The following is a 72,089-nucleotide window of genomic DNA, read 5'->3' on the forward strand; positions in this document are numbered from 1 at the left end:
GGGAAGAATCTGCAGACTCTGATCAACATTTCTCGGCAACAAAACCAAACCACCCCGATCCCAAATTTATCATAAAGCAGACACTATCCGACCGTACCCTTTCATTTCAGACACAGTGGTACAGCAAATTTAAATGGCTCCATTTCGATCCAAATGTTGAAGGTGTTTTGTGTTTTTACTGTAGTAAAGCTTTTAAAACACAAGTATCTTCCCTTGCAAAAAATACAGAACCAGCATTTGTTTCATCTGGTTTCAAGAATTGGAAGAAAGCTCTTGAAAGATTCGGTTCACATGAAAAATCAGATTGTCACAAGACAGCAGTAACAACATATGTATATGAAGACAGATCAGTTAAGGCACAGCTGTCTAGTGTTCAGGCATCACAACAAGAGGAAGCGAGAGCAAATCTGTTAAAAATCATTGGTGCTGTGCAGCTGTTGGCAAGGCAGGGCTTGGCCCTAAGAGGGCATGATGATAGTGAGGGAAATCTTCATCAGGTGCTGAAATACAAGGCAGAAGAAGATCTATGTCTCAGTAAGTGGTTGTCAGGTAGAAAAGACTACACTTCTGCTCAAATTCAGAATGAGCTCCTTAGTTTGTTGAGCAGTTCTATCATCAGAGATATCGCAGACAATATAAGATCACTCCCTCAGTTGCAGTTTTCTGTAATGATGGACGGAACGCAAGATGTTTCAGGCAAAGAGCAAGAAGCAATTTGTCTCCGATATGTAGATAAAGATTTGATGATTCATGAAGAGTTTATTGGCCTTTATGAGGTATCTGTGGGTACAGGAGAGAATCTTGCAAAGGTGGTGAAAGATGTGTTGGTTCGTTTAAATTTGCCCATTTCTGGATTACGAGGGCAGGCATATGATGGTGCAGCAAATATGGCTGGCAGGTATTCTGGAGCACAGGCCATCATTAAAAAGGAACAACCTCTTGCCCCATACATCCACTGTGGTGCCCACTGTGTAAATCTCATTACACAGCATGCTTGTACTGCCTCACGTGTTATCCACAGTGCTTTACAGTGGGTTCATGAGTTAGGTATTTTGTTTGGGCAGTCAGGTAAATTTAAATCTTTGTTCAAGGAAGTTGCAAAATCTGTTCAAGGGTCCTTTCAAACTATAAGACCCCTTTGTCCCACAAGATGGACAGTTCGCTCCAGTGCTATCCATGCTGTGCTGAATCAGTATGAGTCTGTAATGCTTGCTCTCAGTGAAATGGCAGCTGGCAGCACAGACACGGCTAACAGGGCAAATGGACTACATGACAGATTCCAGCAGGGTAATGTAGTTCTTGGTCTTCTGCTTGCCTTAGAGGCTATAGAAGAATTGGAGAATCTCAACACATCTCTCCAAAGTCGAACACAGACCATCAGTGGTATGCTTTCTGCTGTTGCCTATGTGAAGGATGCTGTTGCAAATAAAAGAAATTCAGAGAGGTTTCAAATTGTCTACACCAAAGCATCAGAAATGTGCCAAATCCTTGATCTCTCTCCAATTGCAGTGCCCCGTACTCGTAATCCTCCTAAACGTCTAACTGGTCAGGCTTGTGCACATGTGCATTCATCTTCATCTGAATATTACAAAATGGAGTTTTACAAAGTGCTTGATGTTGTTGATATGCAGTTCAAAGAACGTTTTGAGCAGGAAGGGTTGCTGATGCTAAGGAATCTGGAAAACATCCTCTTAACAGGGGTGGTCGATAATGTGGTACTAATGTACCCAGAACTGGACAAAATATCCCTTAGCACACAATTGGCCATGTTCAGATCAAAGCATAATATGCAGTCCAGCAGTGAAGCAGCTAGCATCCTTCAGGGGATGTGTCCAGAAGTCCGTAGTCTTTTTGATCAGGTGGAAACACTTGTCCGACTGCTTCTTGTCACTCCCGTGTCCTCAGCAGAAGCTGAAAGAAGTTTCAGTGGTCTCAGAAGGCTAAAAACATGGCTTCGTAGTACCATGACACAAACAAGGCTGAATAGTGTTGCTGTGTGTCATTTACACAAGGAAAAACTTGATCAATTAGAGAGAAAAAAAATTGCTCAACATTTTGTGGCCTGCAAGGAAAGCCGAAAAATTCAGTTTGGAAGTTTTGATTAAAATCTCACTTCGATCTTGAAAATATAAAAACTTGTAAATACATTGATTTAGGTTTTATTGATATATTTTCATAAAATGTATGTTGTATAAAATTACTGTAGATGTAATCTGTATACTCATTTAACACTTGTTTTTGTCCAACTGTTAAAAAGAAAAATTATTGTTCAATTGTACTGCAACTGAAATATTGTAAATATCATAAAATATCTTTATTTCATAAAAAATAAAGTATAGATGGTCTCCCATTGGTCTCAAAGTCCTGCAGTATTTTTAAATTTTGAGTATGATTTAACAAAAATAGGTTCCTGTAAGCTATCATGTCATGGGCCCAAATTTGAAAAAGTAAAATGCCAATTGGTATTCTATTTAGAATTTATTATGAACATCAGCTTTGGGTCAAATCACCATACAGCTGTCCCCCCCACTTTTAAAATGGCTGCTACGCCCCTGTAGTAGACTACACCACTGTAACATTATTTAGCGAAATAACGTCCTTCAACCTGATATTTATCATCTTTAACTCAACATTACAACTATGCTAGCACTGTGCTTTCATTATAGCTTCATTTCTTGATAGACAATCAGTTTTTTACCTCTTTCCTCCTGTGTCTCTTCATGACTCATGTTTCCTTTCGCTTTGCGCGCACTCATAAAGTTTTCCAAACAAATGTAAAATATAGTCTCTTGCGCTCTGTCGTCCTCTCCTCTCTGGGACATGGGAGATTCGTGCTCGTAACTTTTAATTTGTTGCTGTCAACTGGGGTGGCAAGGCTTTCTTTTAGGGTGACATTTGCCACCCCATGCCACCCCAGTAGATCCGCCCCTGGCGAACCCGCTACGAACTCCCGAAACTGATTCAAATGATTCGCGATCCCGTTCCGAACTCCCGAACTGACTCAAATGATTCGCGATCCCCAAACTGATTCAAATGATTCGCCAACCTGCTCCAAACTCCCAAACTGATAAGCGATCCCGAGTTGGGAGTTCAAATGGAGCGTGAATAATTTGAATCAGTTCGGGAGCTTGGAGCGGGATCGGGAATCATTTGAGTCAGTTTGAGGATCGCGAATCATTTGAGTCATTTCGGGAGTTCGGAGCGGGATCGTGAATCATTTGAGTAATTTCGGGAGTTCGGAGCGTGATTCATTTGAATCTGTTTCAGAGTGCGGAGCGGGATCGCGAATCATTTGAGTCAGTTCCGGAGTTCAATGCGGGTTCGCGAATCATTTGAGTCAATTTGGGAGTCCGGGGCGGGATCGCGGATCATTTGAATCAGTTCGGGAGTTCGGAGCGGGATCGTGAATCATTTGAGTAATTTCGGGAGTTCGGAGCGTGATTCATTTGAATCTGTTTCAGAGTGCGGAGCGGGATCGCGAATCATTTGAGTCAGTTTGGGGATCGCGGATCATTTTAATCAGTTTGAGAGTTCGGAGTGGGTCTTTCTTTTCATTATAGAACCTTTTTAGCATAAAAGGTTCTTTGAAGTTGAGTAAAGAAAGAACCATATAGAACCCCAATGAACCCTTTTTTCTAAGAGTGTACGGTATGCCACACACTGCACTTTAACTCTAGCACGGTTCAATACTGGATTATGTACACACTGCACTTAATACAATAATCTATCTGCTACCACTAGCTACCATCCAGTTAGCAATTCACATTATATATATATATATATATATATAATGTGAATTGCTAACTGTAAGTATGTCTAATTGTAGACTGTATATACAGAGTATATGTTTGTGTATATGGCACACTGTCTTCTGCATACTTTTGTAAGTATGTCTACTATATGTACATTGTTTCTGCACTTTCAAGAGCATGCTCTCAAGAATTTCACTCACCAAGACACATGTGCTGTGGTGAAGTGACAATGAAAGTGATCACACAAAATCTGATCTCTACAAATCTGTTTCAAGCCACATTCATATGTGGTCTGATATTCAAATGCCATTTCTGGAAATCTCAGGAGTTTCAGTCTGACCACTCAGATTTGATTTTACATGGTTTTTTTGCCTGTCAACATAAAGTAAAAATGTAGTCAGACACTGTTTGTAGAAAACATGCTTAATGTCTTTGTAGAAACAACTTAGTGTTGTTCAGTAGCGTAACAACTTTATCATGCACCTGCTGCAACATACTACTGAGTCTGTCCCCCTCTACATAACTGATTTAACAGTACTAATGAATGTAGTGAATAATAATTGCACTGATGCATTTGGCATTATTGAATAACATTATAGGCTATATAATGTGCATTTGATAATGTGCATAATGTGCATTTGATATTGCTTCATAGTCAGACTGAAATCCCTGCAGGAATAAACATTTGGTCTAGTTTTATTAGGCTGCTGAAGGAGTTGGGCATCAGAGGACAGGAAATTTAAAAATTAAATTAAATTAAATTTAAATTAAAAAATTTAAATGTATGCATTTAGCAGACGCTTTTATCCAAAGCGACTTACAGTGCATTCAGGCTATCAATTTTTACCTATCATGTGTTCCCGGGGAATCAAACCCCCGACCTTAGCAAGCAAGCTAGCACAATGCTCTCTACCAGTTGAGCTAGAGGAACACTTTTACTACAAATACCATGGTTAAATAATGGTAAGTGTAGCAAAACCATGGTTTAACCATAGTATCCATGTCTCATTAATATTATGTATATTGAAATATATTTTGGAATAAACTTTAGGAAAGTCTTGGTGTACATGGTTGTTTTTCATAAAGAGATGAAGGTAAGAGGTGACGGTATCACCAGTAGAGGACGCCATAACATTTCTTTCTAAAACTGTGAAGTCAATTACTACCCTGAAAGACATTGCTGTTTTTTTCACGTAAGGAAATAAAGTTTAAATTGAGATCTGACCTCAACCAGATTTTTTAGTATTTAAATATGAATAGAATGCCCAGTGCTGGCAAAATATGTTCAGACGGATTAAAGTCATTTCAGGACACACATAAATGGTGTTTTGCATTTGTATAGGGACACCTACTGTATGACACAGCTGACAACAAAACTGCTTATCTCACACTTCACACCTCAGGAATGTGTGCTGCTTTCACTTCTATTTTTAGAGCTCAGTTGAGTTTGTGGTGATATGGTGGTGGGACATCTGTTCTTTCAATGAACTCAAACATGCATGCAGGTGGCTCATCACAGGAGGCCCCGAGGGACCCTATTGGATGCCAGGCTGCAGTTTGCTGACATCACCTGTCACCATCTTCCCTTTGGGCTTCCACTGAGGTTGGAGCAGTCTGATCCAGAACACCTGTTACTGACATCATCTCTGGGATTTCCAATAGTGATTCATACACACACACTTACATATCTATATGTTTGTATACAGAAGCTTGATTTATTAAATACTTTGGCTACTTTACCAACTGTTTGCAGCTATGAAGTCGCTGTAAGTGGTATACTCCTAGCTGCGTTTAACACATTTTACATTCGTTTTACTTTTAAAAGTGCAGTTTCCTTATATATTGGCAATTTGAGTAAATATAGGCACTCAACTTTATTTAGCCATTGTGACTAACAGTTAAACGAATGTAATGCAGCCTTTTGTAAAGTAATTCAATTAGCTTGAAAAAAGAGGCTTTATTTATTAAACTGATTATATTTATCAAGATCATTGAGATGGATAATTTCTTTGTTCCTTCTGATTTAAATTTGACAATTATTTTTTTAATCTTTGACTTTTAAATTATAAAAGTTGCGAGGAACATGAGTCAAACGTTGTCACAGTATTTTTAACAGTACAAACATCATAATAATGAAGGAAAGTAGATGTAAAGTAATAAATAATAATAATATCTCAAAATTTGTAGCACAAGGAGTGATTTCCTAGTCTAGTAAGGGTTAAAACAGTGCTTAGAATCAGTAGGCTAAAACTTTTTCTCTATCTCAAATCATCTTGAAATTGAAAAAATGCATCAAATTGAATAATCTGAATATGATTACAGTAACATAATTTTGAGGTACTCTCTGTGGTGGATGTGTAGATGTCTTTTACAGGCATCCTACACATCTAAACAGTAAGCTTTCCTAATACTGTGGTTAGAGGTGAAAAAGCCAAAGATTGTCTTACAACTGTTTCCATTTAAATCAAAGATTTGACTAAATATCTGTAGACATAAGACTTAGACATAAACCACTGGGGCTTATAAATGAAAAGTAATCAAATTATCTTTAAAAAAAAACTACTTAAAGTTTATATTTATCTAGATTGAGGCTGATCATTTCCCAGTTCCTCCGGATTCAGATTTGACATGAATCTGTCTTCCCTCAAGCATGATGTCATGCAATCTTGCAGCCATGATGTCACTTCTGATTTGTCTTTGGCTGTGTTCATTGAGCTGCAGCCGCTCGTCTGGGGACTCATTCTTCTTGCTAGGTGAATCAAACACTGCTCAACATGCATCTAAAGTTTAAGCACCACAGAATGACAAGTAAACAGTTTGGGAAAAAAAGGGAACAGCAAGACCACAAATATGACATGTGAATTCTAAAATTCAAGTTCTAATATCTTCAGTTTAACAGTTTCTTCTGTAGATATTAACAACCAAACTAACAAAAGCTTAATGTCAATTTGTAAGAGACTGTGATCAGGAGCTGCACAGATCTTAGAAATGAATATCAGGAAATACTGTTACAGTACGTGTGTAAACAAGCATTAAGAAATCGCGTACTGTGATATTGTACCAGCAACATTTTGAGCCATTTTACTCCCAGATATGGCAAGTGTGATACGTGTGTTAATGTAGGCCTGTTTGTCATACACAATACTTCTTGCTAAGAGCACAACGGCAGCAACAACATCATGTTTGGCTAGCATTTGGATGACTGACAGAAACCTAACCACACCCTGTTTTAGCAATTGTGGTTTGTTACTAGGAGTCCACGTTACTTCTCGACCAATCAGCATGAAGAGAAGTTGACCTTCTGCTGTGGGTGTATCCCTTCAGGGCAGCCGCTAAAACATATGAATGACTGGGAGATCGTCATGAGCAGCCAATGAGGATGCAGAGCTGCTCTGACCAATCATAGTTGCCATCTGTTCTGCCAGACAGTTACCAAGTCACTGTTACTGTCTAAGTAAGCTGCGGCCACCTGCCATTGGTCGAAAGTGCTGAAATCTCAGCACCTGATTGGCTGAATAAACCCACGCCGTTGCTAGGGAGCTGCACCAATCGTAGTGAGGCCGAAGTCAGCTGTTTGGTTTCTAGGCAGGATTTACTCACAGAGATGTTTTGGCGGGAGAGCGGGGAGGAAGGAGGGGGTGCTGTAGAGTGAAGTGGAGCATGTTATGTGTTTATGTGTGTATGTGTTTAGCTCTTCCTCTTGCAGGATCTTTCTGATGCAACATGCAGTTGTGAGGGAGGCGTCTCCTGGGCCTCTTGTGATTTTATATTTTTTTTAACGGGTCTTTACTATGAAACAAGAACCAATGATGTAGCTGTTGTCACGGAGGCAGTGCCAGCATTTGTTTGCCTCGCTCTCATCTCTCGTTCCTCCCCATCCAAAATTACCTTAGAAACAGAGTCACTTTGAGTCTATTTCAATCCTCTTCCTCTAGTCAGTGATTTGTCTGTACCTCGTCCTCATCTGAAACCATCCCAACATTTTAGCAAACTGAAATCCCTGCCAGCAATGTGTTGGCCTGTACTGACTAGTTAGTATGCAGGCTGTAAACAATCTATTACAAAACAACACATCAATCAACACATTCTGTTGTAGAGTTAACTAGCACAGTCTTTCATATCTAAATTGGCCATTGCAATCTCGCGGTTGAGAAGCATGGTAACAGTGTGCGCAGGAATGCTGAGCCCTGACAGAAAGGATGATGTCATCGCAAGCGAGTGAGAACAGGAAGATTTAGGTGACTCACTTCCCATTTACAAAAGTGCACTTGAACTGAGGCTCAAGCTGAAAACACGCATGCACACAAATGTGAAAAAAGCAAATGTGTACAAATGGTTCATAACAGTCACATAAATTCCTCCGTCCAAAAATGTTAACCAAGGGGAAAAAGAAAAACTTGAACAGATGTCAAAGACAGTGTATTCGTCCATTACAAAACCATAAAAACAAAACAAGGTTTCCTGTGGATATTTAAGGATATGGACTACCAAAATAAATTTAAATTTCAAAACAAATATTCTTCATATTCAGAGAATTTTCATTTTTGGTGGGCTAATGGTTAGGTGTGTGTAATTAATAGTGCACAAAAAAGTGAAAATTAAGCACACTGTTGCATGTGTCTTTCTTTCTTCCATAAAAACAAAAGCTTAATATATTTATCTCTCTCTGTAACTCTCTATATATTTACACAATGCTTCCAGAAGTATGCAAACTGCCATCTTTCATCTTCCAATTTTCAGGAACATATCATGTTGTGACTTAATATAATTGAAAAGATCTACAAATAATTCTAAAAATCAATAATGAAATCTATAATAAAAATAATAATGAAAAAACTTGCAACTTGGAAAACATTATGTCAGAAATTACATAATTACTTTTTCTAGCTATGCTGTCCATAGAAGTGTGCCTTTCACTCATTTTGATTAGTTTAAAGCACTTTTTAAAGTTGTTCAACAAAAGCGTTTATTTTAAATAACGTAGGCACTAATCTCAACAGTCTGAACCTACTGAACTTCTGAAATACACCGCTGGTACTCAAAAACAGACTTGACAGGTTCAACACAAACCCTAAACAAAAGGACACCTCCCACTCGAGTAATTACCATAACATGCGACGTAACTGTGGGCGTGGCTTTCTGCGAGCTCGTGTCCAATGCGAACAAGTTGAGCGGAGGGCGCAGAATGAAAGCGGAGCGACTTCGTGATAGTAAATACAAGCAGAGTGAAGACAGAGTAAAAGAGCGCTGACACAACAAGCGGAATAAAAACAGCACTGACACACACATTCAAGCACTGGCGGTGAGTGTCTCTCGTTTCTGTGTATTATTTGCTGCAGTTTCATTATGTATTTTGTGACTTCTTTATTAAGCTACTACAGTTTTAGAACTGAGATGATTCTGTTTTTGTCCTTAAAAAAACTAAGTTTCAGTGATTTGGTCTATGAAAGAGAGTGACAAAAATGTTCAATTACAGAATAAAGAGCATAAGACTGAAATACCCCCAACATGATATTCTGATTTGCACATCTGAAAGTAATAAACTGAAATATCAAAAACTGTCAATCACATTATTCACATTTTTATGCATTCGTTTATACTATGGTGTTACTTGGTCATATATGCTTTATTTTGTTTTGTTTTGAATTCCCTGCTGAAAAAAAAAAAGCCTAAAATGATTTGCTCAATAATAAGAGTGGTTGGTCTACAATAGTCTTTCAGCCTGGTCAAGCTGGTTTTCTGTTTGCCCCATGAAACTAAAACCAGCCAACAGACCTGGGTACCCAAGCTGGTAGACCATCTCAGACCAGCAAACCATCTTGGGCTGGTTTTTCAGCAGAGATTAAGAGTGTAATTCTCATTAATAATCATCTGTCCATATGATAATCTCTCTATTAATAGAATTATAATTTTTAAATGAGTATTTGTTCTGATGACTACAGCAGTCATGCTAACAAATTCAGCAAAACAAATGTCTCAAAACTCATCATGCAATCTCTGAATTTGACTAATTTTATTGCAGCTGCCATGTATTATATTAATCTATTCTCCTTGAAAGCATCTGTACTAATCTGTATTGTAACTCTCAGGTGATCAGATTATTCATGAACATTTCATAAACGGATTTGTTTGTTATGATGGTGCAGATATGATTGTTTTCTGGGAAACGGCGGTAGACCGAACCCTTGAGTGCAGGCCTGAAACTTCCCCTCATTTGTATGAGGCTCCTTTGAAATGTTTGTGCACAGACTAAGTCATCTCACTGCTGCACTTTGATGCCAGAAGTTGCATTTTATGAGCTGATCTACTGTCAGATCTTAATTATTCATTGATAAACCAAATAGAACCAAAACCCATCTAGCCCAAAACCCTCAGCCATGGTTATTTGTTTTTGTGAATGTGGGTGAAATCTCTATGAGATTCAGCGCGCTTGAATTAGGTCAAGTGTTCCTAAACTACACAGATGTGAACTGGAGAGTTGCAGAGAACATGCTATACTTGTGCATAATTTGGGATAGAAAAATAAATAAGTTTATCAACTTTTCAAAAAACATTAAGCTTAAGTTGTTTTTGTCCAAAATTGTGCATGCAATCAAATGATCTGGCATTTGGCAATAGGTACCCAATAAATAAAGAAATAATAAGTTCAAATCTTTGATTTTGTTTACTTTATAGCACATTAAGAATTTCTCCATTGTGCTTGTGCTTAATGTCCTGAAGCAAAACAACTGCATTACAAGGCTTCATGTCATATTATGTAATACAGAACGAATGAACAGCATGTGAATTCTCATACAGTTGCACAGAGTGACAGTCTGTGGTATATTTCAGGGCGGTTTTGCTGACTCCGCCGATGGATGATGAGGATGAACAGCTTCCTCACTGCTGTGAAACACCGCTAAGAAACAATAGCTCAGAGAACAGAGACGGGAGAGGTGGAGAGGTGGGACAGACAGCTAACAGACACGAACGCTTTAAAGACAGATCAACACAGACTGCCAGCTCTGTGCTGAATTCAGCGAGAGACAGAGCTATGGCACCATTCCAGGGTTTAGAGAGAGATGCATCATCTCCCTGCAGAGCTGTGGATGCCAGGACTGCATTTGGGGCTAACTGTGGAGCCGGGGGCCTTGCGTCACTTACTATAGCCCCTGGGGCCCCAGAAGGGCCTAGAGCACTTTTCCATGGTAGGGAAACACAATATGCATCATATAGTCATATATGCACACCTGGAATTGATGCTTCTAATTTTTTTTTTTTTTTTACATTTCTGAATATATTATATGTATTCAATAAAATATTATATAAAATAGATTAATATATGATACATTTTATCTATCTATCTATCTATCTATCTATCTATCTATCTATCTATCTATATATATATATATATATATATATATATATATATATATTACTGCAAAAATAAAACAAAATGTTTTTTAAATCTATCTATCTATCTATAAATAATGAAATAAATTATGAATATCATTTTCTTTTTCAGAGGTATTTTTGCCCTGATCATAAAAAAGTGTTCAAACTTAAAGTGCAAAATGAATTAAGTTAATGATTTTCTTTTAATTTAATCCCTAAATATGTTTCATATTAAAATAACATATAAATAGTAATGATTATTATACAATATAAAAATATCAATTTTGTTTTTTTTTTCTGAAGGAAATGCTGGATTTCGTGCACACTTCCCTGCATTGTTTGAACCCATCTTGGATGGCACACAAAACACAGAACAGGACGAAGGGAGACCAGAAGAAAAGGAAGATGAACGGGACATTGGAATTAGTGTGGAGATTCAGATTGGACGTAAACTGCGTGAAATGGGGGATCAGTTTCAGCAGGATCATCTTCAGCTGGTAAGAGTGATTTCGGATGAGAAAAGTTTGTTTCTTTACCTCATGGCCGATTTGAATCAAACAGGTTAAACAGCACCACAAGTCCATGGCTTTCTTTGCAGTGGTTTCTGTCACGATGTGCAATGACATCATCGTCTGTTATTTCTATGCTGCATATGCAAATGCTCAGTGGGAGAGATGACATCATTATTGGTTTAGCCATCCTGTTTACTTAAGTTCTCTTAGATGTTATCAGGTCTACACCAATAACTTTACAGTAAATGATGGAAAGTTGAATCACTAGTTGATGTTTATATAACAACTTAATGTATAAAACATAGTCCTATAACAAGTCCTTTTTTTTTTTTTAACTTTTAGAACTATTTATAAAACTACAGTCTGCATGACTATTGAAAACATTATTATTTGGTTTTAATTAAGGTTTGTGGTCAAGTCACATTAGTTTAAAGTGTTTCAGAGGGGCGGGGGTTAATAGCAATGATATGGCAGAGTATACTAATTTTGAAAAGTGCCATTTTTCATGTAAATTTGGTTATTGTAGAATTTATATTGTTATGTATTTTGTTGTTTTTAAATGGAAAAACAGCAGATGAAAACCACATGATCTGCTTAAACAAAGTGATAGTTTTAGTTTTGATAGAGGTAAACATTTTGCATATGTGAGTTATTCACATTTATTCATGACTTTTAATGCTTACTTGTTTAAGAGATGAGGGATACATTTAGATTGATCAAGGTCTTCAGTAAATGCCAGTTGAATTTAGTGTCTACCCAGGCCGGCTAGTTTGGTGTGAACTCAGAAAGAGGATGTGAAGTGTGTTTATACTGCAGGCTAAATTTAGACTCTGACTCAAGGTCCACGTCAGCAGGCATGTGACCACAATCTCAAAAGTAGGCTAATGTAACACCTTTAGTAACACTCTGTATGTTGCTGAGCCGCAACAACCGAGATGGTTTAATGAATTTGCAGATTGTAGATTTTATAAACCGTGAAATGTGTGGAAATCAGCCGCCATGAGCCCAGATACGATCAAAAACTGAAACTTCATATTCTCACAGATCAAACGGACTGAATAATTTTAATTAAAAAACGTAAAAGATGACAGGCCAACTAGGAATAAATGGGTTAGGATCATTTAAATTGGTTAATCATAATTGCGGTTTGTTAATTCTTTTAAATCCAGCATGCCTTCAGTAAGAGCGGCAGCTTATGCAACACACTGCAATAGCAAAGAACTAAAACACACGCCCACATCACAGCTGGCCTGACTGCTGATTGGCCGCTTTAACTGTCAATCAAGGAGATTTAGAGGAAAGGGGAGGAGTTTGAAGTGAAGCTTGGGACCAGAGCGCCATCTAACGGCAGATACATGCCTTTTTGACTCCGTTTACTTTCTTAATAGATGCTCCTAGTCTTACTGAGCATGATTTATTTAAAATAACTTTACATTTCCACACGGGGAAACTGTATTTTCTTTTTTATTAAGTCATGATTGGCATTTTAGAATAACAACGGAAGTAATGAAACCTTCTAAAACACTTTCCTCTTAAAAGCATCACATTATGGAAGTAAAATGGGTTGTGAATGCCTATTGGATGACGTGGACTTAATAAACTTAAATAAATGATTATATTAATGCCTCTCTTTGCTAATAAAATATCTTCTTTAACCTGCGTTAACATTTTTCATCTGATTATTTTTGGTTTATTTTTTGTGCAGTTCACTCAAAGGGGCCAGATGGGTTTGTTCCAGCTAGTGACGACGCTCTACAACTTCCTTTTCCCTCGTGAAACACCCCAAAATGCAAGAGCCCAGAGATGAGAGGCCATGGCACACCCGTTCAAGATCCAAATGAGTTTCTAGTTCCAAATGAGATCTGGATTTACACGGCTCAAAAAGAAGGCTGCCGCCGGTCAGAGACTTTCCTCCTTTTTCTGAAGAAGCCATTCTCAAAATGGAGGGTTGGAGAAAATTTTCTGCAGGTTGCATATCACTATGAAGATATTAATATTCTGCCTTGTTTCCCCAACACGTTCACATTTGAGTGGATCTTAGCGCCTTAATAAAACCCTCAGAAGAAGAAAGAACTGCTTTAATTGGCAACAAGCTGTGAGAGAACTCGAGGTCAACAGCATTTGTTTATTTGTGCTGACTTTTTTTAATGCACCTACTGAACTCTGATGCATCCCAGAATGGCTTATGCTCGATTCACTGAGTTGAAGGACAGAACGGACGTGCACAAGCCAGAGGCCATTATATATTGCTTCTTAAAGGACCAACACAGTCCTGAAAAAAATATTGGTCAAATGCATAAAAACAACTCGAACATCTGGTTTTAATACCTGTATAACAACAAGCCATTTCTTAGAACAAGGAGACAAATATTAATTTTGTGATTTTAAAAGGGTCATGTTTTCTCATTAAGGGAGAATGCACCATAAAATTATTCAATTTACAACAATTTTACCCTTCTGAAGTATTAGTTTGCCTTAATGAATTCTGTTCTGCTGTCATATATCAATGGGATTACACCATGACAAGATTTCTCAAGTATTACTTTAGATATCAGTGTTTAAAGCGTCTTTTTAGTAACTGGTGACATTCAAAAATCAAAATGTGCTCAAAGAGCAATACACCAAATCATATTTTACAGTAGAACTCAAGCGATAAATGCAATCAATAATATCTATCTACAAGTTATCATATAAGAACCTATTAAAGTTCTAAGTGTTGTATTGGTATGTAGATGTCAATCAAGTTATTATAAAGAGGTTTATATTACTGTACATGTCTTGAGAGGGAAAGTGTCCTCTGGATAGTTTAAATATGCTTTAATTTAAGGGGCAGTTACCCCAGAAATCAATATTATATAACTTTTACTCACCATCATTACATTCCGAACATTCTTGTATTATTTTCTTTCATCCATGCTAAAAAGGTTTTGGTTATCTTCACGGTAGCGCCATGTTTAATTTTGGCGGGAATTGAAGCATTTCCCGCGATTGAGGGATAGAACGTAGTCACGAAACAAAGACAACAACTATACATTTAGAAAAGTACATTGATGTAGGACTTTTTAAATAGCGAAATACATTTCATCTTAAAAAAACCTGTCCATCCATCACAGACTCGTTTTCATTCGCGCTATATTTCTAAATGGCTCTTTCCAGGTTTTAAACGTTGCCGGAATTATTATTAGCATTATTATTTTGTGTGAACTGTCCCTTTAAGAATGAGGACTATAATGGGGCGTCACGTGACTGGCTAATGAGCTGGCGCTGATATGAATATTTAATAGTTTGTATACGATACGCGATAAAGCGGTGTAATTTATTTTCCACATATATATTTGTAAACTCACACTGTAAATTGAAATCAATATAAATATGATATTACTAATTTATCTAAAATAGATATTGTTCCATGCTTCTTTGTGGTACAATCTACTGAGGTGCCTGTACTTTTGCTTGTGCATTATCGATAGTTTATAACATAATGTCGTCGGTAACGTTATAGTGTTGGAGACTATGAAGACGGTGTGAATATAATACGGTGTGAATATAATACAGACTGTCAGAGTCCCTAAAATCCACATCATTCCTTTGCAATTAACGTTATTCCAATTTCAGACCATTTCCTCAAGACTTTCCACGGAGGATATTTTCCAGTGCTGTGATGTGTTCGGACAGGTGTGCCTCAAATGCTTGTGTATTGGGAACGATGACACTTGCAGACAATCAAACAGCTGAAGGTGCCTTAGAACAGCAGGCCATACGATGAAGTTTTGATATCATCATCATCATCACGCCGGGCTTCAGTCACGAGCACCCAAACACGTGGACTATAGATCAGAAACGAACAAGTATCGCAGCTGGGTGAATAAATACCTCCATCTAAACAACAGGGAGCTCAGGCAGACTCTCAAAGAGAATCTGAAGTGATGACGTGCTGCTGCTGCTGCTTCATTCATCTCAAATGCCCTTTCAAATGCACTCGTCTCAGAAAGTTGTCAGAGGAGTAAATATGTTAAGCTGTTTTTAACTTTGTTTGGAATGTGTATGGGACGTTACTGCGGGTTTTTTTTTTTTTTTTTCAATTTTGATACTTAAAATTATTATACAGTTTGATAAATATATTAAATGCGGTTATAAAATTGTGAAGCAAGAGGTCTTTTTTTTTTTTACGTATATCGCAAATGCTGTCATTTAAATGCTGTTCACTGCATTAAAATATTTATGGATAAGGTCTACTGTGTTTTATTTTTCAAATTTGAGATATTATATACATATATTATTAAAATATAAAATGTAAAGAAAATAAAACGTATGATTTCTATGAATGGGAATGCTCTTAATCATGATTACCATAAATAGTAATCATAGATACCTATAGTAAAATTATAGTTAATTTAATTAATTATTGTAATTATATATATATATATATATATATATATATAAAGCTAAAATAATAAACTGCTTACTAATTATTGTAATATTTTTTATATAATAATAATATTTTATCAAATATAATTTAATATAATGTATAATTCTACAATAATTCTATAACAATAATTATATTATTAATTATATTTGCACAGTAATATATTTTATTTAATATTTCATTACATTTTATTATAATTGTATATATAATTTCACAAAAACATAGAACTATATAAACTATAATTCCCTTTAAAATAATACAAATTATGATTGCCATTAATTGTAATAATATTAATAAAATTATGGGTGTTACTGAAGCATGGCATTGTATTATTCAGTGTTAGGTAGGCAGATAGTAATGATACGAAAACATTTTACAAAACTTTTTTTTTTTTTTTTTACATTTTAAAAATAAAAAAACAGTAATGTGCTTTATAGGTTAGATTTGTTTTATTTATTACAATTTATTCAGATGGACTTTTTATTTTATTTTAATTAGGGTCAAAACGAAAACTGTATAAAAATAAAGAAAGTTATTCAGTACTCATTACTGCACTGATTGAAACCAACACAGTATTTTTAAATGTGTTGAACTTTGGTTTCTATGAAGTTCATGAAATGCTCCACATTTATCGTAGGATTTTTCCCCCAAAACTCTCAATGCAAAGTAGTTTATAGAGAAATAGGACATTTGAAATGTTAACAATAATTTAAATAATCAATTGATAAACTAGTGAAATAATTAGAATATATCCTACTTGAGATGATTAGTGATCAAGTAAACAAAGAAATGATCACACCATACAAACAAACACCTGATCATTCCCTGGCTGGTATAAACACTGGACTTAATTCAAATACAAACACACACACACACACACACACACACACACTCGATCCGTCCTGCGATCAGGTTAGAGTTTGGCTTCAAAAGCTTCTGCCACTGATGCTTCCATACGGACCTGCAAACGCAAAACACATCACTAGTAACAGATTTCACAGAAAACGGCGCCCCCTGTTGGCCACAAACCAGTTTCATGCACACACCCACAGTTAGTATGTTAGTGATTAAATGAAGGATAAATGTTAGCACACATCAAACAACCAAACTACAATGAACACGTACAAAGCTCAAGGGTGAAGTGTTCAGATAGATCAGGCAAAAATCATAAACATTGGACTCTGAGAGAATCAAAAGCACTTTTTAGGCGATCTCATTGATAAGCGGGTCTCACGGAGTGTGAATCAGAAGGGCTGATAGCATGTGCTACTCATACCTGAACCACCGTGAGCAATAAAATCATGCGGTGATTGATTGATCACATGTGTGTTAAGGGGAGGAGAGACGTCCAACTGTGATCCTTGAACGTCTGACCTGCACAATGCTGCCTGCAGACACACACACACACACACAGATGTGTAAACATGAATGGATTTGGACAGATAGGAAACTAGATAGGAGAATGAGATGATCAGAGGAATAAAAGGTTGAGTTAAAAACATCCAATCATGATGAGTGGAAAATAGAATGTAGTAAGTGTAAAAATGGAAAAGGGAGAACAGGATGAGTAGAAAAAGAGGAATGGGGAGAGTATGATTGTTTTGGTTTTTAAAGAAATTAATACTTTATTCAGCAGGAATGCATTAAATTGATCAAAAGTGACAGCAAAGAAATTTAGAATGTTAAACCGGATTTCTTTTTCAAAAATGTTTGTTATTTTTCTATTTATTTAAAAAAAACTAAAAATGTGAAGCATCACAACAGTTTTCAAAAATGTATAATAATTAGAAATGTTTTTTGAGCAGGAAATCAGTTTATTAGAATGATTTCTGAAGGATCATGTGACACCAAAGCTGAATTTTCACCATCACTCCAGTCTTTAATCACGGGAATAAATTACATTTTACAATATATTCACATAGAAAACAGTCATTTTGAATTGTAATATTAATTCAAAATTCAACAGTTTTTTTCTCTCCTCAAATAAATGCAGCCTTTTTGAGCCAAAGAGCTTTATTTCTAAAATAGTACCAACTCCAAACTTTTCAATGATAGTGTAGTGTTTATAAGAGAAAGAGGCAATGAAGTGGAAAAAACAGCAGGATAATGGGAGAGTGTGAATGGGATGTGTGGGTCAAGAAAACATGACATTGCGTGTAAAGACGAGCAGGACTGATGGTGAAGAACAGGATCAAATGTGTTTATAGAGCTGGTGTGAATCGAAGAGCATTTCTCGTGTGTCATCATATCACAGCGCTGGATTGTCAACACAATTAAAAGTTAAAAAGCTCCACAGGAGCTGCTCGAGGCCAAAGACCCTGGAGAATATGCAGGAACACATTCATGTTCCTGCTGTGGGTGTTTGAAATAACAGCTATCAAACCAAAACCACCTCTGAATGAACACTGGAGTTCAGGTTAAAACAAACCAACATGGAAATGTGAGACAGAATCAACAGGAGTGTCATTTTCTCTAGTATCTATGTTAGGGGGCAAAAAAAGATTTCTGATGCATCAATCTGACAGACAAGAGACACACTAGCAGAAAACACAAAACATGAACTTAATCCTGGATGGGAAGGTCATGAAAACCTTAATCTGATTGTAAAGTGCAATTGTGTAAATGTTTTGCTGACGAGTCTGGTTTGATACTTACAGCTGCCAGTGCTTGCTGGTTTGCCAATTGTCTGCGCAGATCTGACTTGATACAAGCTGAGATAAAGAACAGAAACACAATGAGATGCACATAATTACAGCTTTAACGTTCAGCATACTATCTACTAAAATGACTGATGCAACCTGTAAGATCAAGTCTATCTTATCAGCATCTGAACAGGGAGTATAAAATTGATGAATCCATCAAAACACATTTCCAGGTAACATTTCATCCCAAAAATCAAAAAGATATTATTTTTTGATTTATTATATGAATTCTATTTTAATGAATTGGGAAATTATTTTTATTACAATTAAATATTGCACCCTCAAAAATGCAATAAATATTATAATATTTAGATAATGCAATAAATATTCACCGTAAAATAGTAAAATGATAATAATAAAGACTATACAAAATAAAAACTACTACTACTAATAATAATAATGTGGAAGATCATTCTGATTGGTCCTTTGAGATGGTCTTTGTTAACAGACAAACGAAGTTTAAATGTAACTGAACTTTGTACCTCTATGCATAAATGTTATATGGAGGACTATATAATTACTTCCCATGAACTTTAATTACCTGGGAAATTAGTTGAATATTAATCAGTAATTCTAACCATATAAATAACAGCAACCAAACTTGTAGTTAACACATTATACAAGTTTACAACATCTAAAACATTTGAGCATGAACTCATTAACTAATTAGAAATTAACTATAGTTTATAAAATAATAAATAGTTTCACAATCCCTTAAATAAAAGTTCTATACTCTATTAAAGAGGAACAAAGACTCAGGTAGATGAGTATTGAACAATCTGCACCTGTAATGATGGTTCCTATCAGCAGGAAGGCACACAGGAAGAGATTTCCGGCCAGGGTATTAAACGAGTCCATGATTTTCCCCTGACAGATTGTAAATATGATCCCAAATACCTGAAGTAGGAAATCATAATCATTAGGATTGCTGGTAACTCCATATAAACTCAATAAAATCCTATAAATCTCAATATAAAATAAGCCACAACTCTTATAAACAACAAAAATTATTATGAATATCACATGCAAACCTGTGCAGAGCAGTTGAGAAGTCCTGAAGACGTCCCTTCAGACTCTGGGTAAGTCAATTCAACAGCAAACTCAAAACCGAGGGGAAGGTAACCCGTCATGAAGAACCTGCGTAAATTACACACAAACAAAACATAGATATATAGAGAGAGCGGTTTTACTGTAACACATATTGCAAAACAAAACAGAAACAAACTATAACAACAAAAAAGAAAGAATGTTTTCCATTTTAACTCTTCCCGCACCCGAGGGTTCCTGCTGTGATGAAGACCACCCACAAGTGACCAAGATCCAAGGTAGAAGCATAAAGCACCAAACCCACAAGCGACATCAGATACACGGCTAGTGTTGTCTGTCTGTGGAGACACGAGATGACATAACAGAGACATAGGACAGGTTAAATCTTTCATCAAGATCAAGATCATTTCAGTTGATTTTGTAAAACAGCATCTGAAGTCTGAATCTAACATGAATTATCTTGGCGTCTCGTCAAATATGAGCACTTTATAAACCATTAGTGAAAAAATAATTGGCTTTGTTGGAAATGACGGCACGGAAGTGTGGGACAGTCAAAATTTGTGACAGAAAATATATCAATAATGTTAACATAATAAAAATAAAATGATGCATGTATAAAATTATGATTTATTCTTAAAATATTGTTTGTAAAAATGCTATATTTTTTATCATGGTATTTCATATTTTGAAGACTGAACAAATCAAAATCTACACTACCATTCAAAAGTTTGGGGTCTTAATATTTTTATTCAGTAGGGATGCATTAAATTTATTGAAAGTGACAGTGAAGACATTTATGATAGATTTTTATTTCATATAAACGCTGTTCTTTTGAAATTGTGATTTATCAAAGAATCCTGAAAAAAAAAATTAGTTTTTAACAGAAATATGAAACAGCACAACTGTTTACGGCATTGGTAATAATAATAAATAAATTTCTTGCAAATAAGCATATTATTATGATTTCTGAAGATCATGTGACAATGAAAACTGGAGTAAAGATGCTGAAAATTCAGCAGCGCATCACAAATTACATTTTACAATATATTCAAATAGAACACAGTTATACTAATTTGTAATAATACTCCACAATATTAATTTTTTAAATTATTTTAATCCAATAAATGCAGCCTTATAGGAATAGGCACGTTTTTCAAAAACATTTATAAAATTTTACTAACTTTTGAAGGGTATAGTGAACACATGAAAAGTAATTTAAAAAATAACAAACGAACTCCAGTGACACAACATTGTCTGAAGTTCAAGAAACACTCATTAACTATATTAATAATTTGTCATTTCAGTGTAGTATTGTGCGTGAACGTTTTTACACTTAAAGACATTTTGTCCTTCATTCTGCTGAACAAAAGAAACATCACAATGTCTAGGAGGGGAAGGCGTGCTGTGAGGGGTCAAATACACAATGTCACCAAGGTCTAGGTTCATGGATCAGTGATTCAAACACCTGGACAAATACACTAAACCAAAGCATATGAACAGACTCGCTTGGGGGAAGCATTTGAGATTAAAGTCTAGCCTCTTACTTGTATGTCTTCGATCGGTCTAACCAGATCCCACAGATGAGAGATCCCACCATGCCAGCGATCACGATGGTGAGGCCGATCCTGCCGGCGTTCACCTCCTCTCCCTGTTCAAAGCAGAGAAAGTTTCACACGCATTCCTGTGGTGGCTGGTGGATACTACATCCAGTAATTTTAGCATACATCCCGGCATGATTTACCCCAGTATAAAAAAAACCTGAAGCATTTTAAATAAACTAAATTTTATTCAAGCTGCTCTGAAGATAATTTTAATCTTTTTAAAATATTCATAATAATTCACAATTTATGTATACAGTGCAACAACAAATATTTTGAGAAAAATAATAAATTATACATTTGTTTAGAGCATTGTTAATACAAATATAAATAATTACAAGTCAAGCTGCAATACCAAACAGAAGCACACGGAGGCGCCAACAGACCACTATACCAGTCACAATAACCTGACTGTATGTAGATATACATGGGTCCATTCAGAATTATTAAACAGAGCAAAACACAGTTTCAAAAAGTAAATAACATTCGGAGTTTGTCAAATGTGTCGATCAGAGTGAGTGTTTTGTGCATGCTTCTTCTATGAGTGTCCATAATAAAACACTTGTCAGACATGCAACCATACTGAAATGTACTTGTGCAAAAAGCTTTCAGAGAATGCACAGACACGGTCTGTTTGTTTGCAAATGAATGATAACTCAAAGGTCTAACTCGACTATTAGACTTGTGCATCTAATATTGGTCAAATAAGTCCTAACTTCATAATTTTTTATTAGTAGAGGTATATTTGTTCCCACCAATCGCTGCACAAGTGAAGGTTATGTATGATGACTAAAGCATTTTAGTGCTAGTCCTCTCGGAACTCATAGAGATTGTATTTGGTTGTTAAGTGATGATGTAAGAAGCGCTGTTTCCGGGTCCAAGCCTCTTCTCACTTCACTTCAGAATATGCCCTCAGCAGCGGTTTATGAGCACTGTCTATTCATATTAAGCTAAACCATTTAAGCATAATAAATCATTTAAGCTAAATGTTAAGCTAAACTTACGTTGTACACTACAGTCTCCGTGCTCACAGCATCTCAAACACAAATAATTTTTATATTTATTTATATTTTCATTGTCTGGGTATCTGGGTCTTCGGTATGGAGTTAAAAGGTTAGGATTATAACTTTTCTGTAGTATTATATCACATTGTGAGTTTATATTAGCAACTTTTGTTGTTTTTCTCGTGGTATCTGATAGAGCGTTTGGACACGGACGCGGTGCTACGTGATGTCAGACTTAACAAGCGAATTGCAAAAGAATTTTAATATAGAATTTTTTATATGTGCCGGTATTTGGTAATGCGATATATCACGTTAATGAATATGCACAATATTGTTATTGTGGGCACTTCTAAATGCCGTAAATAATTATTTATTACAGATTATTCCGAATTTGGAATGCATTTTAACAATACTATTCCCATCAACTGGTCAAAATGAACAACAACACTTAATTTTAACACCGTGATAATATCGTTTATCGTGATAAAAGCATGAGCAATTAATCGATTGATACCGGCATATCCCTAAGAACAGTTTGGGCGATTCTCGGCTAGAGTGAAATCACCCAAAAAGGAAAGTAATCCTCACTGCAGACTCTATGAAAAGTAACGTGGTGACGTCACGTATATACATTTACCGTAAATACGCATGTGTGATGTACTGAATGGCATTAATGCGCATGTCCAGGTTCATTCACTTCCGGATGTTCGTAAGGTATGGTGGATTTAAGATTCGGTGGCAGTAAAGTAAAAAAAACAAAACATTTAATAACTTTTATTTTCTTAAAAATGTGAGTGTGTGTAAATGGCTTTTAATTGTAAGGATGTTTTGGTCATAATCAGAGTGTGTCATTGCAAATGTGTGCGATTTCAAACATTTATGACATGTTTTATGATTTGGTATTCAAAGTACTGGTCTTTAAGTCTTATTTCGCCTAAAAATTTGCTTTTAAAGAGGTCTTAAAATAGAGCAGAAAGACTTTATTAATATAAATAATGCCATTGATGGTTGCATGCAAAAAAAGATCATATTTGTTTTTTTTATCTTTTTCATTAACTAACATTATCAAAGATGAATAGATACTGTAACTCATGTATTGTTCATTGTTAGTTCATGTTAATTAATACATTAACTAGTGTTTACCAATGACACCTTATTGTAAAGGGTTACCTCTAAAATGTACCTTCATGTGACTTCATATGACTTTTTAGGGATATTGTCAGGGAGAAGAAATTCAGAGAAGAGACCCACTTCATGTGGCAGGATAGTTCTTTAACTCCTTAGCATGTAGTGAGTACTGTAAAAAGTTTTAGTGTCTGTCTCTTTTCATCTGTCTGTCTGTCTCCTCTCAACTATCTGTTTTTCTTTCTCTGATAGACTGTATTATGTAAATTTTTACTTGACCAACTTTATTAATTTAGTTGATGTTAATGCTGGTTATAAATTAAACATCTTAAGTACTTTACAGACAAAGCAAATAACACTTTTTCCAACACCATTTTAAAAATACATTTAAAATATGTTCCTTGTATAGCTCTTCTGCCTTTCTTCAAAATTATTTAATACTGCTTTAATATTGTTTGTTCTTTTATGTAAATTAGGTTTCATGAACTGAAATGTATTCTCTGCACAATACAACTAGGGTTTCAGTGAGATATTTAAAGACTGCCCAGTGCCCACCTGGGTATGTGGGGAATGGCAGGAGGGGAGACCTGCGTGGGTTTTATTAATTTAAAGAATTTGAGGGCTACTGCTCGGCTGATTGTTTTATCAGTGATGGAGGTGAATTTCAGAATGAGTAGATTTTTTTTTTCTTGTGTCATGTCTACAGTCTTAATCTGTAGATGTTATGTTTTGTTCTTTGAATCAGTTTGCTTTTTTGGAAGCACCATGCATACAATGGGATGCAGACACTGAAAATATACTGTATGTAGTCAATTGAACTTAAAACTACTTTATTGGCTTAAATGTTTCACATGCAGAATTGCCAAAGCAAAAGAATAATGTCCAAAATTATGGTTAATAAATAGATAAAGTACCATAGCAGAGGAAAGATTAAAATAAGAAAAGGCAATACACTACGCAAGTCCAAATAGCTATATATTCTATTTATACTTCTTACTGCAAATAGTAGCAATTATCTGCAACCCAATATTGTAGTACATTATAAAACAGTATCCAATAATAACTTGTGTAAATTATAATTTTAATTCAAATTATTAAATTAATGGTACCTTATTGGGACACTAAAAAACAATCCTTCACAACTTTTTTATTATTTCCTTAATTTTTATTTAAAATAAATGCTTTTCTGATGCGATTTGAAATTTGAAAAGGGAGAAAAAAAACTTCGACTGCATCAAATTGTGAACGACACACTTTTTACCATCTTCACCACTAGAGTCGATGACTTTAAATTGTGATTTATGACGGCTATATTGTGTTATAGACATACCTTACGTCACATACTTGACGTATGTATGAGACGTCACCGAGCTACACTCTGCAGCGAGGGGTGTCTCCCAAATGGGGTGTTATTCCACAGAACGTGACTTGTCTCTGATTGGACTATATATCCAATCTATATAAATAAATGTAATGAATTATTATTATTATTATTATATATCCAGAGGCAGAACAAACAGTCTAGAACACTGACAGCTGTGGTTGAATGTGATCGCACTTTGTTAGTGCAGACTAAGATTAGTTTTTCTGGATAAACAAATAATAACACGTATCAAAAGCCACCAATAATGCTAATAAAAAAAATTCAATTCAGATATTGACCCGCTCTCTTGATTGGCTGGATAGGAGGTGGTTGGGACTTACAGGATAGTGTTCAATGATCATTTGGTTGAGAAGCGTACTGACAGCATAGAAACAGCCGACATTCAGCCCTGATGAAGAAAAACAGATGAAGTCAAAAACATAAACATGCTAAAAGCTTAAACTTAAAATGAAAATAAAAGTAGCTTGGCAGACAGCTGTTTTGGTGTTTATCTAGTAAGCAATAAATGTCTTCACATTTCTGAAGCAGCTGTAAAGATATAAAGAGCTCTGCATTCCTGCAGGATTATTTCTGTCAATGTTCAGCCAGGTTAAATGCAGCTACACGCTTCTCATGCAAGTGTTGCACAGGTGTGTATGTGTGTGGATAGATCATAAACTAAGTTTTAACATAGTTCATGCCAGTCAAGTTATGACTATTTCTGTTTAGTTCTTGATTTTTACTTTTTCAGAATCATGCAAATTAAAGTCGCCATGAAATCAAAATGTACAATTCTTATTTTTATATGTAATATTGTAGTGTCTATTATAAATGATTTATCTGTGCACTTTATTATTTTTAAAAAGTTTATGTGCCCTCATAATCCTTAATCAAATGTGTTAACCTTCCCTCCCCTCTCGAAAACGACTTCTCTTCTCTTCCTGTCATGTTCCAAGGCATGAAGGGCAGAGTAATCAGGGTATGTCTTGTTTCTGTCTCCATTTTATTAGCAACGCTTGCCTAACTTCCAATGATCCAATCAATTACCGAAGGATGAAATCAAGCCCCACCCTGCATTTTTTTCTTCTTCACATTTTAGAAGCCCCTTCACTCAGATATACGTCACAACAATAAAAAAAAGAACAATCCCAATTTCCATTTCATGCAAACTTTAAAATAACATTAATTTAATCTTCATGCAATTAAAAGCTAGTCATATTTATTTTTGGTACTTGCCGATACAGAGTAATGATATATATTTTTTTATTGCATTTGTAAATCTTTTAATTATTGGGTACAGAAACCAAATGAGTATTGGTATCTGCGTTTAGTATCGGGGCATTGTAACAAGTACGAGTACAGGAGCTCAGTATCGGCCCTATATGCATCCCTATTTATAATCATCATCATCATCGAAAAAAATTGCTTCATATCTTTGTGAAAACCTTGATCCAGCCCCCCACCCCTGAATTCTTTGATGAATAGAAAGTTCAAAAGAACAGCATTTATTGGAAACAGAAATATTCTGTAATATTATAAATGTCTTTACTGTCACTTGATCTTGATCAATTTAATGCACACTTGATTAATAAAAATATTAAAATATTAAAAATTAATCCTTACTGATCCCAAGTTTTTAAAATATTACAAAATACATATTTAAATGTAAATGTATAACATCAAATCCACAGCCATCTACTAAAATATGATGTAAATAATATTTTATTTTAGAGAGAAATGGAAGTTAACATGACTGAAGCTGCTATGCAATTTGGCCCATAACTACCTTTCTGGCACCAGAATCCTACTTGCAATAATAAATAATATAACAATCATGTCCCCTCATTGTGCATTTTTTTTTTTTACTTTTTTTACAGTGCCCCATTTGACTATGCAAATAACAGCACCTGTGTGATCATTCATGCAGGTTATAATAAGTTATGAAGTTTAATCGTCGTTAGGATCTTGTTCAAATCACAAACCCCATGTATGAGCAATAACAGTCCTGCTTACAGGACTTGAGAAAAACCACTGACTATAGAACTATTCATGCTAATGTTCTCAGTTACAAACTACGACTGTCTGTTTGAATGGCAGCAAGCATAATGCACCACAGTTTGAGGTCCTGAATGGATCTGTTGTGCGCAGCAGAGTAAGACATTCACCATAAGTGATGACGAGGAGCATGAAGGCTTTGTTACGGAGCAGCCTGAGGATCGATGCTGTATATGAGTAGCTCTCTGGAGAGATCCTCCGAGCCACGGCTTGTGCATGGGTGGGAGGGATCTCCGGACGCTCCTGAAACACTGATGAGAACATAAAACACAAACATTGGCTGGCAGAAGCCTCATATATCCATATATTTCTTTATATAAATCAATGCTATTGTTCACTCTTTACACCTGTATGTGGGTTTTATATATATGTGGCCAATAAAAAGTATTAAAAAGAGCTTGTGACTGATCCTTTTAACTCCATAGGATCCTCAAACTCGGTAAGATCTCATAGAATGAATTACCGCACAGTTTGTGGACGGTCCCTGCTTGTTTGCAATGAAAGGTAAATAAAGAACTGGTTGTTTGAATTAGATACATCAAACATTAGACCTGCGTATCTTGAGTAAAGAAAATGCTGTACTAAGGAGCGGAGAAGAGTGTTTTAGTTAAGTCATAGCCAGTTCGGTCGTAAATAGCCTTGGCTTAGCACTTAATTTCTTATAACATGAGATTTTGGCCAAAATGTAACTCCACTGTAACTTCATTTCAACAAAATCTGATTTTGGTCAAATGTTAATAATATAACGGCACACGAAAGTATCTGACCATATGTAAAGCAACAATACCAACTTTGACGATGCAGTGTTTATTTATTTTAAAAAACTAAAGGGTTTTTCTATTTTCTATAAAAGTAGTTTCGGACATATTAGGTTTCTGTCCGAAAATGACAAAATAGAAGATCGACACTGATCTGAGTTCAGCTTCTTGGTGTAACTAGACAGCTCTGTTCAAAACAATGAAGAGCTGCTAGCTTTTTTTTTCTTCCGGTAATTGGAATAAGGCTGAAATAAAATGAAAAACTCACTGAAAAAAGTGAAATAACTATTTGAAATACTAACTGAAATCAGTTGAAGCTGAAGTATTGTATTGTATTGAAATAAATTGAAGCTAAACAGAAATAATATTTTAAAAACGAATAAAAATTATGCATAAAAATGGAGATTAAAAAATTAGATTAAATTATTAAACTGTTAAATGTTAAACAAAAATTTGAAAATGAAATGAAAACTAAACAAATGAAAACTGTATTAATAAGTAGTATAATTGTGTGTAAATATTACTAAAATAGCACACAATATCATTATATTGCATTATGGCATTCCCAGAATGTATTGTGAAAAAAGAGTGTACAAGATTGCGAGGTTTTGGCATAAAGGTAATATGGTTGATAGTTTAAACATTAGAAATAAGAAGTTCCAAAACTATAAATCTAAAGAACAAAATAAAAGTCAGTTATGTTGGTGTGTTTAATACAAGAGGGGCATCTGGGTGGAAATCTCCTTGAATTGAATGTTTTGACATCTGTGCATGTTTGTGTTTGAGTAAAAGTTAGCCCGCTGTCCCCAAAACGGCGGGTTACTGAACTCTGCGATATTTGCTCCATCAAACATACTCTAAATATTACAATCTTTGCCGCAGGATTTAAGTTTTAGAGCTATAAAACAGAAACACTATAATCTGATGTGCTTGTTTCTTTAATAAAGTTACAGCTGAAGTGGTCATTTTGAGGGAAATCAGTAGAACAGTTCACCCAAAAATAACAATTGTCATCATTTAACTCCCCAACATGACTTTCTTTATTGCACTGAACACAGAAGGGGGTGTTTAGCAGAAAACCCCATGTGTACATTCCCATTCAATGAAAGTAAATAGGAAGGGAATTCAAACAATTACAAAAAGCATTATGAAAGTACAACACATGACTATGACCGACAGACTTTAAATATAGGATAAAAATAGTATGCACAACTTTCATGTTGCTTGTATTGAATGACTTCATGCTTAACAGGGCATTTGCTCTCCAAAAAAAAAAACTTTTGTGTTTAATTAATGAAAAATGCACACAGGTTTAGAAAAAGATTGGGTGTACATTTTTGGGTGAACTGTACCTTTAAAACTTTAAAATGTCTTGCGATTTCCTCTTTTTCAATTATCTAGACATAATTTTTTGCTTGTGAGAACAGAACTAAATCCACGTGAGTGTTGCTCAGAATGTGACAGGAGGTTTTTTGGCCTTGTCAAGATAAAAATGGGCAGCTCAGCATTTAAACAGCGGAATGAAAAGCACAGAATTATTTCCCTTTCTGTCATTTGGGGTAAGTGTCAGATAATCATAACTCCATTTACACTTGTACAAACAGCCTAACAAAATGACAGGCATTATGTGCCAACAGACAATCATTTATATGTTAGGTTTGTATGTGTATAAACGATACACAAAATTTGTCTAGGTGCATCCAGGAAGAAGAACAGCATAAGACTCATCAAAAAGAGGAACAGAAAGACACTAAAAGACCAGTCTCGCTTTATTCTACCAACATTGACAGCTGCCTTCTAAGACAACATCCTAATCTTCACCGAATCCCTTAAATGACTGAAACTCTCTACATAGGCAGCACCTCCCCATGTCGATTTAATTGAAGCATGCTGCCAAGATAACATGATAAACTGTTATCTCTGTGAAAGACGGGAATTAATTTGGAAAAAAGATATCATCTAAGGCATCTTAATTATACTGCATGCTTTTGGAATGAAATAATGTAACTGAGACTGATTGCTCTTACCAATGACAACCAACACAAACAGGAAGGTGGCCACTCCGGCTGTGATGTAGAACATGACTCTGATGTGAGCCGCTAACTCGTCCAGATCGTCCACATTAGGAACCAGCATAGGAGGAACGAGGAAGCCTATGGCGATCCCCAACTAAAGGAAAACAGACATTTCTGAGATTACATCAAATACATGAATGTCATGTGACCTTTCGAGCTAGGCTTGATTTCAAACATAGCTGGGCTTTTTTTTTAACTACACTTGCTTTGTTTCACTCCACTTCCTAGTTTTCTCTTTTGCCAATCAGTACAGTGTGAATATAAATTTGGGAACTAGCAAAGGCCTGTTCCACTTAATACTTGGATTCTAAAGACTCAAAAGTGGCATGCAATTATGTGGTTGCACATTAAAACACTACTGGTATTTATTAACAACTTTGTTTCACCCTGTGCTCGTACTACATTTTTGTTGGCTTAAAACAGAGTTTTTTAAACTCAATTAAACGTTTTGAAATAAAATAATAAATACAAAAAAAAAAAGTGTTAACTATGAAAAAAATAAAATAAATAAATAATAATAATAATAATAATAATAATAATAATAATAATATACACACATATATATATGCTCAAAAGTTTGGGATCAGTAAAATGTTTGATGTGTTTTAAAGAATTCACTTTCAAAAAAAATAATTCAAGTGTTTAAAAAAATTTTTTTTAAAAAGAATTAAGCATTCATTTCTTTAAAAAATAATAAATAAACATTACTGACCCCAAACCTTTAAAAAAAAATTTTTATTTTATTTATTTAACCATTATTATAAATGCTGTTCTTTTGAACTTTTATTCAAAGAACTCGAAATCACAGGTTCTAAAAAAAATATACGTATATATATATATATATATATATATATATATATATATATATATATAATATATATATATATATATATATATATATATATATATATATATATATATATATATATATATATATATATATATATATATATATATATATATTAGGGGTGTAACGGTTCACAAAATTCACGGTTCGGTTCGATACGATACACTGATGTCACGGTTCGGTTCGGTTCGGTTCGGTACGTTTTAGATACAGCAAAATGCAAAAACATCTCAACTTTTCAGAATGCCGCAAGCGCACCGCGGGTCATGTGACAAGAACTAACCAATCAGCTTCATCCTTTCCCATAACAACGTTGAAAACTCAGCCAAGATGAAGGAACAGCTGATTATAGTTGTATATGGATTGCAATTTTGAAATAAATTTAGTAGCAGAGCTACTGCAAGCGATTTTTAGAGCTGCAAATCCATTTATCCTTCGCTGAAATTTCCGCGTCTCATGGAGAGAGCACGTCATTGTTGCTTAGCAAAGACAGACGCCTCATGAGCGCTTCTGCCCAAGCGCTTTGGAAAGGAGGAGAAAGACGCGCTTAGCGTTTTCCACGCGTTTTTAGGAGCGATATGTGAACGGACCCTAAGGCGCTCGCTCACTCAGCACGCGCTGAAGGCTCATTGCAAAATGTCAAATGCATTTAACAGACCAGAAATATAAGATCCTAAAATAACCAACAGGTCTGGTGTTTGGGTGCACTTTGGATTCCCTGTAAGCTATAATACTGGTGTCTAAATGCTGCAGGCATAGTTTGTTGCGTGCATGTTTCTCCTTTTTTTCGTCTTTTCCCAGATACTGACACAATAAGGTGATGTCGGCGTAAATGAGTTGACATGTTTCAAGTATTCACGCTGGTGTTTTTTTTTTTTTTTAAAGCAATGAAGCAACCGCGCGAAGCCCTCACTATATAGGATTTTAGAAAGAATGCAGAGCACTAGTGTAGTGTGCAAACTTACCACAGTGTGGATTTCAGAAAGTGTGCAAAGACTTCACGTGCACACTTACCATAACATGGATTTACAAATAATGTTCTAAGGAGGGGCTCTCATGTCACTCTGATCGAGCAGCTCATAGATGGAATCATGCATCTCAAACAATATGTTTGAGAGTCATCTTCTTTTTCTAGTCTGTTAAACGCATTGGCCATTTTGCAACGAGCCTTCAGCGCGTACTGAGTGAGCGAGCGCCTGACTGAGTCATAACATAAACATAAGATGGTGTTTTTTTCTTCTTCGGGAGTGTCAGGGGCGTTGCCTGTTACGTCGTTTGGGTTATTGGGCTACCTTGTTGAACGCATATCATTATATTTCTCTTTTTTCTTTTCAAATATAATTAATTAGTCCAACGAACCGTTCGGTATGCATAATGCGTACCGCGTACCGAACCGAAAGCGTCGTACCGAACGGTTCAATACGAATACGCGTATCGTTACACCCCTAATATATATATATATATATATATATATATATATATATATATATATATATAAAAGCTAAATGGTTTCTGATATTGATAATAATTCAGTATATTTGAATGCAGGGGCGTAGCAGCCATTTTAAAAGTGGGGGGGACAGCTGTATGGTGATTTGACCCAAAGCTGATGTTCATAATAAATTCTAAATAGAATACCAATTGGCATTTTACTTTTTCAAATTTGGGCCCATGACATGATAGCTTACAGGAACCTATTTTTGTTAAATCATACTCAAAATTTAAAAATACTGCAGGACTTTGAGACCAATGGGAGACCATCTATACTTTATTTTTTATGAAATAAAGATATTTTATGATATTTACAATATTTCAGTTGCAGTACAATTGAACAATAATTTTTCTTTTTAACAGTTGGACAAAAACAAGTGTTAAATGAGTATACAGATTACATCTACAGTAATTTTATACAACATACATTTTATGAAAATATATCAATAAAACCTAAATCAATGTATTTACAAGTTTTTATATTTTCAAGATCGAAGTGAGATTTTAATCAAAACTTCCAAACTGAATTTTTCGGCTTTCCTTGCAGGCCACAAAATGTTGAGCAATTTTTTTTCTCTCTAATTGATCAAGTTTTTCCTTGTGTAAATGACACACAGCAACACTATTCAGCCTTGTTTGTGTCATGGTACTACGAAGCCATGTTTTTAGCCTTCTGAGACCACTGAAACTTCTTTCAGCTTCTGCTGAGGACACGGGAGTGACAAGAAGCAGTCGGACAAGTGTTTCCACCTGATCAAAAAGACTACGGACTTCTGGACACATCCCCTGAAGGATGCTAGCTGCTTCACTGCTGGACTGCATATTATGCTTTGATCTGAACATGGCCAATTGTGTGCTAAGGGATATTTTGTCCAGTTCTGGGTACATTAGTACCACATTATCGACCACCCCTGTTAAGAGGATGTTTTCCAGATTCCTTAGCATCAGCAACCCTTCCTGCTCAAAACGTTCTTTGAACTGCATATCAACAACATCAAGCACTTTGTAAAACTCCATTTTGTAATATTCAGATGAAGATGAATGCACATGTGCACAAGCCTGACCAGTTAGACGTTTAGGAGGATTACGAGTACGGGGCACTGCAATTGGAGAGAGATCAAGGATTTGGCACATTTCTGATGCTTTGGTGTAGACAATTTGAAACCTCTCTGAATTTCTTTTATTTGCAACAGCATCCTTCACATAGGCAACAGCAGAAAGCATACCACTGATGGTCTGTGTTCGACTTTGGAGAGATGTGTTGAGATTCTCCAATTCTTCTATAGCCTCTAAGGCAAGCAGAAGACCAAGAACTACATTACCCTGCTGGAATCTGTCATGTAGTCCATTTGCCCTGTTAGCCGTGTCTGTGCTGCCAGCTGCCATTTCACTGAGAGCAAGCATTACAGACTCATACTGATTCAGCACAGCATGGATAGCACTGGAGCGAACTGTCCATCTTGTGGGACAAAGGGGTCTTATAGTTTGAAAGGACCCTTGAACAGATTTTGCAACTTCCTTGAACAAAGATTTAAATTTACCTGACTGCCCAAACAAAATACCTAACTCATGAACCCACTGTAAAGCACTGTGGATAACACGTGAGGCAGTACAAGCATGCTGTGTAATGAGATTTACACAGTGGGCACCACAGTGGATGTATGGGGCAAGAGGTTGTTCCTTTTTAATGATGGCCTGTGCTCCAGAATACCTGCCAGCCATATTTGCTGCACCATCATATGCCTGCCCTCGTAATCCAGAAATGGGCAAATTTAAACGAACCAACACATCTTTCACCACCTTTGCAAGATTCTCTCCTGTACCCACAGATACCTCATAAAGGCCAATAAACTCTTCATGAATCATCAAATCTTTATCTACATATCGGAGACAAATTGCTTCTTGCTCTTTGCCTGAAACATCTTGCGTTCCGTCCATCATTACAGAAAACTGCAACTGAGGGAGTGATCTTATATTGTCTGCGATATCTCTGATGATAGAACTGCTCAACAAACTAAGGAGCTCATTCTGAATTTGAGCAGAAGTGTAGTCTTTTCTACCTGACAACCACTTACTGAGACATAGATCTTCTTCTGCCTTGTATTTCAGCACCTGATGAAGATTTCCCTCACTATCATCATGCCCTCTTAGGGCCAAGCCCTGCCTTGCCAACAGCTGCACAGCACCAATGATTTTTAACAGATTTGCTCTCGCTTCCTCTTGTTGTGATGCCTGAACACTAGACAGCTGTGCCTTAACTGATCTGTCTTCATATACATATGTTGTTACTGCTGTCTTGTGACAATCTGATTTTTCATGTGAACCGAATCTTTCAAGAGCTTTCTTCCAATTCTTGAAACCAGATGAAACAAATGCTGGTTCTGTATTTTTTGCAAGGGAAGATACTTGTGTTTTAAAAGCTTTACTACAGTAAAAACACAAAACACCTTCAACATTTGGATCGAAATGGAGCCATTTAAATTTGCTGTACCACTGTGTCTGAAATGAAAGGGTACGGTCGGATAGTGTCTGCTTTATGATAAATTTGGGATCGGGGTGGTTTGGTTTTGTTGCCGAGAAATGTTGATCAGAGTCTGCAGATTCTTCCCTGTTCATCAGATCCGTTCTCTCTTCTCTTCGGTTCTCACATGCTTCCTCACTTTTTCCCTCATCTCCCTCTCTCTCTTCCTCTTTTTCCCTCCCTTCCTCACACATGACTGACACTTCCTCACAAACATTCTAAAAACAACAGACATAAATAGCATATAGGGGGCAGGGATCACTCATTTATTGACTCATTTACCATTTCCATAGTTAATCAACTTCACAAGTTTTTAATTAGATGTATATTTAGAAACCCATAAATAGCCTACAATACAGTGATTGACACTATTGGAACACAGTCTTGATACATAAAACTAATTTTATTTAACAGTCTGAACATAAAATAGAAAATGTTATCTTTTTTTCTAGCGATTATTGTTGATTTGATTACACAGATCCTATTTAAACTGAACTGACCTAGACAATGACGTCTCTGCATTCAATAATAAAATACATTTAACTGGAAATTGAGTGTTTAAGCTTGTCATTATAAATTGCTCTATTCTCCTATTTGATACTATTCAGTGCTTTGATACAATCTGTATTATTAAAAGCACTATATAAATAAAGGTGAATGATAGTTGATCTTTTGTTTAATGGAATTAAATTGATGTGTAATTCCTTAAAACATTGGCAACAGTTCCAATTAAGAAAACACTGCCTTAAGATAGTCAATCTGCTTTTTTTTTTATACAAATCTCACCTGTACACATTCTGGAGAGGTTGAGCAACTGTCCCCTCTCTCTGCCAGTGACGTCACAGCCTGCCTTTCCTACAGACCAGTTAGGACATAAAGTAATAGTAATGAATTAAAAGAATAAAATATAATAAAGTATTTTAAGATATTCGTTGCAAAACAAATATGATTTATTGTGAAATGATAATTTTACTCCGCGAGCAGCACGTAGACAAACAAAAGACAGCAGAAACCAATAATTTGTTACGCCTTATTTAGCAGGCGCTTTTATCCAAAGCGACAATTAGGAGAGCATTTGACACAATGAATCCGGCGCGACGTGACGAGGTCCATACGGGTTCAATTGTCTTTTGACGTTACAGTAGGTTAGATCATAACATGAAAACTTTATCGCGCGATTCGTGTCATCGCGACATACTGTAACATACTTACAGTGTGTGTTTGAAAAAAGGATGTAATCGTCCTTTGCTTTTTTCTGGGGTGCATTTTATCCCAGACGGCCTATTAGCAAAGTGAACAAACGAACGAACGAATATTCAGAAGAGCAACAAGAGATTTGAAGCTCATAGCAGACGCGCCCAGGAGATGATTCGCTCTGTGATTGGCTGAATGTTACTTCACTCAAATCTAAGTAACAAATCAGAGAACACTGCCGGAAATATTCACGCTGGATCCTAAAAAAAAAAAAAAAATTAAAAAAAAAAAATTAATAAAAATTAGCAGGGGTCAGAATCACCTGTTTCTAAAAGTGCGGGGGACGTGTCCCCCCCGTCCCCCCCGGTTGCTACGCCCCTGTTTGAATGATTTCTGAAGGATCATGTAACACCGATGACTGGAGTAGTGATGCTGATGAAAATTTAGCTTTGCATCATGTGATATATTATTTTAAAATATATTAAAACAGAAAACAATTGTTTTAAATTGCAATAATATTTCAGTTTTATAAGATAGATTAAATAAAATAGATCATGAAATTAATTTAAAAATAAAAAAAAGAAAAGAAAAGAAAAAAAGCAGTTTAAACCGAATTAAATGTGCAAACATTGGCTCAAAGAATGACGAGCGATTATGGGCGGGACTATCTGTTTGCCAACCAACAGCAAAGGGGGCGTGTACAAAATACCTGTGTGGAAACAGTCATTATTTTTACGTTTAATGCCACAAAAATGTCACACTTTAGATTTAACAGCACATGATTTAAATGAGCGGCCTGCAATTATTATTATTATTATTATTACTATTTTATTGAAACCCACCTGATTTCCGAAGACCCCGATGGAGCACGCAGTGGACACTTCTTCCGATCCGAACCACACTGATGCGATGCGGGAGGGCATCCCGAGGATAAACACCTGAGCCACTGAGCATATGAACTGACCCAAAAATGTCACCGGGAAAAGGTCCGGTCTCGCGCTGGCCACCTTGATCCACGTGCCCGTGCAATTCAGAGCTGCGGCCACGAGCGCGATGACCCTCAGCCCTTTTTTATCCAAGAGCCACGAGACGGGGAAAATAAGCGGAATGTACGTCAACATATAAATCATGGACATCCAGTCAATGGTGAAAGAGTCCACGCTGTAGAAGCGCATGAAGATATTGTTGATGATTCCGTATTGTATCCATTGATAGGAGTTACACAGCGAATACGAGCTGAATAAAAACACTATGACCCATCTCTTTTTATATAAACGCGTTTCCGGCGGTGTGTTGCGCTGTTCAAAAGTCACCTTAGCATCAGCCGAATCTGTTTTGGGGAAATATGTATTATCATTCACCTCTCCGTCCACTGACTTCGATTCCATTTTCGCTCGATTCAACCGCGTTCAGAGACTGAAAGACTCATTCATTCATGCTGAATGAACTGTTGTCAAACATGTCAAACTCTGTTGTAATTAAATACTTACTTTACAAGACAGATTAATGCCATGTTACCTGAGTTTAAAGGCTATTGAATAAACTTCCCATATTGCATTGAACTATGTTCATCCGCTGCTCGGATTCCGAAGCAGAAACTCTTCAAACATTCGTTGAAAGTTTCGCCACCGTGATGAAGTTCCTGGAGTTAAATAACGAACTAGAAGAGAACTTATAAGCAAACTGATTGGCAGAAATGGGCGGGACTTCACTGTAAGGAAGTCACGTGACATTCGTGAGCAACTTAAGATACGGTTTATGTTGTAAATCTAGCAGACAATGTTCCAAAACAAAACTAAATAGCTATAAACATAGGGGTGTGGTTTGATCCAGTCATTTTGGAACGATCATTAATTTGTAATTTCCAGTTTGGAACTCTTTCCTTTCTTAAATAGGCGACTTAACATTTTAAGTTCATGTCAATTAAATAATAATTTGTTTATTTTGTGTACTTAAAAGAAAAAGAAAAAGAAAAAGCATAATCGCAACTCATTTATCTGGTTTGTGAGGGGACAATTGTGCGACAAAACTACATTTCCCGTCATTCTCTGTTGTATAAACTATCTCTGGCCACATTTAACTTTTATAACTGCCTTTTAATAGCTGATAATCTTTATCTTCGTGTAAGTGGATATTAATGTTTCGCTATGATGAACCAGCAGCGAGTCAAAGCCACGTACTTTGTGTTTACAGGGAACATAATTTATTGAATTATTATACAGTGACGCCTGCAGTGGATTTCACTGTTTATTACAGATCCCAACCCTGAGAATTAATATATTTAAAGGATTGTAATTTTAGTTTGCAAACACTCTCAGTAAGGCAAAAACATCCTGAGATTTGAATGGGACTCAATGGAGGATTAAACTTTTCTGTCCACCAAGCGCCCTCTAGTGGAGATAGACATAAATCACACCGACTTGAAACATTCCACCATAGGCATTCCACTCGTTTCGGTTTACTGATGTTTGTGGCGGATAAGGAAGAAATGGCGCCCTCTGCTGGATTGGTGCTACTGGTGAAGTTTTGGCGCTGTTGACGTTGAGAACTGGGTGTGTAAAGCTCCATGCCATTAATTGCTCAAGCTCAATATTATTTTAAAGTATTACACAAATTTACATCACATTTAACATTTATATAGCGATGTTTATATCATTTTATATTACAAATTATTATACATTTATGCATGTATCACAATTAGAAGAAACTATATTTCTCAAACAGTTTTTGAGACCAAATTATAAGCATCATATTTTTGTGAAATTTGTTGGCTAAACACAATATATTCTAATTAGTATACTTTTAGAAAATGGTTAACTCTAATGAAAAGTAGATTTTATAAGACCAAAGAGAAAAGAACATTTATTTTTAAATGTCAGATTGAGGCAATTGTCACACGTTTTTTTATGCTATAATTTTAAAGAAATTATCTATTTCAATATTTGTTGGTCTAAAAAATGCCCTGTTATGTATGTATGTTACTTTTTACACGCAATTTGCCTTTGCGTTAAAAGTTTTATTTATGTTTTGCATTTCTGTTTATTACAAACAAAACATTAAAGATAACAAGAGATATATACAAATTACATAAAGGAAAATCCCCCACTATCATTGTTATATAGTATACTGGCATAATTAAAAACAATATCCATGCCGTCACAGTCAAGTTTAATATATGACAAAATAAAATTATGCAGCAAAAGCATTTGCCTATATGCAAAGATAAGGACAAAAAAAGCATAGTGTCTTACATTCAGTGAGTTAAAGCACATTCATCAAGGATGAGTCTTTATTAAACACTTTAAATGTGAAAATTAATTTTAAGCTTTTTTGAAACCAGGGATAGAATAAAGCATAAATGATGGGATTAATGGTGGAGTTCAGGAAGAAAATCGTTACGGTAACATCTCTGACATGAAACAAATCATCATCACTGTACGGAATCACTAAAGTACAAATATAATACGGCAGTAAACACAGAAGAAATACAACGACCAGAATCCCTAGCAGTATGGCAGCTTTTTGTCCTGATTTGTCACCGACTCTGTTTTTGGAGGATCCTGTTCTGTTGTGAATCTGAAGAGCTCTTATAGCAGTCGCATGTTTCTTAGCAATGACAAAAACATGAGTGTATAATATTATAATGATTGTACAAGGCATAAGAAACACAACTATGAGGTCAATAAATGATGAAACCACATCTACAATAACAATACATATTTCTGGACATGTGACATCATTGAAGTTTTCATTAACAAAAAGAAGAGTAAAGTTATAAAGGAGTGAAAACAGCCAGTTAAATAAAGTTGCTATGCAGGTGACAGTGGGTGAGATCTTCTCAGAGTAAAGAAAAGGAGAGCTTAAAGCCAAAAACCGATCAATTGCTATCAGAGCCACAGTATGAACAGACCACACTTGTTGCTTGACTATTCACAATTTTTAAAGCAGCGCACATCAGTGGTCCAGAAATCCAACATGATTCAATGACCCAAGACAAATGCAGTGGCATCACAAAAACTCCAACTAGAAGATCTGACACAGCCAAAGAGAGGATGAGGATGTTCGCAGGTGTGTGGAGCTGCTTGAAGTGACTAACAGAGATGATGACCAGCAGGTTTCCACACACGGTCAGAAGAGACACAGCTGCTGCAGCCGCATACAGAATCACATAGACAGAAAAAGAAACAGATCTCTCTGGACATGAATATTCCTGACAGACATCGCTTTGGTTCATTGTTGTAAGATTCATTGGGAAATAATATGAAGAACCATCAAATTCCAATCAGAGCATTCTTCTCTGTTCTTTCATATAAAGTGCAATATATGCATAACCACATAAAGACTTCTGAACATGCTATTTGTATCTCCAAAAGCTCTAAACTGCTTCTCACTGAAACACAATCTACATATGCTCACGTGCGATGACCCATGCTGCCTTTTATGCACTAGACTTGTTGAGTCTTTCCAAGATCAACAGCATCAAGGGAGAGGAACATACAGCTGGGAGATCAAATGATTTTGAAAGATTTCACACAGAGCTCACATAAAAGCATGAGTGAATTTATATGAAATTGTTTAAAATCAAAAACTAAAAGTAAAAAATTCAAGCCTTTTAAAATCCTAATGTATGTATATAAATATCCCAATGTATGTTGTGGGCTCAGCAGAAGTGCACATACAGGGTGCATAGCGGCCACTCACAAGCACCCTTCCGGGCAGTATAAAATGCATGGGTGCAAAAATTACGTCAGAATCACGACTGAATGCTAGCACAACTGATCAAACAGCAACCATGGCTGCTAATGTAATTTCTTGTTCCCGTCTCTCAGGGAATCAAGGTTACGATAGTAACCGGAAATGTTCCCTTTCAAGGCGGTAACTCAACATTACGTCAGCTAAGATGTGTATGGGAACTGTATAAAATCCCACCGTGAGAGCAGTGAAGGTAAGCCCTGAACGGGGTCAATCACACCCACACATAAGCAAGATAGTTCTAGCCAATAGCCGCATCGCTAAGAGTAGTCGCATCTGATAAGCGGAATTAGACCAATGAAACATCTGCTCCCCCTTATTACAACCACCAAAGCACATGAACAGCTGGTCCGACTGACGAAAGGTGGCCAATCGATCCACATACATCCGCAAAGCCCTAAAAGGACAAACAGCGCTTTGAGCATCAACGTCACACGAGGCAGACGGCTCAGCAGATAAGGCAGGCAGGGCAACTGAGGCGCCTGGTAGAAGGTGCGCACACCTCCTTAAGTGTGCTCAGCACTCGTGCCTGCAGTGGCCAAACATGAAGGTTCCACAGCTCAGGGCTGGGGTGCGATATTGTGCCATTCGCCTGAGACAGCAGGTCCTTCCTGAGGGGTATTTGCCATGGGGGAGCCACCAATAACTCAATTCCTCGAAAGCATGTCTGCTCCACGGTTCAGGATGCCAGGGATGTGCACCGCTCTTATGGAGAGAAATTGTTGGTTCGTTCACAACAGGAGACTCGCTGCCTGTTTGAATAGATTTCTGGAATGCGCGCCGTGCTGGCAATTAATGTACGAGACCACAGACGTGTTGTCGGTTCGAATCAGTACATGTTGTCACTCCAATTTTGACCGAAAAACTTGTAGGGCTAAGGACACCACTTTCAATTCCAAACGGTTTATGTGCCTACTTCTCTGTGACTCCACCCACAGGCCTGAGGCAGGTACACGCAGGCACACTGCTCCCCAGCCTGAGACAACAGGCCCTTGGCGGAACTCAAGTCTTCAGCAAAAACTGTAGTGGCCACATATACAGCAGACCCAGATGGCACACTGAAGAAGCCGCCGCCATCATCCCAGAAGTCTCTTAAATTCCCTCTGTGAAACCGACCTACCCAATTTGAAACGGCACAGTGCGCTCTTGATAGAGATGGGCTCACATAGCCATTGAGTCCAAACATACTTCCAGAAATGTTATAGTCTGACCTGTAAAACACGCTCTTCTGCATATTCACACACAGTCATAGCTTATCCAAATGGCGAAGCATTGTTTCCACGTGACTGACCACGTGAGAGCACATCTCTTGAGTGGGCTAAAATCAGCCAATTGTCCAGATAATTCAAGATGCGCATTCCGCTGCGTCTACACATGTTCAAAAGGTGAGGTGAGACAGGGCCAGGCAGAACAGAAGCACTGAATACTGATAAACCGTGCCTTCTAAAAGCAAATATCAGGAAGCGCCTGTGGCGCGTCAATATTTGAATATGGAAGTACGCATCTTTTATATCCACTTAGGCGAACCAGTCCCCGGGTCGTATCTGTGCCAAGATCTGTTTCAGCATTGTCATTCTGAATATATGCTTGTGAAGTGCTGAGTTGATGGGTCTCAGGTCCAGAATCGAACGGAGTCCACCATCCCTATTTGGCACCACGAAGTAGCGGCTGTAAAACCCGCTTTCCTGCTCGTTCGGAGGGACACACTCTATCGCTCCTTTCTCGAGCAGACTGAGAACCTCTTGTCGTAGCCTAGTGGTTAGAGAGTTTGCCTCCTAACCCTAGGGTTGTGGGTTAGAATCTTGGGCAGGCAATACCATGACTTAGGTGCCTTTGAGCAAGGCATCGAACCCCCAACTGCTCCCCGGGCCCCGCAGCATAAAACCAAGATATTGAAGTGGGGAGGTCTGCGTTTGAACTGGTCCTGGGTCCTGTGCAAAACTGGCATGTAGCAGCCATCAGATGCGGAGAGGAAAAACAGGGGTGAGTAGTCCTCTAATGCAACTTCCACAATGACTTTGAAAAGACTTCTAGCATGAAGAAATAGGTTCTGATGTAATTTTCACACCCATGCATTTTATACTGCCCTGTCAGTATTTGCATGCTTCGCGTCAATTGGCCAGCTGTCCCCAGCTGGCATTAGTCCATAAGATTTCAGCGAAAGTGGAGAAGGGAGGAGTTACCATATACGTCTTAGCTGACGTAATGTTGAGTTACCGGCTTCAAAGGGAACCAAAGACTAAAGAATACCCAAAATGTGTAACTTTCATTTTGAATAGTTTTGAATGGGGAAAACGGCAACACTCAATATGGCCACCCTATCGAATGAAGCCCCGCCCTCTGAGTAAAGGAGCCAATCGCTAATCGGTAAAGTCAGCACGTCACTGCAGCTGCCATTAGAAGTGTGCGGTTGCTATAGAAACAGTCCGCATACTGAGAAGTGCACTCAGGACTGTGCATGTACATTGGATGATCTAGCCTGAAAATAGGCTTTTTTAAAGCTATTTAAGCAAAAGAAACAACATTTATGAGACAGTTGTTATACTATTCATATATTATTATATGATATGATCCATGACTGGGTGCAAACATAACATGTAGTTAGACTACAATATTTGAACACACTGAACACACACGCATACACACATACATACACACATACACATACACACACGCACACGCACGCACACACGCACACACACACACACACACACACACACACACACACACACACACACACACACACGCACGCACACACACACACACACACACACGCACACACACACACACACACATATATTAACATCAAGTTTTCCTTAACCATTAAATTAAAAGAAACAAATTACGGAGGGATGGGACATATCTCAATCTCAGTTTCAGTACTCTGCTATTGGAGCGTGTTGTCAATAAAGGTAAACGTGTTAAATTAACTGCATCTCTGCAATAATTGATGAAATATTCAATAGCTGGTTTATAGTCAAGACTCATATTTACAGTTTTTTCTGAATGCTTAAGCGCTAATCGTGATTCTTGTAGCACAATTTCTAAAACTATTAATACGTATAGCAAAACCACTCACTGATTTGCAATTTTGTAACACACTTTGCAAAACTGTAGGCACAATTCACTGCACAACACTCTTTTTTTCACTGCTTTCACTCAATTACCAAATTTCCAACACACTCCTAGCAAAATTATACACATGTATGGCTATCATTAACACTATTTTGCCAACTGTCTGGCACACTTTCACATGTGAAAACTGTTTTAGATAATTAGTTCACTTTGCAATCAGCCTAAGCACTATAAATAAGCCACAGGTAAGCTGTCTGTGTGGAGTACAATGGAAGGAGCAGTAAGAGTGAGAAGAGTGAGAATCAGAGGAGGCCGAGGGAGAGGACGCGGAAGTGAAGAAGTTGGAGGAAGAGGACGTGGAGTTGAACAAGCGAGAGGGTTAGAGGAAGTTAGAGGAAGAGGACAAGGAGGAGAAAGAGGGAGGGTAAGAAGAGTAAGAAATAGAATAACTGATGACATCAGAGCTACAATAGTGGACCATGTCATCAACCATGTGATGACCCTGAAGGAAGCTGGCCAACGGGTTCAGCCTAATTTGAGCCGCTACACTGTGGCAAGCATCATTAGGACATTTCGAAATGAGAATCGGTAAGTACTTTGTAGCACTGCCATACTCTAATGAGAAACACAACAGTCCCATACATGCATAAATACTGAAATTGTTACTTTACAGAATTGCTAGATGTCCAGATGTTGGGGGCAGAGGAAGAATGTTCACTCCAGAGCAAGAGACCCATATAGTGAACATGGTGCTTGCCAATAATGCAATAAGACTGCGCGAAATACAGCAGCGCATAGATAATGACACCATCTTTCAAAATATACACAGTGTAAGCATTTCTGCACTAAGTCATGTATTTGCACACCAGAGAATAAGAAAAAAGCAAATTTACAGAGTTCCTTTCGAGAGAAACACAGAACGTGTAAAGCAATTGCGATATGACTATGTGCAGGTAAGCTATAGTGTCATTGGTTCTGAATTTGAAAGTGCATACTGTAGTGCTGTGCATGGGCCTGATGTGTTGCATTTGTTTTGTCTTGTCCAGAGAATGATGGAACTAGAAGCAGATGCCATGGGACATGAGCTACTTTTTTTAATGAGGCCAGTTTTTAATCTCAGTAAAACCAGGAGACATTACTGGACACTGTGCCATCATCAATGTCCCAGGACAACGTGGTGGTAACATAACCATGTGTGCAGTTATAAGCCAAAATGGTGTTGTTCACCATCATGCAACCATAGGCCCATACCACACCGCACACATTATTGCATTCCTGGACACCTTACATGACATGCTCACTGTTCAGAGACCAGAGCATACCCAATATGTCATCATATGGGACAATGTTAGTTTCCATAGGGCTGCTTTGGTCCGCAACTGGTTTACAGACCACCCATCCTTCATGGCACTCAACCTCCCTCCATACTCTCAATTCTTAAATCGCATCGAGGAGTTCTTCTCTTCCTGGCGCTGGAAAGTGTACGACCGTCATCCTCATCAACAGGTAGCCCTTTTACAGGCAATGGAGGAGGCATGTGGAGATATTGACCAGGCATCATGTCAGGCCTGGATACGGCATTCAAGGAGATATTTTCCCCGGTGCCTTGGACTGGAATCAGAAAAAACTGTAATATAACAAAAATAAAATAAAAACCATTAACCTACCTGTAATAATACATTTCCAAAGTTTTACAGTTTTTCTCAGTCACTTTGGTGCATTTTTCAAAACAGAAATGAAATTTTCAAAACTACTTGTACAACCTCCTCATCATCTAGTCATTAATACACATCATAAAACCAGTTTCTCATTCTTTTGAACAAGTTGCGATTGCTATTGTACATTCATGCAATTGATTACGCACATTTATCTGCGGTTTCCTACATTATCAGTTGCTAATGTCATGTTGCTCAAAATGTATTATACAGTTTTCTGTGCAATAGTCTTACCCCCAAAACATCTAGTCTTTAGTTCATAGTATAAGTCATTAAATGCAAAATGGTTAATCTAGTTGTCATAAACTGCCAAGCACACTTTTTATTTGTATTTTTACACACTATTATTAGATGTTTTGTCAATTTGGCATGAATTGTGCAAGTGAATCTTTACTAATGAAGAGAATGTAGATGATAAACCAATGATAAACCCTTTCTCTGAAATAGCTCAAAGGTTCATCTCATGAATCTTCAGTAGGAAAGCTTATACTGTATAGACAAAGGACAACACAAGAGTTACACATTCTGAAAATGGAATTATTTTCATCTTTGTTCCCATATTTCCTTTTCTATATCACAATGGCATTGTAAAAGTATTTTTTATTTTTTAATTTTTTTGGTCAGACCACTAGTAAAAGTGTAACTGGGAATTCTATCCAGTCTCTTTCAATCAACATCCCACAAACAGTAATGTGTAAATGTGTAGTTTTGAAATGGATATATGGCATACATAAGCATATGGCATACTGTTCAATACAGTAGTTTACATCAGAACATCCCTCCACTGTTAAATTGACAACATGACTAAGCAATTTGACTGTCTTATCCGTAAACTATGACACAAGGACTTGTCATTCTGATGGCACTGACATGTTCATTGACACAGATATTTATTTTTGAGAGATGAACTAAGGATTTTGAGCAAGAGACTGGCTTTTGCAGGTCATCCATTGTGTTTTGATATTTGTACGAGTTGTTTTGAGAAATGCACTTACTGTTTTGCAAATCTCAAGAATGATTAGAGAAATGTACCAAAGCGACTGAGAAAAACTGTAAATAAAATAAATATTATTGGAGTAGCTTCTACAAGAAAATATTATTTCAGTTTTTCTACTTAAAAATTTCAGGCTTAATCCAGTGTTACCTACCATTTCTTTGTAGTTATGTTAGAAATTTACTAGCACTTTAATAGACACAATTTTTTCCAGTGTGAAGAGTAAACAACAGAAGAAAAGTTTTGCATTCAGTGACTTAGAGCAAATTCATCAGGGATGAGTCTTTATTCAACACTTTAAATGTGAAAATTAACTTCAAACTTTTCTGAAACCAGGGATAGAATAAAGCATAAATGATGGGATTAATCGTGGAGTTCAAGAAGAAAAATATTACAGCAACATTTCTGACATAAAACCTGTCAGCAATGTCATGTGAACTCACTAAAGTACAAATATAATACGGCAGTAAACACAGGAGAAACACAATGACCAGAATCCCCAGCAGTATGGCAGCTTTTCGCTCTGATTTGTTTTTGGAGGATTCTGTTCTGTTGTGAATCTGAAGAGATCTTATAGCAGTCGCATGTCTCTTAGCAATGACAAAAACATGAGTGTATAATATTATAATGAGTGTACAAGGCATAAGAAACACACACAGGAGATCAATGAGAGATGAAACCCCATCTATAACAGCAATACATATTCCTGGACACATGACATCTGTGAAGTTTCCATTAACAAAAAGAAGAGTAAAGTTATAAAGGAGTGAAAACAGCCAGTTAAATAAAGTTGCTATGCAGATGACAATGGGTGAGATCTTCTCAGAGTAAAGAAAAGGAGAACTTAAAGCCAAAAACCGATCAACTGCTATCAGAGCCACAGTATGAACAGACACACTTGTTGCCTGAAAAGTTACAAAATTGAAAACTGAACACATCAAGGGGCCAGAAATCCAACATGATTCAATAAGCCAAGATAATTGAAAGGGCATCACAAAAACCCCCACTAGAAGATCAGACACAGCCAAAGAGAGGATGAGGATGTTCGCAGGTGTGTGGAGCTGCTTGAAGTGACTAACAGAGATGATGACCAGCAGGTTTCCACACACGGTCAGAAGAGACACAGCTGCTGCAGCCGCATACAGAATCACATAGACAGAAAAAGAAACAGATCTCTCTGGACACAAATATTCCTGACAGACATCGCTTTGGTTCATTGCTGTAAGATTCATTGTAAAGCGTATTGCTCCCTGTGACTTCCTTTATATACAAAATATGTAACCACATGTAAAGATTTCTGAAGATGCTATATGTATCTCCAACAGCTCTGAATCGCTCATCATCTGAAACACAACCTACACTGATTCCTGGAGGTTCCACAACACCAGATAAAGACAAGCTACCACCCACGCTGCCTTTTATAAACTTGACATGTTGACTCTTTTCAATACCAGCATCAAGGGAGAAAAACATACAGCCGGGAGATCAAACGATTCTGTTCAGGTGAACAAAATAACAAAAACACATAGCCTCTATAAACTGACCGTGTGTCTCTGACTATAAGCTACATATTGCCTGCATACACACACTTAACAAAAACGTTTCTAAACTTTAAATAATTCCACACTCCACCCAGGGGTACAAAAATGCAATACAACAAACCTTATGAAAGGAACCATAAAAATACAATCTAATGGCCTTTACTGTATTCATTGTTTCTTAACACACCCCTTTAATGCACCGGGTGTGTGTTCATGGTGTGTGTGTGTGTGTGTTCACTGCTGTGTGTGTGCACTTTGGATGGGTTAAATGCAGAGCACGAATTCTGAGTATGGGTCACCATACTTGGCTGTATGTTATGTCACTTTTTTATCTTCTTTCTTAATGAATTAAAAATGACATGACAAAATGCAGCCTGATTTGGCGTACGCACAGCCAGAAAATACTATTGTGTACTGTGGGCCCTTATAAAAAATGCTGTGAGGTTGTGAGAACTTAGCTTTACTCAAATAACTTTCAGCGCATGCTTTGAGAGTTTGTACAGAAACCCTTCGATGGACAGCACTCCCTCATTTATTATAATCAGGATTCTCCAACACTAACGAGGATATAAGAACAGATTTATGTGTCTACTCACAGGCAGAAGCTTTATAGGACAACTTTTTCTGTGTAAACACAGACCTTTTTTTTTTTACACTTAGATTCCCTATGCCTTTAATTGATTCACAAGTATGACTCTTATGAGTCGGCTCTATTAATTAATCAGTCGATATGACCCAAGTTGTCAGTTTAAATGATTCTAACAAGTGATTTTAAGAAACATTAAAGGCTCTGTCAGAGCTTTTAAACATGTTTATATAACTTAAATAATGAAATGAACACATAACATCATAGATACAGTACAATATTTAAACACATTTAGGCCTGGTTTCACAGAAAGGGTTTAAGTTAAGCCAGGATTATGCTATAGGTCAATTAGGACATTTAATTATCTTTTTATTAACTTTGCCTTAGAAAACATTACTCATGTGAATCTTGAGATTAAACAATGGCACTGAGATATTTTGAAAGGGGACATATTACGCAAAATTCACTTTCACATGTTATTTGGATATAAACGTGTGTTAACAGTGTGTGAACACAACCACCCTTTAATGATAAGAATCCACCCATAAGTGGCTTATCCCCATAAGTAAGAAGCAGTGTCTCCCAACTACCTTTTTTCAGCATTACTGCTAATATGATGTCACATTAGCCACAGGCCCCACCCACTTAAATTGAGAGACACATAGAACTGATGTTCATACATAGATCTGCCCTGAGCCAGTTCACAGCGAGCTGTACACAGTCCGCCATTGCTGCATTGATAAGAGTGTCTCTCAAGCGCTTTAGCTATTCTGTAGCTGGATGTATGAATCCACATAGCTCTCTCCATTTACTCCCGATATCAGAGCTGCTGAAGACGAGGTGAATTCATTTTGTTTTTGAAGATGTTCCCTCAACTCTACCGAAGTTCATTTTTTGTCTGAATGAATCATTAACACTGGTCTGCTTTGTAAATGAGGGTCAGTATTAAGCAGTTTTTGCACAAAAGTTTCTCCTGAATGATGGAGTAGTGCTAACTGTTCGTGATCCAGCTACACCTCCAGAAGTAGTAAGTATCACGCGTTAGTTTTCCAAATTGCCTTTCTGAAAGACCTTCTTGGCACTCTGTAAGGCTAATGTTGCTAAAGCTACCATTGTGCTGCAACTGATGCTGCAGTTGGCATGCCTTCCTGTGCTACCAGAATGTTCGGGAATAGGAAAGTGGGAGTTAAGTGGGAGTTAAACCTCCATATGAATGCAATGAAGTCGACCGCTGAAATTAGTCGAGCTCATTGTAACAAGTGGGGTTTATAAAGTTTGTAATAGAATGCGATGGCACCAGGTGTTATTTTTTTATCTTTCAGTGCTCCCGTTTGTGTAATACATAAAGTGCATTTTTTATGATGACTGACTTTTAAATCGAGTGAGGTTTCTGTAAAGATAAGGCTTGTACTAATAGTGGAGGGTTTATTCGCAAGCTCTTGAAGTCCCGCCCTCTTCCCTGGAGCACCAGCTCATTTGCATTTAAAGGGGAAGACATGAAAATTATGCGGTTGGCTCATACCCTAAAAGTGGCCATTTTAATAAGCTATAAAAAAGATCTGTAAAGTATTTTGAGTTAAACCTTCACGTGCACACTTTGGGGATGTCAGAGACTTATTTTACATCTTGGATCCCTTTAAGATCAATCGGTGCAAGTTTCTTTCAGGTTTTCAAGTTTTCAGTCATGCATTTTAGTCTTAAGGTTTAAGGCTTGTCTGTGAAACAGGGGATGAGGTTTTCCTGATCACAGGTTTTGACATTTTATCATAGTATTACAAGAATAAAGACTGGGGCTAGGTGTGCACATTTCTCAATCTCGGTACATTTTTTTAATCTACAAGTAACCTGTTCTCAGAAAATGTCAGCTTGTTAAATTAACTGGGTATTTATTTAACACTATAATTGTAAATGTAATTTAATTTATAATTTTTTTCTGAAACCAGGGATAGAATCAGGCTGGTATCAAATGGGAGCTTGCGTGGGAGGTGGGATGATCTGAAGGAACCTATCCTACGTCAAAACGATTCCAAGTCTATATCACAAGAATTCAGTATTTTCAATATGTATTTTAGACATTTAGATGAATTACTAGCAAAAAAGACGTTTGCTCAATTAGGGATAACTGCAGTCTAGAACAATGGGCATGGTGAAAGATTTGTTCATTTACTCTGACCCCTCTCCAGGTTTGTGAGTTTATTAAATACACTGTTGTCTAAGGAAAGAAGCAATAATAATAATTTCAGAGCTAGAACAAGATAAAAAGAACAAAAATTAAGAAACATCAATATAAACTTTCAAGGTTAACACAGTAGAGAAAAGATTGCACAGCAGGTCAAACACAAATAATGTAATTTATTCTGAAGCAATAGTATCATCAGTGCTCTATCAGATCTTACTTTAATCAGGATATTTGAGTATGTTTGCCTTAAAATAATTTTGAGGTCATTTTTTTTACTTTATTATGGGCAATATTTTCCTTAACTTAATAAAATATAAGTGTAATTATTTATTTCAAATTCCTAAATTTTATCAATAGTCTAGTGGACAAGTTTTAATGTCGAGCCCTGCTATGGCCTATGTCTCATCATCTAAACTTTTCTACCATGAGGATGATGGCCTAAAACACATATTCATCCCCACAATAAATATACATTAATTAGATATTCAGAATAATATTTAGACTGCTCTGATAAACCTGTTCAATTTTGAAAGTTATACTACATGCTTTGAACAAAGATCTACTAAAGAAGCACATGAAACTTGTGTTTTATTAAAATAAATTTAGATTTAATTTATAATGAATAATTTTGTAATATATATATCAAATATTCATAGATGTCTAGAGTTAACATTTCTAATCACATTTATGGACATATTACTAAAGTTTGATGTCACCCAGCAAATATTTCACTTTTGAATGCATGTAATTAGGGAGCTTTTTTTTTTTTTTTATAAAATGCCTGGTTTTAGTCATCAAAATAACTGAATAATCATATTTTTTACTGTACAATAATGATGTAAAAGAACATTAGAAAATACTAAAGTAAAACACTAGAAAACTGAGGACAGTTGTTTGTTTTTCATTAAGAGCTTAATGACAGGACATTCATCAGAGAGGAGTCTGTGTTCAATACTTTAAAAGTAATAATTATCTTAACACTTTTCTTAAACCAAGGGTACAACAGAGCGTAGATAAGTGGATTGATGGAGGAATTAAGGTAAAAGAGAACCAAAACACTGTTGATAAGATTAGAAAATGAGTCATCTTTTAAGAAATTTGTTAAAGAAAATATATAATATGGCAGTAAACACAGGAGAAACACAAAAACCAGAATCCCGAGTGCTAATGCGGCTTTTCGCTCTGATTTGTCACTGACTCTGTTTTTGGAGGATTCTGTTCTGTTGTGAATCTGAAGAGCTCTTATGGCAGTCGCATGTCTCTTAGCAATGACAAAAACATGAGAATATAATATTATAATGAGTGTACAAGGCATAAGAAACACAACTATGAGGTCAATGAGGGATGAAACCTCATCTACGATATAAAGACATTCTCCTGGACACGTGACATCAGTGAATTTTCCATTAACATAAAGAAGAGTAAAGTTATAAAGGAGTGAAAACAGCCAGTTAAATATAGTTGCTATGCAGATCACAGCAGTTGAGATCTTCTCAGAGTAAAGAAAAGGAGAACTTAAAGCCAAAAAGCGATCAACTGCTATCAGAGCCACAGTATGAACAGACACGCTTGTTGCCTGAAAAGTCACAAAACTGAAAACTGAACACATCACTGGACCAGAAATCCAACATGACTCAATAAGCCAAGATAAGTGAAAGGGCATCACAAAAACTCCCACCAGGAGATCAGACACAGCCAAAGAGAGGATGAGGATGTTTGCAGGTGTGTGGAGCTGCTTGAAGTGACTAACAGAGATGATGACCAGCAGGTTTCCACACACGGTCAGAAGAGACACAGCTGCTGCAGCCGCATACAGAATCACATAGACAGAAAAAGAAACAGATCTCTCTGGACACAAATATTCCTGACAGACATCGCTTTGGTTCATTGCTGTAAGATTCATTGTAAAGCGTATTGCTCCCTGTGACTTCCTTCATATAAAAAATGCATAACCACTTCTGAAGATGCTATATGTATCTCCAACAGCTCTGAATCGCTCATCATCTGAAACACAACCCACACTGATTCCTGGAGGTTCCACAACACCAGATAAAGACAAGCTACCACCCACGCTGCCTTTTATAAACTTGACATGTTGACTCTTTCCAATACCAGCATCAAGGGAGAAAAACATACAGCCAGGAGATCAAACGATTCTGTTCAGGTGAACAAAATAACAAAAACACTGTAAACCTCAACTGTGTGTCTCTGACTCTAAGTTGCATGTAGCATACACACACTGAAAACAGAAGAAGTTTCTAAACATTAAATTAGTCTACTGTAGGTGTCAAACACTCCAGCCAGGGTACAAAAATACAATACAACAAACATTATGAAAGAACCATAAAAATACAATGCAATGGCCTTTACAGTTTAATTTTTTCTTAATGATTTAAAAATGACATGAAATAAATGCAGCCTGAATCGTTGTATGCACAGCCAGCAAATGAGAGATTTGAAATACCATCATGTGTACTGCGGGCCCTTATAAATAAAATTATTTGTGATGTGAGAATGGTATACTTTGCTTTACTCGAAGAACTTGAGGTTGTACAGAAAACCCTTTGATGGACAGCACTCCCTCATTTCTTATAATCTGGATTCACCAACAATAACGAGGATATAAAACAGATTTCTGTGTTTGCTTTGGATGGGTTAAATGCAGAGCCCAGATCTGAGTATGGGTCACCATACTTGGCTGAATGTCACGTCACTTTCACTTTTAAACACATTTAGGCCTAGTTTCACAGACAGGGTTTTGGTAAAGCCAGGATTAGGCCATAGATCAATTAGGACATTTAAGTATTTTTTAAAATATCATTTCCTTAGAAAAAAAAAATTCACTAGTTCACGCTTACATATAATTAGCTGATGGCGTATGGTATGCGTATTTGGCGTGCTGTCTGGGGAAGGGCTCTGAGCTCGGGAATGGCCCGAACCTAGAGTACCCCCCCTTCCCCGTCTATTCATAAAGTGAACTCAAAGTGAGGAGATGGGGTGGAGGAGGGATGCTGATAAACCATCAATGGATAGAGGTAAGTCAGCGATATTTATACTATGGGATTGTTTACTTGATTATGGTCCACCTGTGTCTATCAGGCTAAGTATCTGATGCGCTCCTCCCAAATCTTGTTAATAAAAACGTCATTTCAATAGTTCACGCTTAAATATAATTAGCTGAGGTATGGTATGCGCATTTGGCGTGCTGTCCGGGGAAGGGCTCCGAGCTCGGGAATGGCCCAAACCTAGAGTACCCCCCAAAAAGCAAATGTACAAGAGGATAGCCGGAAGGGCCTACATACTCTTGTGGGAGCGACTAGGCCCTACCGGCTGCAGGTAGTGACCTATGTGGTTGTTGGCGCCCGGTCGGTAGGGCTTGAGCCGATGCTCAACGGGAGCTTGTGGTGTTGGAACGGTGAGCCCTACCGGCCGATGAGGAGGAGCAGCGTGGTTGTGGTGCACGACCGGGAGGACCTGAGTTGTCTCGACCGGAATAGGTCTCGGTGTTGGCGTACGGGCCCTACTGGCTGATAGCCTCTGCTATTCAGTGGACCAAGGGCCTAATGCTGACCGAGAGGGCCCATGAAGCCTCTGACAGGAGATTGAAACTCAGGATGACGGACGTCTGTGTCCTCTTGGTGTGGCAGATAAAAAGTTTTGGGCTGGCCGACAAGGAGGACTCTGGCGACATCAGAAGGGAGATCCCGACTCACGTCATCAGATGGATGAGACTCGCTTGCGGCCGGCAAGCATAGGCCCGACCGGGAGAACCCTCGCCAGACGTCTGAAGGGAGCGCACGCATCAGACGGGTAAGCCTTGCCGGACGGGGAGAGTGGAAAGGAAAACCTGACTGGGAGGACTCTCGTGGCATCCGATGGGGCATTCAACTCAGAACATCGAACGGTTAAGCCTCGCCAGGCGGGGTTAAAAGATGTGAGGGTAACTGAGAGGGGTTTTTTTTTGTTTTTTTTGCAGGATTTGACGAGAGGTTGAGTCTCGTAGTGTCGGACGGTTACGCCTCACCTACCGTCAAATGGAAAGGTAAGTTGCGTGGCCGAGAGACTCTTACCAACGTCCGAAGGGAGCACACGCATCGAACGGGTTAAGTCTCGCCGACCGTAGAGTGGAAAGGTAAAGGTTGTCTGTCCAGGAGGCTCTCGCCAGCGGCCAAAGGGAGCACACGCATCGAACGGGTAAGCCTCGCTGACCATAGAAAAGGAAAAGGTAAGGTTGTCTAACCGGGAGGCTCTTGCCGGCGTCCGGAGGGAGCACACGCATCGAATGGGTAAGCCTCTCCGGATGTGGGACAGAAAAAGTAACATTAAGTGGCCAGGAGACTCTCGCTAGCATCCAACAGGGACTTCCTGTTCCCAGAAACAACTGGGTAAGCCTCACAGGCCGTAGGATGAAAAAGGTAAGTTTGTGCGGTTGTGAGGCTCTCGCCGATGTCTTATGGGAGTTTTTGGGAGCACTCGCATAAAACGGGTAAGCCTCGCTAGCCAAGGATGGAAAAGGTCACTTTGTTTAGCCGGGAGGCTCTGACCGACCTCCGATAGGAGCTTAGCTCCAGGAATCTAACGGGTAAACCTCTCTGGCTGAAGGACGGAACAGGTTGTCTAGCCGGGAGGCTCTTACCTTCGTCCTAAAGGAACTTAGCTCCCGGAATCGAACGGTTAAGCCTCGCTGGCCAAAAGACGGAAAAGGTAAGGTTGTCTAGCCAGGAGGCTCTCACCTACATCCAATGGAAGCCCCGACTCCATGCATTGGATGGGTAAACCTCTCAGTACGTAAGACAGAATGGCAAAAAGGGTAGCCCGGGGGATTTCACCTACGTCCAAATGGAGTGTGAGCTCCTGGCAACAAACTGGTAAGCCTTGCTGGCCGCAGAATGGAAAAGGTGAGGTTGTCTGGCAGGGAGGCTCTCGTCAGCATCCGATGGGAGCTTGAGCTCCTGGCATCGAAGAGAGAAGCTTCGCCGGCCATAGGATAGAAAAGGTAAGGTTATCTGGCCGGGAGGCTATGGCCGGCATCCGGTGTTTATTTATTTATTTATTATTATTATTATTATTTTATTTGTATTTTTATTTTTTAATTTGCGACACCGGATGGGTTGTCTCTCTGGCCATCAGAGGGAAAATTGAGATTGTTTTATTTGCGAAGCACCCGTTGGTGTTCGGCAAGAGCTTAATTTGCGGTATTTGCGGGTACGTATTGCCATCGGAGGGAAAATTTGTTTTAGCTGTGATGTACTTGTTCGATAGGTAAGTGTCACTGACTGAAAGAATATATATATTTATATATATATATATATATATATATATTTATTTTTATTTTTTTTTGTGACACTGCTGCGGCAGTGGGGAGATACGGGAAAGGCTCCTGCGGGAGCAGACACTGCTGCGGCAGTGAGGAGGTACAGGAAAGGATCCTGCGGGAGCAGACAATGCTGCGACAGTGAGGAGGTACAGGAAAGGCTCCTGCGGGAGCAGACACTGCTGCGGCAGTGAGGAGGTACAGGAAAGGCTCCTGCGGGAGCAGACACTGCTGCGACAGTGAGGAGGTACAGGAAAGGCTCCTGCGGGAGCAGACACTGCTGCGACAGTGAGGAGATACAGGAAAGGCTCCTGCGGGAGCAGACACTGCTGCGGCAGTGAGGAGATACGGAAAAGGCTCCTGCGGGAGCAGACACTGCAGCAGCAGTGGGGAGATGTGGAAAACGGAGAAGTAAAGGGGAGCATGCGTAGAGGAGTAGAGATAGCTGTTTGGGCCATCTGCGGAGCTTGCTTCGGCTGCTGTAGATGTTGGCTGCGGGAAGAGTAAAAAGGGTTAGTAACATTTGATGGGGCAAGCTAAAAATTAATGGGTAGCCTACTGTGTTACCGGCTTAGCAATTGGTTGCCTGATTTGACAATTCCTCAAGCCTTGTCCCTTTTATTATGTTCCTGTTGGAAAAGCATCTTTCCTCTGATTTGGCCTCCGGCCTCTTTAGACGGTCTTCAGAGTGGATAAGTTTGGAACGCTGTTTTCACGTTGTAGTATGGACTGTGGAAACAGAGGCAGTGGGGAGATACGGGAATGGCTCCTGCAGGAGCAGACACTGCTTCGGCAGTGGGGAGATATGGGAAAGGCTCCTGCGGGAGCAGCAGATAAGGCTGAGTACCTGATGCGCTCCTCCCGAATGTTGTTAATAAAAACGTCATTTAATCATGTGCATCTTGAGACAAAACAATGGCACTGACATATTTTAAGATCAGTCAGTGCAAGTTTCTTTCAGGTAAAACAGCCCAGCCATGCATTTTAGTCTGGGACTATAGGCTTAAGCCTTGTATGTGAAACAGGGTGATAAGGTTTTCCTGACATGGGGTGTACGGGGGTTTGGACAGAGGTAGTACCTTTGCTGTCTGGCAGCTGCACCCTACCTGGTAGGGTGGACGGGCAACACTGGTCCTCATCCATCTCCTAAATCTCTCACATGTTGGCTCCATGTGCCACACCCCGGTAAACCACCTCAGCTGGTGGCCTAAACCATGTGAGGGGGTGGCGTTCACACTGCACCACTAGGTGGATGAGCTGCTTTTAGCAGCCAACAGCTTAAGGGCGAAGGAGATCCTGGACTGATCCAATGGTGGAGGGTGGGGGAGAAATCCACAAATCAGAAGTGGAACCCTGAAGGTGGACAGATTCACACACTGCTCTGGCAGCTCCTGCAGCCACGCTGGTGCCAAATGTACTGCTCTGCATTCCTTTGGACTACATCAGTAAGGCCGAGAGAGGAATCTCGACAACTGGGCATCCCAGGATCTCCATACATTTTTCTCAGGCTTGGGCCCTGGAGAGGTCACTCCAGTTTCGCTGTTCCAGCGTGAACACTACACGGGAAACAGCAGTTATGAGTTATAAGCCCAGAGCAGATAGGCACAAGCTCGGGCACGACAGGTTGTGTCTGATGGTGGGAGGGATCATCATGTCCCACTGGTCAGGTAACACCTGCTTTAAGCTGGGCAGCCCCCAGTCAGTCAGGTGCTGACCCGCCACAGTTTGTCTGCTTCAACGGATGCTTGGTGATTAGGGAAATGACCGAAAAGCAGACTGCAAAACCAGCACGAGGCAAAATAAGAAGGAAATAAAAACAAACAGCCAGCCCTGCGGCTGGTAAGCTGGAATGTCAGAGCCATATGCCCTGGCCACTTTGACAAACTACACCAGGTTGACGATGCCAGGAAGACATTATCAACCATGAGCTGAAACGACTGAACTTTGACATTGCTGCTCTTCAGGAGACCAGGCTCCCTTCCAGCGGCAGCCTTAGAGAACAGGACTACACGTTCTTCTGGCAGGGAAAGGAGCCTAAGGAGCCTCGAATACACAGCGTTGGATTTGCAGTGAGGAACTCCATGCTGTCCTCAATTGAGCCGCCTTATGGAGGTATTCCCAGAATCCTCTTTCTCCAAGGGTGTACTCACACTAGGCACGGTTGCCATGAACCGGGCCCGAGTACGATTGTCCCCCCTCCCCACTCCCCCTCTGGCCTGCACTCACAAATAGGGTTTCAGCATTCGTGCCGGAGCACGCTTACGTCATTATGGTGCGACGGTTTCGGGATAAACAGGAAGAGCGGCGCTCTCTCAACACAATGGAGTCCATCGCTCTGTTTTCTTTGTGGATAATTTTGTGTCATGTGGTCCACGGTGGTCCACAGCCCTCTCACAGCCTGTTGTTAAACAGATGTGTCGCCTTAGTGGCGCGAAAATTTTCACGTAATCGTGCTGCTTGTATGAGAATGTTTGCAAGGTACCAGCTGAAGTGCAGCAAGGACTTTGCAGTTTTGAGTTTTTATGTGTTTTGCACATCTGCCATATACCAAAGCGACGATTTCCCTGCAATGTTGGTTTTGGAGCATCGCAAAACCGTGACGCAACGCATCCTTTTCCGTGCTCCGGCACGGTTAGCGCTCACACTGCATGCGAACCGCGCCCGAGTCCAACTGAACCGTGCTCTGGTGGTCAAACGCACTCGGGCACGGTTCAAACTGGCTAGTGTGAGTACACCCCAACTCTCTACCTCTTCAGGTCCAGTTAACATGCTGAGCATCTGTGCTCCTAACTCTGCTCCTCAGAGTCAAAGGATGGATTTTATGAAGAGCTTGAGACCACCATCAAAGAGATCCCTACCACAGAACACCTGTTCCTACTTGGGGATTTAACGATTACAACTCCTGGCCCCGTTGTATTGACCCCTTTGCCATTGGCAAACTTAACAAAAATAGACAGAGACTGTTAGAACTTTGTTCGTGCCATGACCTGTTCATCTCAAACAGGTTCTTCTCAGCCAAACCCTGCCATCGAGTGTCCTGGCGACATTCCAGATCCTGTCACTGGCACCAGCTGGATATTGCCATTACCAGAATACCCCTGCTGAACTGTATTGTTACTATCCGCAGTTACCACAGCACCGACTGTGACACTGACCACTGTCTTGTTGGGAGCAAGGTAGACACAAAGACAATATGGACACGGTCCATATCACTAGGTAAAATTGCTTATTTCTCTGGATTTAAACCTTCTTTGAAACAATTGGGATATTTTAATAATAAATAAAAAAACGTACATTTTGTGCCTTTAATATAAACGTGTAATGTTACACAGGAGAGAAAAAATTGCACAGCAGGTTAAACATTTTTTTTTTTTTTTGGCGTAAATGCAATTTATTTTGAAGCAATAGACTCATCAGTGTTCTATCAGGTCTTACTTTAATAAGATTATTTGTGATGTTTGCCTTAAATTTATTTCCTGGACATTTTTTTACTTTTTGAAGGGCAATATTTTCCTTAACCAATTAAATATAAATGTCATAATTTACATCAATTTTTTTTTCATTTTATCAATAGTCAAGTATACAAACTTTAATGTCTGGCCCTACCATGGCCTATATATCTTCATCTAAACTGTTCTACCATGAGGCCTAAAACACGTATTCATCCCCACAATAACTAGACATTCATTAGATATTCAGAACAAGAAGATTGCTCTGATAAACCTGTTAAATGTTTAAAGTTATAATCCATGTTTTTAGCAAAAGTTTGACCAAAGAAGCAAATGAAAATCGCTAAATATATAATATAAATTAATTTATATTGAATTAATAATTAATAATTTTGTAATATTCTATAATGAAAAAGAGTAGATCAGTTTCATAGATGTCTTGAGTTAACATTTCTAATCATATTTATGGATATACTACTGATCTGTTGAAAACTGTTTTTTTTTATGTCATCCAACAAACATTTTCACTTTTGATAAACAATGCTGATTTGTGCATGTAATGAGGAAGCTGTTTTTGAAAAACATGCCTTGTTTTATTCATCAGAATATATTAATAACCATATTTTTACTGCACAATAATGATCAAAATTAACATTAGAAAATACCGATACACAAATAACAGAAAAGTGAGGACAGATGTTTCTTTTTCATTAAGAGTTTAATGAAAGGACATTCATCAGAGAGGAGTCTGTGTTCAATATTTTAAAAGTAATAATTATCTTAACACTTTTCTTAAACCAAGGGTACAACAGAGCATAGAGAAGTGGATTGATGGAGGAATTAAGGTAAAAGAGAACCAAAACACTGTTGATAAGATTAGAAAATGAGTCATTTTTTAAAAAATTTGTTAAAGAAAAAATATAATACGGCAGTAAACACAGGAGAAACACAAAAACCAGAATCCCGAGTGCTAATGCGGCTTTTAGCTCTGATTTGTCACTGACTCTGTTTTTGGAGGATTCTGTTCTGTTGTGAATCTGAAGAGCTCTTATAGCAGTTACATGTTTTTTAGCAATGACAAAAACATGAGTGTATAATATTATAATAAGTGTACAAGGCATAAGAAACACAACTATGAGGTCAACAAGGGATGAAACCTCATCTACGATATAAATACATTCTCCTGGACACATGAAATCAGTGAAGTTATTAACGTAAAGAAGAGTAAAGTTATAAAGTAGTGAAAACAGCCAGTTAAATAGAGTTGCTATGCAGGTGACAGTGGGTGAGATCTTTTCAGAGTAAAGAAAAGGAGAGCTTAAAGCCAAAAACCGATCAACTGCTATCAGAGCCACAGTATGAACAGACACGGTTGGTGCCTGAAAAGTCACAAAACTGAAAACTGAACACATCACTGGGCCAGAAATCCAACATGACTCAATAAGCCAAGATAAGTGAAACGGCATCACAAAAACTCCAACTAGAAGATCAGACACAGCCAAAGAGAGGATGAGGATGTTCGCAGGTGTGTGGAGCTGCTTGAAGTGACTAACAGAGATGATGACCAGCAGGTTTCCACACACGGTCAGAAGAGACACAGCTGCTGCAGCCGCATACAGAATCACATAGACAGAAAAAGAAACAGATCTCTCTGGACACAAATATTCCTGACAGACATCACTTTGGTTCATTGCTGTAAGATTCATGTGTGAAGTACTCTGGAGAGACATCAAATCTTCCTTCTTGAATTGTTTAGAACAAAGCAACAATGAATTTGAATCTATCAGTTGTATGTCCACCAGAGTGAGTCCAGTCCCATTCGGTGCTCAGTGTAAAGGGTTTGCATTGTTCCCAGTGAGCAGGATGACACCAACTTTGGCAAACAATGCATTTTACAATTTTTTTTATATACGCAAATGTCTCCTCCCCTCGACAACAAATGTTTAATAATGTGCTTCTGCTGGGAGTTTTTGTTAATAACATCTTCATCTTTGCTCATAATCACACATTTTTTTTTCATTCTTTCATCATTATATTTTCAGTTTCAAACTCAATACACAAGTGTTGTATTCACTTTTAAATGAAAAACAAAGAAATAAAACAAAAAATCTATGTATTTTCCATAATGTTTTCCACAATGTACACTTGCCAAATTTGCATAAACATTTTATTATTATTACATATTATTTTACATATTATTTATAACATTAATATAACATTTGAAAGAAAGAAGATAAATTACTGCCTAAACAATAAATTAATTAGGCATCCCTTTAACAAGAATTTTGCATTTGTTTCTCATTTTCAGCCGTGTGTGAGCAGGTCAAAGGTGAACAAGACTGTCATTAGAGCGGAGCTTAATATGCAACTCCACATTTGACATTGTCTCCATCTAGCGGTTATTTCCTGTCACAACGTGTCAGCTGGTAAACCTAATTCCTCTTCAAGAACTCGAGCTACATCGAGAACGCTTTAGGGAACGCCTCCAGCATGACGTCTCTGAATAAGGTGTGTATTCAGTCCAATGGATGGCTGAGACATCATAGGTGGGTGGCATCAGAGACCAGGAAGCATAAAAGCACAAGCATTCACTCTCAGCATTCACTCTCAGCATTCACTCTCAGAAGGCTGTCTTTGAGGAGTGAGCCTTCATTGCCGTTTCTCGTGGTGCCAGCCCCGCTTTCGCTGAGGCGGAGCAGTGGTTGTGCCCACAGGTTTCGCTTTCGGATCTGCTGGAAGGAATGCAGATGGGCAAATCCCTATCTTCTTCCTTAACCACCAGATCCGGCGCCCGCTCTCGGGGGTTTTGAAGCCCACGTTTGCGGATTGATGTGGAAGGCGTTGATGAGCTCGCCAGTTGCACAAGCATCAGTTGAACAAGCACCAGTTACACAAACATATTTTGCCTAATATTATAATAAGCAGAATTAATGAGGAGTGGAGCTCGCTCTGTCGGCTCTCGGGGAGCTGATTGTGCTTTTCTGGCATTTAAGCGCGTCACTCTTGCAGGGCACGCTCCGAGGAGTGCGTCCGTTCATGCGATCTTGCAGTTGTGGTCATGCTGCGGCTGAGGCTAAGGCCTAGGACTTTTTTAGGGCCATCTCTCTCTGGGGAAGAGCGGTGTACACCGCATTAGATGGTGCCCGTCTCTCCTCAGTGCCCTCAGGAGATCGATCTTCCAACCCTGACAGTGTTCCAGGATTCAGCGGTCTCCACAGAGGTCTCTAGAGCAGCTAGTACAGTCATTCGACCGCTTCAGGGTACAGAGCTAGTGGCTCTAGGTGTACCAGAGGTGTACCATGTGACCACTTTGGAGGTCACATGGTGGTGTGGGAGTCCCTGCCAATTGTGCTTCATGGGGCCCTGCCCTGAGCAGGCTCTGGTCTAGTCTTCCTAGCAGACGACGTGGGTCTGAGGACCGTAGTTTTTAGGAAACTTCAGCTACAAGTGTCCTGATGCTGTGGCATCCTGATGCTGTGGGGAAGAGCGGTGTACACCGCATTACACGATGCCTAAGGAGATTGATCTGCCAACCCTGCCAGTGTTCCAGGGCGCAGCAGTCTCCAGTGCTTCTCTCAGTTACTGCCTGGAAACGTAGTGGTGCTAAGATCCTTGCGATCCTTTTGAGAGGCTGATTCCATTTGTAGACTATTTGGCAGTGTGAAAACTACTGCCAGATGTGTCTCACTGGGTCCTTCACACTGTAGTGAGAGGCCACACAATCCAGTTATGGTGGGCCCCAAGCAGGCTCTGGTAATGGAACAGAAGTAGACTCTCTATGAGGACGGAGGCCATCAAGGTGGTTCCTCCTCGAGTCCTGGTGCTACAGCCGGTACTTCATTGTTCCGAGGAAGGATGAGGTGTTGTGTCCTTTTTTAGATCTGTGTTTTTTTAACCGCTCAGTTAGGGGACTGAAGTTCAGCACACTTGCACAGGCCAACTCCGAGGACTGGTGTGTCACAATCTCTCAAAAATATGCACTTATCTCCATCCTTCTTCATCTGAAGTTCCTGAGGTTTGCTTTTCAAAAGCCTACCAATACGGATCTTCCTCTGACCTTGCACTCTCACCGCACACTTTCACAACTCAACCACATTGATGATTTGTTGATATTGGCTCAATCAGAGCAGATGATGATTTGGCATTGAGGTGTTATTCTCGCTCACATGAAAGAGCTGGGGTTAAGACTTAACGCCAAGAAAAGTGTGCGTTTCACCCTGCCTGCAATCTGTGGAGTGGCCACCATCCGACATGGCATATCATCTGCCCGAGGATGCTGGCCATGCTTTGAGCATTACATTACTTTCTCCCAGACCTAAGAGGTCACCATGTGCTGCTGCACACCGACAAAATAGCAGTGGTCTCTTGCATCATCCACCAAGTTGGTTTGGTTTCCCTCAATGAGGAATCTGTATGCCTTGAAGTGGAAGCTTTTCAGTTCTTGGTGCAGAGACTGCCAGTTCAACCCAGTTAACTGCCCAGTTGATACAGTGCTGGAGTTCCTGCAGGCCCTTCTCTCAGTCAGTGGGCAGAAACCCTCTGGTTACATTTTTCCTCCATGCTGCACTGAGGCTGAGGCCTGTTGTGGCAAAATTAAATCAACTCTCATCAGCATAAGAGACAGACTCACTCTCAGGGTTTAATTAAAAAGAAAGCTTTTGTTCTTTGCAAAGAAGGTGAGACAGTCATACAGCAACACTGATTTCCCTGCAGAGTGCGAACGACCCAGGAAGAGGGCAGTTCTCAACCTTGTATCCCTCTGCTGCGTCAAGGTTACAAAGTCTTAGAAGCTGTAAATTTCCATGGATTACATAAAAAAGACTCTCTGTGGCTTGTTTCTCACACATTTAGGACTTAGGTGACACCCTCAGGTCATCCTCAGGCATTGTCCCCCCACTATATGGCCCAATGACCCTCTCAGGTCATTCTCAGACATCTGTCCCCCCCCAGCAATTCTAAGTAAACACATGCATATATAGGCATACAGAAGCAATGTTAAATGAATTTTTCCACCACAGGCCTCTGGCCAGAAGAAGCTTATGCTAAGTGGTTATCAGAATGCTATCCTAAGCCTCGAGTCCTCTGATCTCGCCTCTCTTGGGGGTCAAGACTCACTCCTTCTGAATTTTAGCCATTGGATGGGTTGTCCCCGATTACTGTCAGGGTCCTGTCTCCTTCTCTTGCTTTAGCTGTGATCTTCCACACTAGGCATTTGAGGAGATTTCTTCCACACTAGGAGATTTGAAAGTCTGATGGCGTGGGCATTCTCATTCCCCAAAGTGTTCTCGACGCACCTCGATTTCCTGAAAAAGAACGTCTAAGGTTATGTATGTAACCCTGGTTCCTCGAAGGAACGAGATTGTGCGTTGCAGTGCCACACTTCCTGAATCTCTGGCCTGAGCTAGCTTCATCCTTTGAGGCTGGTTGCCGGCTTCACTGCTCGTGCTTTTATGCTTCCTGGTCTCTGATGTCACCCGCCTATGACGTCTCACCCATCCATTGGACTGATTACACACGTAATTCAGAGACGTCACGCTGGAGGCGTTCCCCAAAGCATTCTAGATGCAGTGTCTCATTCCTTCAAGAACCAGGGTTACATACGTAACCTTAGACTTTATTCTCTTTTTAGGACATATAACATTTGTACGCAACAATATCATAGAGATAGACAAATGGCACCAGCTGGATATTTTAATTACCAGAAGACCCCTGCTGAACTTTATTCTTACTACCCAGTTACCACAGCACCAACTGTTCAATTCAATTGAATTCATTTGAGTTTATTTGTATAGCACTTTTTACGAAACAAATCATTGCAAACGTCTCGGTTACGTATGTAACCATGGTTCCCTGAATAGGGAACGAGATGCTGCGGTTACGTCACCGGCTATGGGAACACCCCTCGGTGTGACGAATGTCTGAAGCCCTATACCATCTCGCCAATCCTACTGGCCAAATAGTGCTTGGCACCACCCTTACGCATGTGCACGCATCATATACCTGGGTGCCGCGCGCTATTTCGCTCAGATTTCATGAACTGAAGAAGAAGACTGCTATCAAGGTATGGCACGTCCAGGACCGCAGCATCTCGTTCCCTATTCAGGGAACCATGGTTACATACTTAACCGAGATGTTCCCTTTCATAGGTCACTTCGATGCTGCGGTGACGTCATCGGCTATGGGAACACTATACCATAACGCCTGACGTACCTGATAGCTAGAATCCAAGGAAGCATCTGCTCAAGCGGAGAGAACCCGGGAGCCAGGGGCCATCCTCACATCCAGACTGTAAGACTTGATAAAAGTGCTCGGTGAGGACCAACCTGCCGCAGCACAGATATCATCCATAGAAGATCCACTGAGAAAAGCTTGAGAAGAAGCCACTGCTCTTGTGGATTTTGCTTTAACTCCTAAGGGCGAAGCGAGTCCGCGCGCCTCATAGGATAAAGATATTGCTTCCACCAGCCAATGGGACATGCGCTGTTTTGTAACAGCATGGCCTTAATCTTATGTCCAAAACAGACACTACAGCTGGTCAGACTCACGCCATGGGGCTGTACGATCCAGATAAGCCTTTAAAGCTCTCACAGGGCAAAGACTTAGATCTCCTGACCCCGCCTCAGCAGGAACCACTTGCTGAAAGCGAAAGGGATTAGATGGGACCTAAGGGACATAATTAGGCCTCGGTCGCAACAACACCTTCACAGAGCCCGGTGCAAATTCCATGCACGAGGGTGAGACAGAGAGAGCCTGTAAATCCCCAACTCTCTTGAGGGAGGATAAAGCCATAAGAAGAACCGTCTTCAGAGTCAGAATTTTATCCGGTACAGTTTCCAAGGGCTCAAACGGATGCCCTGATAAACCTTGCAACACAATAGATAAATCCCATGAAGGAACTTGCACGGGCTGGAAAGGCCTCAGCCGTCGCGCACCCTGTATGAAACAAGAAACCAGTGGATGATGGCCCACTGAGGCACCATCTATACATTCGTGGTAAGCTGAAATGGCTGCCACATAAAACTTTAGCGTGGCTGGCCTCACTCCATCCGAAAAACGGTCCTGAAGGAACTCCAGTACTGAAGCCACTGGGCAGTAAACTGGATCCATATTACGAATTTCACACCATGTCGTAAACAGTCTCCACTTGAAAGCATATAAGCGTCTCGTAGAAACTGCTCTAGAATTCAGTATAGTCTCAGTAGTTTCAACAGAAAGACCGGGACATACTAACTCACTCCGCTCAGAGGCCACGCCCACAGTTTTCCTTAGATCTGGCCTCGGGTGCCAAATCATTCCCTGTGCTTGTGATAATAAATCCTGTCTGAGGAGAATCTCCCATGGAGAGCCCGCTAACAGACTGATCAGGTCCGCAAACCACGGCTGTGTGTGCCACCGCGGAGCCACTAGCAGGGTGTACTTCTTCTATAGCCCCTTTGCTCAGCAGAGTTGACATCTCCTGTCGCAGCACCGCTATTTCCATCGGTTTCACAACCGTGGAAAGAATTCCGCGGAAAGGAGGCAGGCCTTTTCGAAACTGAATGGTGTATCCGTGACGAATTGTGCGTAACACCCATTGAGAAATGTCGGGCAAGCGTTCCCATGCAGTCCGAAACTACATTAGCGGTCTCAAGATTTCTGCTTACTTCAACGCTGTCATACACGTTAAAATGTCCGGGCACAAAAAGCTTGTGGCGTTCATGCACAGGGGAAGTGCATGCGTAAAAGTCATTGCGTCTTGTTGTGTATAATCCTAAAACGTGTCCATGGCAGGAATTAGGCCAACAGATTGAACATCGGGCTCTGCCGCTAGCGAAAAAGCGGCGGCTGTGTGAGCCGTCATAAACGGGTCTTCTGTGCAAGACCCCTGAATCGTCCCTCGAATTCTGAAAGCGGTTGAGCGAGAACGTGAAGGCACCTGACGGCGTTCAACCTCCCTGGATCTGCGAGGAATCAGCTGGCGGAAAGCGGCTGATTGCTGTTTCGCTGCCCTGAATTTTCCCCCCACCGTGACAGCCAAGTGACAGCCTCTCCGAACAAACCGTCCTTAGAAACAGGGGCATCCATGAGGAAAGATTTGTCCTTTTTTTTTATGTCAGTGAGATTAAGCCAGAGGTGGCGCTCAACCATAATCAAACCAGCCATGGAATGGCCCACTGCTCGAGCAGTATGTTTGGTAGCACTTAGCGCCAAATCCGTTGCTCGCCGTAATTCCTTCAATGCCTCGGGTGTGATACCCTCCCCTTCATCTAGTTCCTTTAATAGCTCCGCTTGGTAGGCCTGAAGGACCGCCATAGAGTGGAGCGAAGCAGCCGCCTTGTCAGCGGCCATGTAGGATTTCCCAACTAGGCTGGACGTGACTCGACACACCTTAGAGGGAAGAAGGGGGCGAGACTTCCATGCCGCGGCCAAATTAGGCGCGAGGTGTTCGGCGAGAGTCTCTTCCACCGGAGGCATTGCTGCATAGCCATTGTTCGCCATATCGGAAATGGTGGCGAAATCCGCAGCTGCAGCGTTAGTAATCCGCGCCGAGAACGGCTGTTTTCAGGACCTCGAAACCTCTTGGTGGAGGTCCGGGAAAAAAGGTAAGGGCTGTGCAGGTGTCTGACTAGTTAGAAAACGGTTGTCCAGCTTAGATGAAGGTTGGGCCTCTGCCTTCTCAACCTCCCAATCCAGTCCCAATTTACCCACCGTGCGAGAAACCACATCCAACAGCTCACTGTAGGAGGGGGATTCATGCCTCTCCTGTCCGCCAGGAGGGAGAGGGCTAGTGTCGGCCGCAAAGTCCTCAGACCCCGAGGCCGCGGTGGATAAAACGTCGTCATCATAGCGTCCACAACCAAAGGTGATGGCACTACATGCCTTCGGTGTGGGCTGAAAATCCTCATTAGAGAAGACGACAGGCTCAATAAAACTTTTATCATGCACCAGAGTAGGTGGAGAGCGAGCGATGTGGAGAATATTCCAGCACTGCGCTGTCCTCCAAATCCATGTCGCACGTGTCACCCCAAGCTATCGCCTCGTACGGTGCCTCGGCAGTCGCAGAAGTGACATCGCGGGGGTTAGACACGGGGGCGACATCAGAAAATACTTCCACCCTCGAGAGCAGTACTCTGAGCCGCAGGCCATCACAATGGGGACAAGAAGAAAGGCCGCTAAGTGCCGCCTGTGCGTGATGTAAACCTAGACATACTACGCACCTTTCATGAGAGTCTCCCTTCATGATGTACCTGGTACACGGCTCCTTACACTTTCAAAAACTCATCGCGTCCGTGAAGAGGAGTTAACACTGCTCGTAGAAAACCGCTGAAGAACGCAAGATGATTCCTAGGGCAGAGATGATTCGCTTCCCTGAAGGAATGAAATCTGAGCAAAATAGCGCGCAGCACCCAGGTATAAGATGCGTGTGCATGCGTAAGGGTGGTGCCAAGCGCTATTTGGCCAATAGGATTGGCGAGATGGTATAGGGCTTCAGACACTCGTCACACTGAGGGGTGTTCCCATAGCCGGTGATGTCACCGCAGCATCGAAGTGACCTGTGAAAGGGAAGTAACTTTACAGAAAATTAAGTTACTACAATATTTAGTAGTAGCTTATAAGTGGTGACTGAATATGAAAAAAATATTGGTCACCAATCTTTTTACATTTTTAACACACTCTGTTAGCTTAGATAATTTAGAAGTTTCATCTGGTCTCATTGAGATATATAGTTGAGTATCATCAGCATAACAGTGAAGTCAAACATTTTCAGAGAGGGAAACATTTGAAATGGGACTGTGACACTGACCACTCTCTTATTGGGAGCAAGGTAGACACAAAGACAATATGGACAAGGTCCGTGTCACTAGTTAAAATTACTTTTTTCTCTGGATTTAAACATTCTTCGAAACAATTGGGATACTTTAATAAAAAAATCTTACATATTGTGCCTTTAATATAAACATGTAATGTTACACAGGAGAGAAAAGATTAACAGTTTAACAGCAGGTTAAACAATTCTTTTTTTTAATTTTTGGGCGTAAATGCTATTTTTATTTGAAGAAATAACCTCATGAAAGTGAAAGTCGTGACATTTGCCGAGTATGGTTACCCATACTCAGAATTGGTGCTCTGCATTTAACCCATCCAAGTGCACACACAGAGAGAAATCAAAAGTGAAATCAGTGCTCTATTAGGTCATTCTGATATTTAATCAGAATATTAGTGATGTTTGCCTTAAATTTATATCTAGGACATTTTTTTTTCTTTTTAAAGGACAACTAATTAAATATACATGTCATAATTTATATAAAATCTTTTAATTTTTTCAATAGTCAAGTGGACATGCTTTAATTTTCGGCCCTGCTATGGTCTATGTCTCATCATCTAAACTGTTCTACCATGAGGATTATGGCCTAAAACACGTATTCATTCCCACAATAACTAGACATTCATTAGATATTCAGAACAATAATAAGACTGCTCTGATAAACCTGTTAAATATTGAAAGTTATATTCCATGTTTTTACCAAATATTTGACCAAAGAAGCATATGAAACTCGACTTGTATTAAAATAAATGTATATTTCATTAATAATTTTGTAATATTCTAAAAATAAAAAGAGTGATCAGTTTTACAGATTCTCTCAGAATTACCATTTTGAATCAAATTTATGGATATATTACTGATCTGTTGAATTTTTTTTTCATGTCATCAAACAAACATTTTCACTTTTGATAAACAATGCTGATTTGTGCATGTAATGAGGAAGCGGTTTTTGAATAACATGCCTGGTTTAATTCAACAAAATATATGAATAATCATATTTTTACTGCACAATAATGATCAATACAAAAAAATACTAAAACATAAACAATAGAAAACAAAGGACAGTTGTTTGTTTTTCATTAAGAGTTTAATGAAAGGACATTCATCAGAGAGGAGTCTGTGTTCAATACTCTTAAAGTAAGAATTATCTTTACACTTTTCTTAAACCAAGGGTACAACAGAGCATAGAGAAGTGGATTGATGGAGGAATTAAGGTAAACGAGAACCAAAACACTGTTGATAACTTTAGAAAATGAGTAATCTTTTAAGAAATTTGTTAAAGATAAAATATAAAATGGCAGTAAACACAGGAGAAACACAAAGACCAAAATCCCGAGTGATAATGCGGCTTTTCGCTCTGATTTGTCACTTACTCTGTTTTTGGAGGATTCTGTTCTGTTGTGAATCTGAAGAGCTCTTATAGCAGTCGCATGTTTTTTAGCAATAACAAAAACATGAGTGTATAATATTATAATGAGTGTACAAGGCATAAGAAATATAACTATGAGGTCAACGAGGGATGAAACCTTGTCTATGATATAAAGACATTCTCCTGGACACATGACACCAGTGAAGTCATTAATGTAAAGAAGAGTCAAGTTGTAAATGAGTGAAAACAGCCAGTTAAATATAGTTGCAATGCAGGTGACAGTGGGTGAGATCTTCTCAGAGTAAAGAAAAGGAGAGCTTAAAGCCAAAAACCGATCAACTGCTATCAGAGCCACAGTATGAACAGACACACTTGGTGCCTGAAAAGTCAAAAAACTGAAAACTGAACACATCACTGGGCCAGAAATCCAACATGATTCAATAAGCCAAGATAAGTGAAATGGCATCACAAAAACTCCCACCAGAAGATCAGACACAGCCAAAGAGAGGATGAGGATGTTCGCAGGTGTGTGGAGCTGCTTGAAGTGACTAACAGAGATGATGACCAGCAGGTTTCCACACACGGTCAGAAGAGACACAGCTGCTGCAGCCGCATACAGAATCACATAGACAGAAAAAGAAACAGATCTCTCTGGACACGAATATTCCTGACAGACATCGCTTTGGTTCATTGCTGTAAGATTCATGTGTGAAGTACTCTGGAGAGACATCAAGTCTTCCTTCTTGAATTGTATAGAACAAAGCAACAATGAATTTGAATCTATTAGTTATATGTCCACCAGAGTGAGTCCAGTCCCATTCGGTGCTCAGTGTAAAGGGTTTGCATTGTTCCCAGTGAGCAAGAAGACACCAACTTTGGCAAACAATACATTTTACAAATTTTTTTTATATACGCAAATGTCTCCACCCCTCAACAATAAATGTTTAATAATTAACCAGCAGAGGGAGTTCATGTTAATTACATCTTCATCTTGCTCATAATCACAATTTTTTTTCATTCTTTCATCATTATATTTTCAATTTCAAACTCAATACACAAGTGTTGTTTTCACTTTTAAATGAAAAACAAACAAATAAAACAAAAAATATATGCACTTTCCATAATATTTTCCACAATGTTCACTTGCCAAATTTGCGATACTAAACTTAGCACTTTTATCTAAAGTAGAAGTAATTCAACATTATTTACATAATTTAAATTTCAAACTGCTATAAATCATGGTGTAAAAAACCAAAAAGCTTTTCAAATATAACATTTGAAAGAAAGAAGATAAATGACTGCCTAAACAATAAATTAATTAGGCATCCTTTTAGCAAGAATTTTGCATTTGTTTCTCATTTTCAGCCCTGTGTGTGAGCAGGTCAAAGGTGAACAAGACTGTCATTAGAGCGGAGCTTAACATGCAACTCCACATTAGACATTGTCTCCATCTATTGTTTATTTCC

General features: G+C 38.8%; 6 protein-coding genes and 1 pseudogene across 8 annotated transcripts; 1 reads left to right on the plus strand and 6 right to left on the minus strand.

Moving 5' to 3' along the window:
• Positions 1-8,916: 8,916 nt before the first annotated feature.
• Positions 8,917-14,733, plus strand: LOC113097330 (uncharacterized). Its single transcript, XM_026262577.1, has 4 exons — positions 8,917-9,054; positions 10,584-10,939; positions 11,430-11,623; positions 13,344-14,733. Exons 2-4 carry the CDS (start codon positions 10,606-10,608, stop codon positions 13,443-13,445), a joined length of 630 nt encoding a protein of 209 aa, XP_026118362.1. The 5' UTR covers positions 8,917-9,054; positions 10,584-10,605; the 3' UTR covers positions 13,446-14,733.
• A 1,863-nt stretch (positions 14,734-16,596) lies between these two features.
• LOC113097327 (feline leukemia virus subgroup C receptor-related protein 2-like) lies at positions 16,597-37,515 on the minus strand. 3 transcript variants are annotated; one of them, XM_026262571.1, is made up of 12 exons: positions 36,687-37,514; positions 35,437-35,505; positions 29,744-29,885; positions 27,069-27,209; positions 25,245-25,312; positions 21,358-21,461; positions 20,041-20,151; positions 19,798-19,903; positions 19,552-19,663; positions 18,720-18,775; positions 17,341-17,452; positions 16,597-17,025 (listed from the first exon to the last, which is right to left on the minus strand). In XM_026262571.1, exons 1-12 carry the CDS (start codon positions 37,230-37,232, stop codon positions 16,991-16,993), a joined length of 1,602 nt encoding a protein of 533 aa, XP_026118356.1. In that variant the 5' UTR covers positions 37,233-37,514; the 3' UTR covers positions 16,597-16,990. The 3 variants fall into 3 exon arrangements, with proteins under 3 accessions (XP_026118356.1, XP_026118358.1, XP_026118357.1); XM_026262573.1 differs by lacking the exon at positions 17,341-17,452 and having other exon boundaries at positions 36,687-37,515; XM_026262572.1 differs by lacking the exon at positions 35,437-35,505.
• Positions 37,516-39,105: 1,590 nt separating this feature from the next.
• LOC113097328 (trace amine-associated receptor 13c-like) lies at positions 39,106-40,159 on the minus strand (annotated as a pseudogene).
• Positions 40,160-46,637: 6,478 nt separating this feature from the next.
• LOC113097334 (trace amine-associated receptor 13c-like) lies at positions 46,638-47,612 on the minus strand. Its single transcript, XM_026262583.1, has one exon. It carries the CDS (start codon positions 47,610-47,612, stop codon positions 46,638-46,640), a length of 975 nt encoding a protein of 324 aa, XP_026118368.1.
• Positions 47,613-51,590: 3,978 nt separating this feature from the next.
• On the minus strand, positions 51,591-52,589 carry LOC113097316 (trace amine-associated receptor 7e-like). The gene has a single exon (XM_026262554.1). It carries the CDS (start codon positions 52,587-52,589, stop codon positions 51,591-51,593), a length of 999 nt encoding a protein of 332 aa, XP_026118339.1.
• A 7,570-nt stretch (positions 52,590-60,159) lies between these two features.
• Positions 60,160-61,155, minus strand: LOC113097317 (trace amine-associated receptor 7e-like). The gene has a single exon (XM_026262555.1). The coding sequence runs from the start codon at positions 61,153-61,155 to the stop codon at positions 60,160-60,162; it is 996 nt and encodes a 331-aa protein (XP_026118340.1).
• Positions 61,156-70,333: 9,178 nt separating this feature from the next.
• LOC113097318 (trace amine-associated receptor 7e-like) lies at positions 70,334-71,329 on the minus strand. Its single transcript, XM_026262556.1, has one exon. The coding sequence runs from the start codon at positions 71,327-71,329 to the stop codon at positions 70,334-70,336; it is 996 nt and encodes a 331-aa protein (XP_026118341.1).
• Between the last annotated feature and the right edge of the window lie 760 nt (positions 71,330-72,089).

This window comes from Carassius auratus, unplaced genomic scaffold (genome assembly GCF_003368295.1).
Source record: "Carassius auratus strain Wakin unplaced genomic scaffold, ASM336829v1 scaf_tig00216185, whole genome shotgun sequence".
NCBI lineage: Eukaryota > Metazoa > Chordata > Actinopteri > Cypriniformes > Cyprinidae > Carassius > Carassius auratus.

Excerpts from the sequence above, each read along its gene's own strand:
- LOC113097330 (XM_026262577.1), top strand. The coding sequence starts at position 10,606 with ATGGATGATGAGGATGAACAGCTTCCTCACTGCTGTGAAACACCGCTA. Across the intron at positions 10,940-11,429 it reads GCCTAGAGCACTTTTCCATG|GAAATGCTGGATTTCGTGCA; the intron begins GTAGGGAAACAC and ends TTTTTTCTGAAG. Across the intron at positions 11,624-13,343 it reads AGCAGGATCATCTTCAGCTG|TTCACTCAAAGGGGCCAGAT; the intron begins GTAAGAGTGATT and ends TTTTTTGTGCAG.
- LOC113097327 (XM_026262571.1), bottom strand. The coding sequence starts at position 37,232 with ATGGAATCGAAGTCAGTGGACGGAGAGGTGAATGATAATACATATTTC. Across the intron at positions 27,210-29,743 it reads GTTTGTGTTGGTTGTCATTG|TGTTTCAGGAGCGTCCGGAG; the intron begins GTAAGAGCAATC and ends TGTTCTCATCAG. Across the intron at positions 17,453-18,719 it reads ACCAGCAAGCACTGGCAGCT|GCAGCATTGTGCAGGTCAGA; the intron begins GTAAGTATCAAA and ends GTGTGTCTGCAG.
- LOC113097334 (XM_026262583.1), bottom strand. The coding sequence starts at position 47,612 with ATGAATCTTACAGCAATGAACCAAAGCGATGTCTGTCAGGAATATTTG.
- LOC113097316 (XM_026262554.1), bottom strand. The coding sequence starts at position 52,589 with ATGAATCTTACAGCAATGAACCAAAGCGATGTCTGTCAGGAATATTTG.
- LOC113097317 (XM_026262555.1), bottom strand. The coding sequence starts at position 61,155 with ATGAATCTTACAGCAATGAACCAAAGTGATGTCTGTCAGGAATATTTG.
- LOC113097318 (XM_026262556.1), bottom strand. The coding sequence starts at position 71,329 with ATGAATCTTACAGCAATGAACCAAAGCGATGTCTGTCAGGAATATTCG.